General features: G+C 38.3%; 1 protein-coding gene across 2 annotated transcripts; it reads left to right on the forward strand.

Annotated features, from left to right (window-relative positions):
• The first annotated feature begins 1,342 nt into the window (after nucleotides 1–1,342).
• BMAL2 (basic helix-loop-helix ARNT like 2) lies at nucleotides 1,343–36,932 on the forward strand. Of its 2 annotated transcripts, XM_088134879.1 has the most exons (17): nucleotides 1,344–1,833; nucleotides 6,995–7,127; nucleotides 8,678–8,716; nucleotides 9,688–9,726; nucleotides 11,587–11,744; nucleotides 14,099–14,178; nucleotides 16,016–16,108; nucleotides 20,694–20,811; nucleotides 22,185–22,328; nucleotides 24,095–24,335; nucleotides 24,851–24,957; nucleotides 26,848–26,998; nucleotides 28,470–28,528; nucleotides 29,670–29,778; nucleotides 30,841–30,925; nucleotides 32,469–32,577; nucleotides 35,256–36,932. In XM_088134879.1, exons 1-17 carry the CDS (start codon nucleotides 1,758–1,760, stop codon nucleotides 35,375–35,377), a joined length of 1,863 nt encoding a protein of 620 aa, XP_087991005.1. In that variant the 5' UTR covers nucleotides 1,344–1,757; the 3' UTR covers nucleotides 35,378–36,932. The 2 variants fall into 2 exon arrangements, with proteins under 2 accessions (XP_087991006.1, XP_087991005.1); XM_088134880.1 differs by lacking the exons at nucleotides 24,851–24,957; nucleotides 26,848–26,998 and having other exon boundaries at nucleotides 1,343–1,833.
• Nucleotides 36,933–51,101: the final 14,169 nt, after the last annotated feature.

Genomic DNA, 51,101 nt, shown 5'->3' on the forward strand with positions numbered 1-51,101 from the left:
AGACCAAGACATTGGATTAGTTTGGAACCATGGTTAAGTTAATGGTAAGCCTTTGGGGAGAATATAACTATAATAGGAGGTTCATCCCCAAGGAGATCAATAATGTTAAAATGGTGGCCACAATTGTGATACATGTGAAACATTAAAAAAGGTGTGGTTCCCCCATTGTGGACATCCATAAGGACATTTCCTCCAGACATTTCAGAGATTTCTCCCGGGACACCAAGATTCCTTTTTTAAATGGAGGTCTGGTATTAGGGCTGGATAGCGACTTGCCCAAAAGAAAGGATGTTAGATGAAGAGAAGAAAGAAGATAGGATGTTAGGTGGAGAGAAGAGAGAGTTTCTAGCTGTAAGGTTTCTGGACTCAAAGAGTTAATTTAAGAACTAGGATTTTCAATTCTTAGTTCCTACGCCTCCGGTGAAACCTTACCAAGGGCCTGAGTAATTAACAAGGTCCTATGGATTTTTACTAGGCGGGAAGGTCTGTTATTGAGCGCAACAGCTTCCTAGTAAATGCCTTCGATCGCAGCCTGTAGCGACTAAACTGGCCCGCTTGTATAACGAGCTAATGGTAGCCTTGCGAAATCCGCCCCTCGTTGAAAATGGGTCTGGGCGCGGCTCCAGTTGTGCAATTCGCAACTTGGGACCTTGTCAGTTCCGGTAGGGCGAAAAGGAGCCGTTCGCGATCCATGGGGGCGAGGGGGGGGGGGCTGCCAGAAGGCGACCAGGCGCGGTGGGGCGGCAGAAGCGGTGCCAGTCAGGGGTCCGGGCGGGGGTTGGGCAGGTGGCCACCTCTGGATCAGCCCGCACCCCCTAAGCGGTGGAAACTAGAGGATCTGGGTCAGCGGGTGAGGAGAGCCGCGGTCGGGTGCCAACCGCGGGGGTGTGTCCTCAAGGCTTCGGTGCCCCGGATTTAGGCGCGCCCCGTTACCCGCCTCGGATTGCGGGGCAGCGGCTTCTGCACCGCCGGAGGGGAAGCAAATGTGGGAGCCGGCTCAGCCGCGGTGGCCCCAGCCGATAGGCGCAACAGGGCGGCGCTGGGTTGGCAAGCCCTCGGGGCAAACTGGGGATGGCTTGTTGGGGGTGTCGAAGCCGTCCGCCGCGGGGAGAATCCGGGGAATGCAGCCGGGAGAGTCGGACCTGGAGCCAGGCTGGAGAGCTCAGGAGTCCGCCCCTGGACGCCTGGCTCGAACCACACGTTCAGCTCAGCTCCCGGCGTCGGAACAGCGGACTGCAAACGCCAGAGTGAAGGCGGGGGGGGGGGGTTGATCCGGGGTCGCCAACGCAGCTGGGCAGAAGAGCCCCTTCCCCGACGGGCCAGAAGACTGGCGAGGCTCGCCGGCGAGGCTCGGCAGCCCAGAGCGGCGTTGGGGGCGGGAGGGTCTCTCGCCCCCCACCACTTAGAGGCAGCCGGGGGCGCGCCAGACCCGACTCGGCTCGCTCCGGTCCCCCCGCGAGCGCGGCCTCTCGCGAGAAGTAGCGCGCTTCGCCCCGGCGAGGCTGAGCAGGGCGAGGAGGCGGCGCTGGCACGGCGGAGGCCACTCGCCAGGTGCGCGCGGGCGGCGGGGGCGCCGCGGCGGGAGGCGCAGCCCCTCTCCCTCCGCCCGCTGCAGTCGCGCCGCTGCGCCCGAGGAGGAGGCGGAGGAGGAGGAGGAGGAGAGGAACGGCCCAGAGGGGAGCCCACCTGCCTCCCTCCCTCCATGCCTCTGGGGCCGGGGAGCGCTGCCCCTGCCGCCGCGCCGGAGAGCGCTCGCCATGGCGGAGGCAGCCGGGGCAGGAGGCGCGGAGGCGGCCGGCGAGGAGCGGCGGGCAGCGGCCCGCGCGGGCTCAGGTGAGAGCGCAGGGGAGCGCCCGCTCGGAGTCGGCGAGGCTTGCTCGGCGCCGGGATGCGCCCCTGCTCTGCCTGGCACCGGAGCGCGGCGCGCATCCCGCCCAATCGAGTCCTTCGGGGGCAGGCGAGCAGCCCCGGGTCGTTGGAGCCCCCCAAATCTTCCTCCCCGCGGCAAGGGCGGGGGAGAGGAGCCCTGATGCCGAAGGAGCGGGGAGCGCAGCGAAAGCCTTAACTTTCTTGCGCTCGGAGCGCCTTCCTTCCCCCCTTTCGCTCGCTGCGCAGGATTTCTCAGTGCCTTGCCCTGTCGGGGTGTGTGTGTGTGTGTGTGATTTTCTACCGGGGGCTCGGTGTTTGTCATCCCGAGAACCAAGTCGCTCTCTGCAGCTGACAGCCCTTGACTTCCCCTTCTGCGCTTCCTTCGTCTGAAAAGAGGGAGGGAAAATAATGTTGGATCACTGAAAGATCGGCCGTCTCTCCTTTATATTCGGGCTCCCGGGGTGGGCCCCGCGCCCAAAGCTGATAACCCCGATCCAGAATGCTTCAGAAGTTGCAAAGTGCAAGAAAAGTCCTTGGCAGTAAACCCTGAACTGAGTTGGCTGGATTTTTAAATACACCATAAGCTTTAGAGCTGGAGAAAGTCTGGGGAAAAAAAGTTGGAAAAAACCCTCGACTAATCTCGATGAGTTGCAGGGTATTATCAGCTCCCGGTGAAAAATGTCTAAAGCGTTTTAGACTGTTTTGAATGTGTCTGTTAAACCTTCCAGTCTTGCTTTGATCAAAAGCGCACTTGTGCCAAGGTCTTTGATTCTTGCTGGACATAAAGCTTCAAAGAGGCCACAAAAATAAACCTTCATTCTTGGAAAACCATTTCACTCCAAGGCCTTTAGGGGGTGGAAGAAGCTGGTGAGCCACCAGGCTGAATGAGACACCTTGATCTGGTCATCCAGCAAAAACAAACAGTGTGTCTTGTTTCTGTTATGTGACAAGGCTCAGAGCCAATAATGTAATATTATAGGACACCTGGGATGTGCACTAATATTTTTTTGTTTCAAACAGGAGTCAGGATCTTGCACTTTCTAATCCATTACCTGACTGGCCCCTGGTTTTGAAATCAGAAATATTAAATTTATTTGCTCAGTTGGAAAATAATGAAGATCTCTGGTGGACTTCCTTCCACTGGAGATGTTAAAAGTAAACCCCGAATGCTAGCCAACCCGCCCATTCGCCCATATTCCTCCAGATTCCTAAAGAATGGAGTAACTCCATTGCTGTTCCAGTTTACAAAAAGGCAATGAGACCAACCCAGCTAATTATTGTCTAATCAGCCTGCTGTGTATAATCAGCAAAATTATATCGTTATCACAAGCTCGCTGATTGGATGAAACAAGAAAAAGGCTTAGCCGTGGAACAAGCTCTGCTGCCTTTAGTGGAAGATGGCATTTGATTCAATTCAATCCCTTGAGAGAGATTATGGCATAAATTGGCAGCCTCTTCAGTTGTTGTCTTCTCCAGTAATGATGCTGCATGAAACACAATTTGGGCTAGGTGTAAGAACAGTGGAGAATTATATTTTAATATATATCATACCTATATATAGGTACGCAGACTAGGTTAAAACTTCAGTCTCTGGTCCAGGGTCTGATTTGCACATTATTTTGTAGATAAACTTGCTGAAATTTGTACATGGTATGTGACTAGAGAGAAGATAATGTAGAGAGGGATAACTTTATTTTTTAATAACTGATCAGTGCAAAAAGAGAAAATGAAAACAACACTCATCGAGGAAAAGAATTGACAATATTTCTAAGCTAGAATGAACCACAGGCTTATGTATTTATAAGTTGAACAGGTCTAGTACAAAATGTTGCCACTTTTTCTGCACTGGCATAATAGTTATTGGTCCTTCCCAGAATCTTAATGAAAAGAGTATGGTAACTTGAGACCATGAGTCTCTAGAGTAATCAGAGAACAGCAAGGTATGAGTAAGAGGTTCTTCCTCTTTAGCATTACGTAGGCAGATCTCAGCCTAGTAGGGCTTGATGGAAAGGTGCTTGTATCAGTGTTTTTCTATGGTTTATGGTAGTAAAGCAGTGGAATTTTGATCTAAATGATGGCACCTGTTTATATTTGGTTTGCTTTATTAAGCTGTGACGATAGTCATGTTTCAGCAAGTAGCAACATCTAACTCAGTGTTTCTGAAACTTGGCAACCTGAAGATGTGTGGACACACATCTTCAGGTTGCCAAGTTTCAGAAACACTGAGCTAGCTGATCTTATCTGGCTTTGAAAGCTAAGCTGGGTCAAACCTAGTTAGGACTTGAAGGGGAGACTACCAGAAAATCCCACAACGGAAGGCTGGGCTTGAAAGTCAAACACGATCAGAAAAAGACAGTAGCCAACTACTTCTGGATTGTTTCCCGGAAAACTAGATGGATGTAAATTCTAGTATACAATCCTAGATAGGTATTACCTTGAGGTAGAAGAAAGATGGGATGTAAATCTCAAATTCCACTTCTGGGAGAAAGTCTAGAAGAAGGCAATTGTAAACCACTTCCGTATGGCTAACAATAACCATATAGACGTTTTGGGAATGTGTATTCACCAGGAGATGAGCTTGACTCAAGAGAGACTTTTTAAGGGTGAATTCATATACTTGTTCAGAAAGTTTCTCTAATTTTGTTCCAGCACTTGATGCCTTCCTACAAAGGTAATACTGGATGGAGTATTAAGTCTAGGATGGAGGATAGATTCAAATCCTCAGCCCAGTTAAGACAAGGAAAGCTTTTTCAAAAAATGGATATGTTTAAAAAAATATCCCCATAAATGAATGTTATAAAACCTGTTCCAGACTTGCTTAGAGTTTGCTACCTACTACTGGGAGAAATATTGCTGGCCATTTTTCTACATGTGGCAGCTCCTACACGTGGCAGCACCATGTGTTAAGATACTCTATTTACATTTAATAGATCTTCATCTACTAAAAGCATACTTAACCAATGACATTCTGGAGAAAATCTGTGTAGTTGCTAAGAGTCAACACCGACTTGATGGCATACAATCAATCAATGACAACACTGAATTGGCATAAATTAATCATTTTCTTCTATTAATGAAAAAGGTATGTTATTAAGCATTATTAACTTTATTCATTTCTAAATGTTTGCATGGTTCACACATGGCACTAGGCCAAAAGTGATTTGTTTTTTATTCCTCTGTTGCTTGATGGCAGCCATTGTGATTTGTGGAACAACACATAAATTGTGTTGGGAATGCAGCCAATTCTTTATTCAATAATCCACAATTAAACAAACAATGGCTTATGCAGAAATGCAAAACATAAAGCTCCAGGTGGCATACAGTCCACTGAAACTTGGAACTGGCTTCCAGAAATGGATGAATTGTAATTTTTAATAGGAAGCAAGAAGAAAAGTATTACATTTATATGGGAGTAATGTTAATGGTATTTAATTGATGTTTTCAGTTGAATTTTACCTGCATATATAAATATCCATCATGCTGTTCTCTTTGGGGGAAATTAGGGCTGTTCAGAGTCTAGAAAAGGAGAAAAAAATGATAGGTAGGAGATGAAAAAGAAATTTAGCTAAATTTAGTTTACACCAGCACTGTTCACTATATCTCTCTATACCTATGTATCTTTGTAAACCATTCTTGTTTCCTCCATGCCCACGTATTGATTCATACATTGTCCTTTGTTCTTTACACTTCTCACCTCTCCCTTTGAAGGCTGGCGGAAATCATGTAAGGAGAATGGTCATTTCTAGGGACATCTCTTGAGTTTGCTCTAGACCAGGGTTTCTCAACCTTGGCAACTTTAAGATGTGTGGACTTCAACTCCCAGAATTCCCAGCCAGCATAGGCTGTTCAGGACTGAGCTCTGTCACTTTACTATCTGTCGTGCACTACTCTTTATGTACATTTTTAACAAAAAATATTTTTTTTACAAAGTTAAAAGAACACGAAACAATATAGGAAAAAAAGTGAGAAAAATATAAAGAAAAAAGATGTTGAGAACAATAGAAAGAACAAAGAAAGAAAAAGAAAAGAAAAAATACTTAAAGAAGTGACTTCCAATCTTCTTTACAGTAGTTATGATAAACTTAATAGCATTTCCCCCCTTATAAATTACATAACATGGTTCCCTCCTCCCCGTATTCAACCCTTACTAAATCCAGAAATCACCAGTTCATTTGTATCCATTTTCAGCAAAAAGTCCATAAAGGGTTTCCAGTCTTTTATAAAGGTAGTTGTTCCCTCCTTAATCAAACAAGTCAATTTGGCCAATTCAGCAAATTCTACCATCTTCACAATCCATTCCTCCACTGTGGGTATTTCTGTATTTTTCTATCTTTGTGTATATAATAACCTCGCTGCAGTTACCCTATATAAAACCAATCATCCACAAGTCTTTTCTAATTGACTATCCATAAGTCCTGGAAAGAAAAAAATCTGGCTTCATCTGACTGTTAATTTTTCCTGTGTTGTACACTACACTTTAATTAGAATTGGAGGCTTATTTACTCTCTGAATCCAGAGTGGGTAGCATTTTCAGTTTGCAGAACCTAGAGTTTGCAACCAAGGTGGATAGGTTGTGAATTCCACTTTCCACAAATTCCAGATGGTACCTATTCTGGGTTTAGACTCAGACATTGCAGAGAGAATACATGGTGGAATAAGACTGAGACACAGTTCTTGTTAATGTTTTCACATAGGATGCCATGTAGATAGAGACAATGATCAGTTCTGTGGAAAACAGTAAAAACTCCCTCATGTCAAGCTTGACTCCTGGTGACTACATGGACACAACCATGTTAGGGTTTTCTGGCAGCAATATGAAAATATTTGCCATTGCCTCATCTTTAAACTTTTTAATCTAGCCTACAGCTTTGAGTACTAACCAGATCCAACCCTACATAGCTTTTTTTAGGTTAGCTAGAGTTGGCTAGGTGCTACCATCTGCCCTGATACTAAAGAAGCTTGTCACTATTTGTGATGGTAGGATTCTTGTTTTTATTTATTTGGTATCAAGATGGCCTACAGGTCAGTAATCTTTGGCATGATTTATTCCTTTTCCTCGGTTGAGCAAATTAATTACATTAGTAGTCCTGTCTTCTTCAGCTGAGATGCTATTTTCTATTTACAGATAATCTTCAGGTAGAAGGAAATCAGGGTGTTGTTTCTGCGGTCTCAAGCATCACATCTCCTATAACCTCTTCAACAAATACATATACGGTGGAGTTTCCTAGAAAGCGAAAAGGGAGTGAGTCTGATAATCAGTAAGTGAGAACATTTACTTTTTTGTAAACAACACCCTTAGTAGATTTTTCTATTGAAATGTGCATGTTATTCCACACCCAACGTGTTTAATTTGGAATGTCAGTGGCTTTCACGTGATGGATATCAATTGTCCTTGAAGCAGCATGATGTTTGAACGCACATAGAGCTGATCTTGTTATTTCTCTGTTAAACGCAAGAACAAGACAGTTGGCATCGTGTAGCACCAGTTTCATCTTGCTCTTTTCTTAGCCCCACTCTCAGCTTTATGCTTGCTTTCATGATATCATGTATTCACAGAATAAAATATGCTTTGCATTATTTTTACACATCTGCTCCTTGCACACAGCTTGTAAGAACATAAGCCTTTCCAGATCGTCCCATTTTCTGCTTAGTCATATATTCCAAAATCACGTTTTTATCACTTCCTTTATTGTTTTACTTCTTCTCTTCCTCTCTCCATTCTGTTCATTGTCGTAATTTTAATGATGCAGCAGTGCTGGAAACAGTAAAACCCCCAGATGCTTTCAATCAGGGGAAATCCTTTTTTCAGCTCTGGGAGAAATATGATTATTTTTTTCTCAGAACCTAAAAAATTTAATTATTAATGCCAGGAGTATGTTTCCAAATTATTATTAATATTTATTACCATGAGCTAGGTTTTTTTTGTATAGAATCAGTTTATTTCTTAACCACGATCTCATATCTGGGCTCCTGAAAATATCTATCTACATGAAATCCTGCATGCCTCTTTTTGGTAGCAGTATCTCCAGGACAAAAATTTGGATAAATCATGCTACTGGATTTCCATGATTGTTGTGTTCCACTTTCTGAATGTGACTTTTATTTAAAAGTGGGCATCTTCCAGGCATTTTTGAAGACTTCTCCATTTTGAGATGGGTTTTTAAATCTGGGGTGTTAAGTGTACTTGGATACTATCAGAGTAAGAATTCATAGCAAGTGACACCTTCAAAATAAAGGGAAGATTAGAAACAACGAGAAACCAAATAAGGTAATGATTAGACATATATAATGTATTAAAATGTAGAATTTTACTCTAGTATGGGGATCTAAGTATGGTAGTATTAGTTTCTGCTTCAATTAAATTATAACATTTCTCTAACCTGCAAGGTTGGAGGGGGAAGAGTATTTACTTTTTATCTTCTCTAAAAGCATTAAAGTGAGCGTTAGGGACTGCTGAGATCCGGATCCAGATGGCTTCAGTGTGGGACATAATGTGGTTAGCAACATGGAGTATAGTTCTTGATATTTTTATTTTTCAAAACAATTTCACATAACTTCATAATAATTTAAAAAAAACTCCCAAAAGAGTAGAAAATCTTGGAATAGCATCGCATCATGCCACCATCTATTAATAGACTCAATAATTATTGCTTGAAATAGCAAGATAGGAAGTTCTGTTTTTTTTTTTTTAAATAAGTTTATTCCTAAATCTCTGCTGTTCAATAAATTCGGTATGATTTATTTTCAATTATACCAATTTTTTTGTTCTTTTGATGTCTTCTGATTAGTTTCAATACTCTTTCTTCAGATATGCCTGTGACACTGAGGCTGATGATCTCCAGAGCAGGTATAAGGCTTTATCAAAAATAAAAAAGATAGATACTATGTCTAGAAGGGGGGAATGAAATGTATCTGCTTGGCTGTGTTTATGCACATGTGAGACATTGAGTAAAATCAGTTAGATGAGCTGTAAATGCCTGGAACTTTCCAAATTGTTGGAATTGTTAGGTAAAACATCCCTTCATAGTTGGATCACAAATGACTATCCTTGTTTGGGTAGTAAAAGTATTCAGAATAGTTAGGTGTAGTTGAGTTGGGCCTGACTCTTTCATGACCTAGCTCTTTAAGGGCTTCCCAGTTTGGCTAATAAAAGTATTCAGAACATTAGAACTAATTGGTGTGTGCTCAAACAAACCGAGTTCAAAACAGCTTTAAATTTATTTGATTCAGACAAACACAAGTGAAACAGTGGTTATTCAATTGGGAAGTAATGATAACTTACTAAGTAAAATATGGAAGTGAAAAGTTCCACATTGCTCTTTACAACCAGCTAGATTTCTTTTTATGGTTACATTTGAAAAAGGCTATCTAAAAGGATTGTAGTCATAGTTTAACTTTATAAATGGGAAACTTCGATATGTTGTAGAGATTTATCTGTATACCAAGATTCAGGTTATTCTCAAAACCTAGCTAAAATTAAAGTATTTTTCATCCATGATGCTTCTGTTAATAATTTCCCCATTTTAATGATTATTCACAATAATTGTGAATAATAGTATTTCATTCAGAAAAATAAAAAGAAACTTTTTCTATAATTGTGGAGGAATAACTGAGGTAGTTCTTTTTTCCCTTTATAGGCCTTACTATAGCTTCTTTTTAAAAATTATCCTATTTTCAGGGAACTGGATAGATTATTTCAAATATTTAAAGACTCCTGCATTGAGGAAGGATTTTGTAATAAGCAGTATAATATTTTAGAATCTTTCTCCATGATTATCCATTTGCATTGCATTTAATTTTAATACTTCTTTTTCCTAGGAGTGAAGACGAAGAACATGTAAAAATTAAATATTTCAGGTACTGTAAATTAGAAAATACGGGGGGGGGGGGGGTTGCAATGGAAGTATACTTAAAATTAATGTTGGGTATTGTGGATATAAACTTAAGATATGTCTGCATATCTTCTTGCAAAATATGTTTAATGGCGTAGGTCATGACCCAACACATGTAATTCCTCTTTATTTTTATTGTAGGGTCCTATTAAAATTGGATTTCAAAATATTTGGCAAGAGATGATGGTCTTTACAGGATTTGGTTTGGAATCCTGATTTGATGATTCAGAAAAATAACTCAATTCAATTTGGGCCAAACTCAACTCCACTGTCTCTTACTGGCTCTCATTGAAAATCAATCAATGGATAACTACAGTGTTTTTCTTTTAGGCCAACTTGGGTGAAATTTCTAAGAGTGCTAATCCTTAGGGAAAAATGAAGCCTGTACAATTTCAGACAAATAAGCACAGCTTATTTGTTGTGCTATGTGTCATTAAATGTTGACTTTTAGAAATAGGAACTGGTGCTTCATTTTTTTTTTTTTTGGACTCTGTAAAGATTGTGTAATTTGCAGGGCAGTTGTTTCTTCTAGGGAATAAAGTACCTGCTTCATTTTGATTTTTTAATGGAAGAGGCATGATTGATTGAAGAGCTATGAAACATCATTATATGTGGTTACATGTTGGTAGTTGCACAATCCCCTTTCTCTCCTTTCTACGTCTCATTTTATTTTAGACAGAGTTTGGAGAGAAGTGGATCAGTTTTTGCAAGTTCAATCTCTGCAATGGGCTGTGAGAATCACTTTGGGAGACAGGAGGAAGAGCTGAAATATAAATAAATAAAATAAAATAAAATTGTCATAATAAAATACCTTTTTTGCTCATGGATACATTTGAAATGTTTGAGACAGTATGGGATATGGCTTCCCTAATTTATATTCTCTTCCTAGCACTCTTCCTTACATGCACATAAAAACAGAATGTGTATTCCAACAGCCATTTCCATGGGTCGTACATCAAAACTACTTTCTGTTGAATTTGCATGATTTGTGTATAGTTCCTCCCCCCCCCCCAAATACTGCTAGAGTTTACATTGAACTCTATATGAGTGAGCAAAGAAACATTGGATAAAAAACGTGAATCCAAAGCACGGTCTTTGCTCAACTTTATAATTTTTACATGAGATGTCAAACCCCATACTGTTTTCCATACTGCTGGAGTTCTGCTGTCAATAAACAGCCAGAGGTCGAAAGCCAGAAGATCATACCGGCAGAATAAAGCGGGGGGGGGGGGGGAGCCAAGATAAATAAGTGAAAATAGGACAAGAGGAAAATCAGGATTGTAAACATAGAACCATGTTACAGAACGATACTCTGATTTTCTTGCAAAGAAACCTGAATGGATGACTGTTGAATTCCAACGATCTAATTAAGTCCTTTTATGATCGGTCCTTGTGTTCCAGCTTCTTTTAAGTTGAGTAAATTGAGAGTTTTCTTGTCTTCTCCTTAAGTTATGTTCTAAACTTCCACTTTTTACTGTTAGAACAGATTTGTATAAGCTGTGGCAGACTGAAAATATTCCATATTTTTCTGATTCTGCATAAGACACAAACTAACCAGGGTCCTGTTCAGCTGTTCGTAGATTAGAGGTAGTGAATTTTGTTTTATTCTTCTCTATTGATTCTGTTACTCTGGCCATAGCTGGAAACGTCCCTGTTTCGTATATGCATTTTAGCCTTGCTAAAGGAGCTTCGTATTTAGAATGACACAGTGATAGTAATCTTCAGCTTCTCTGTACCAGCTGGTCAACAGTATTGGGGTGGTGTGGGGAGGGAGATAAGTTTAATGGGGAAATATGGTACATTCTTTTTGGTCTTTTTTTTCTAGGGAGGCTCACAGCCAAACAGAGAAAAGGAGGAGAGACAAGATGAATAACCTGATTGAAGAATTATCCGCTATGATTCCTCAGTGCAGTCCAGTGGCACGTAAGCTGGATAAGCTTACGGTATTAAGGATGGCTGTGCAGCATTTAAAGTCATTGAAAGGCGAGTATAGAATTGGTGGTATCAAAAATTCAGAATGGTAATTCAAAGATGGCCCTTTTGGCAGGTATTTCATTATTTTCTCCAAATGGGGTACAGTGGTACCTCAGTTCACGAACTTAATTCGTTCCGCGACTCTGGTCATGACCCGAATTGGTTGTGACCCGAATCAAATTTTCCCATAAGGTTCAATGTAAATATGGTTAATCCGTTCTGAACCATATGTATTTTTTTTTTAAACCACAAAAATATGAAACAAAGTACAGTACAGTACAGTATGAAGAGAGAGAACATTAGCCTTGCTTGATGCGACTTCTGGCGTGGAGGACAGGAAGGCGGGTGGGGAGGCGGTTATTGTTTGGAGGGAAAGTCCCCCTCCCTACAGGAAGCCACAACCACGTGTCACAGCAGGGAAAATGGCCGCGGATCCTGTTCGTCATCCGATTCAGAGTTCACGAACGGAAGCAAAATTTTGCGTACGGTGCTGTTCGTGAACCAAATTGTTCGTGAACAGAAGCGTTCGTGAACCGAGGTACCACTGTATTTATAAAAAGTTCTAAAGTTGGTGTGGATTTTGGCTCCGCAGGCTGCATTCCAAAAAGAAAAAAGAAAGAAAGAAAGAAGGTACCATGGTCCATTAATTAACCCAGTATACTTAAGAAAAGAGACCCTTTCCCAAGTGGCTGTGACAGATGCAAACAGTGGGAGAGACAAGCCATGATAGAAGTCCGGGCCATGCTGCCTTGATTGGGCGAGTCAATCCTGCCTCCCCTGGCACCAGTAACCAGTATCGGACAGTTGATCAGGAGATGTTTACAAAGGTGCAAGCAATGGCTGCACAGTTTAAAGGGCAGCATTGTTGTATAGTTAATTGTTAGCAAAAAGCCCATTCGGGTTAGGTATGTTCAGGAATGGCAAGGGGCTCAGGAACAGAAAACCAGGAAGAGTCTAGCTTGCTTCCACGTTGTCCTAGTCCATTCATAGTTCAGTAGGTAGGGGTCTTGATCAGAGAGAATTGAAGTTGTAAATAGCATCTTCACATTGATGAAGTTCATCAAATGTGAACACTTTTCTGTTGTATGCTCTGAAACCATTTTATATTACCCTATTTTTAATTAATAAATACTCATTTAAAAAAAAAAGCAGCTGCTTCAGTGCAGAATGGCAGGTACAATTGTACACTTCATCTGCATGTATTGGAAGCCAGTGGAATGCCCTGCTGTTACTTCTTGCATCTATACAGTCCTCGACTTACGACTACAATTGGGACAGAACTTCCATCGCTAAGTGCTGTGGCCGTTGAGTTGCGCCCCATTTTACAAACTTTTTGCTGCAGTCATTCAGTGCTTCATGTGGTTGTCAAGCAAATCCAGCTTCCCCCAATGACTTTGCTTGTTGGAAGCCTCCTGGGAAGGTTGCAAATGGCAATCATGTGACCCCGAGGGCACTGCAGTAAATTGTAAATACATGCTGGTTGCCAAGTGCCTGGATTTTGATCACGTGACCATGGGGACACTGCAGTGGTCGTAAGTGCAAGGACTGGCCATAAGTCACTTTTTCCAGCACCATCGTAACTTTGAACGGTCATTAAATGAATGATCATAAGTTGAGGACTACGTGTGTCTGTTTTTTATTTTATTCACCTTAACTATTACATAAAATAGCATATTCTCATTCTCATTATTATTATTATTATTTCATTTTCCCATCCATCATCAAGCTGGCTCCCAAGCTCACAATACCTTGTAGTAGGCATATATAGTAGTGGTGTTGTGATGAGTTTTAAGATTGCACTGGTCCATTTGTTCTTGAAGCAGTTTGTTAGGTTTGGGTCCAACCATTTTGTTCACTCTTAGAGTTCAGGAAATCAACAGGACTTAAGTGTGTCTGAAGGCTTAATTATACATTAGTTTTATAATAGGATAGTATAAGTAATCAATCCTATTCAGATGGTGGAAGCTAAAACAATTCTTCCCGTACTCTACTGAAATTCCTGCCAAGGAGCATTGATCAATACGTCACTCACCTTGCAGTGAGCGTTATTCAATCTTTAATAATCCTGGCATCCTCTCATTACTATTGAGGAAATATGGCAACAGCCTTCATCCTATCAGTCTGTTGGAAGGAAAATCTATTTGCTATGTCATTCTATCTGTTTTATTCTTGGTTTCATTTGTAAATTGATATAAAATCCCATGTTGGTTTGCTGTAAAAGTAATTTAGAATGCCAGTTCTGAGTTCTAATAAGTGCATGTGTTGTGTATCTGGTTTTTTTTGGGGGGGGGGGTTAATTAAAGAGCGTCTGGTTTTCCATCCTTCCTTCCTTGTAATAATTTTCTTTCATGAATATTTTGTAGGTTCTACTAGTTCTTACTCAGAAGTTCGATATAAGCCTTCGTTTTTACAAGATGATGAACTTCAACACCTAATCCTTAAGGTAAATTAAAGGTGGAGACATGGGCCTGCTATTTTTGTAAATAGCAGCTGTATTATACAACAGTATTTACATCTAGAATGAATAGTTTCAAGACTATTTATAAGGAGAGATGTGCAAATGTCCCATTTTGAGCTCAAAACAGGCTCCTCTGACTTTACAGAGTGCTCCCTCCATACCCAGAAATATTCTGAATGTGAGCGTTGTTTCAAGCTTAAAAGAACGCTTCTGCCACAGTCAGAACAGTGTTATAACTTCCTTTTTTGAACTTGGAACAGCCCTTTTTAGACTTCAGTCTTGGTGTTTGTATGTTTGAAACATTCTGAATTTGCACCGCTCTATTTTAATACAAGACAAGACTTAAAATAGATATTACATCAGGATTGGAACGTTAGAAGTTTTCAGATGAAGTTGTAAAACCAAGGGAATTTGGTAAGCTGCTTGTTAGACTGAGTCACAGATTAGATTTAGTTAAAATAAAAATAATATTTAAACACTGTTTAAGAAATATATTTTGTGCTTAATATTAAATCAAGGGAACTAGGCAGATACATGCTACTTATAAGTAAGTACATGATCGGACTGATTATTTCCATGATATAGATATCTATTAGTGTACATTGGAAATTCATATGAAGTAGGAAAAAAAAACCCAGATTGTTTCAGAATCTGTTTCCAAGATACTTAATTATGACCCAGTAGGTAACCTTGTATTTAAGTCATGCTATTTAAATCACTAATGTTAGCAAGTAAAGATGTGAATATGTTGAATGAGGTTGGCTGGAGTTTGAGAACTTGAGTTGTATTTAATAAGTAATTAAGATGGTTGGCTTGAATCAGAATCAGAAATGATTTATTGGTGTAACCACAGGTCACATCACAGCATAACACATTCAGATGATTAGTATATAGTACTGAACAGTGATGATGACAAAATAAATTCTGTAAATTGTTGTTGTTGTTGTTCAGTCGTTAAGTCGTGTCCGACTCTTCGTGACCCCATGAACCATATTGTGCCAGGCCTTCCTGTCCTTCACTGCCTCCCTGAGTTTGCTCAGTTTCATGCTCATTGCTTCAGTGATGCTATCTAACCATCTCATCCTCTGCCGTCCTCTTCTCCTTTTGCCTTCAATCTTTCCCAGCATCAGGGTCTTTTCCAAAGACTCCTCTCTTCGCATTAGGTGACCAAATTCTGTAAATACCATAGGGCTATTTATAGGTGATTTAGCCCAAAGTCTATAAAGCTTAGGTGATACAGTCTCCTTTCTAAGATTGCAAGGCAACAAAACGAAAATGTCTGATTAATAGTAGATGAAGAGCATTGCATTAAATTTAGGATGTGTTAAAGCCTTTGGAATTAGAAGAATTAGAGGTAAATTCTGACTAACAGAATGTTGGAAATGCAATAGAAGAGAGTATCTGTAGCTCAGAGTTGAACTGTGGAGTCTTGGTGCTTACACTGTTGATGTTACCTAGTTGAGTAATGAAACGTCTGCAAGCAAACAACCAAGCTCAGAGAACACCAAAACTCCATAATGTTGGAAATGCCGGAAGCCGTTTATTCCCTAGTGAGCTTCTGTGATTGTTACTGGGAGGAGCAAAATCCTAGTTGCTAAAAGAAGGGAAAGGGAAATGCACAAGTATTTGTGGTTCTATCTTCAGGGTGAGGCAATGTCTATGGTGCTGGTTTCTCTGAGTTTTCCTGACAGCCTAAACACTAATGAAAATAATATCAATATTTTGATATTGCTTTCCTCTATCTTGACCTTATTTTTTCTACAGAGCTGCCTATATTTATCCATCAGTGTTAATGTTTTATAATTGTTTTCTTTATTTATAGGCTGCAGATGGTTTCCTTTTTGTGGTTGGGTGTGACAGAGGAAAAATCCTGTTTGTTTCAGAATCTGTTTCCAAGATACTTAATTATGACCCAGTAGGTAACCTTATATTTAAAATCCTTCTATCAAGAGCTTTACGTTTGCTGTATTCACATAAGCTCCTTGATGTGGGCAAAATATTATATTAAGTCATTTTTAGGGCTTACACTGTGTTCCGTGCTGCAAAATGATGGGAAATTGTGGTATCAACTTTCAGTAATTGCTCAAGGGCAATGCTGGAGCTGCAGAAATTGGATTAGATCCACTCTGGGACCTCAGGTTTCTTAGTTCAAATCTGCATAATTTTCCTTTATTAGAAAATATGGTTTCTTTGTCTGTGATAATGTCCTACTCTATCAAGGGAAACATTTATTTCTAGTGGAATTACTTTAATTTGGCTATGAGAGAGAGGAGGTAAGTAACCGAAAAGTTCTCTAGAAGGTTTCAAGTCCATCCTTGAAGTTGTTTTCACTGAATCAGTATTAAGAGATGCATTGGGTTTATGTTTTTATTGTTTAGAAATTCTACTGATGACTCTAGTACTTAACAACAATTCTGGGCCTGAACAGAGATTATTTCTGAAAAATAATCATACTTGGTTTAAAATAAAGATGAAAATAATGTTTCCTCCCCCAACTAACTCCTTGCAGTTGTTTTCAATATTATACTGCATGCAAAATGCAAAATGGTTCATTATGAATGCAGTTGCAAACCCCGACTTTGAACTTAAGAGAGCCTTGCAAATCATTTTATAACTCTTGGCTTTTCGTATACCACAGCTTTTAATGAGGTGCTTGATTATTTTAAAATTGAAAATATGTGATGCACATTGATGACTCTTACTGTGCCAATCAAAAATCTAGGCTGAGGTCATACATCATGTTGTGCAACGTTATGCAAAGATACTAAGAACTTGTTAAGAGAAATTCTAGAATACTGGCAAACAAAGTAAAAAAAGCTAAGGAGAAAAAATGCATTAGTGCAATTAAAAATAGCAATGGTCAAACTGTGACCAAAACCAAAGATATAAGTGAACAATTCAAACTTTTCCTTCAATAATTTTATTTCTCAGATAATCCATCAAAAAAAGTAATCAATATTTAAATAGATTAACATTCACAGAATTGGCTTCAGAAGATGCACAGTGTATGGAATCTCCTTTTTCTATTTCAAAAAGCACTAAGTCTTTAATTCTGTTCAGAATGGAAAAGCTCCTGTCCCTGATGGATTGTCAGGGGAATTTTAAAAATAATTTAAAGAGAACTTAATACCCGAATTTCTGTTATTATGCAATACTTTGCACCAAGGGGAACCTTTACCAGAATCTTGGAAAAAGTCTAAGATACTTTTGATCCTTAAATCGGGTAAAAATTCCCAGAATTTGCCATCTTATAGGCCCATCTCACTTCTCAATACAGATTATAAACTGTACACTAAACTGTTAGCTAACCAATTAAAAGTGATCATAGATAAAATTATTTATATGGATCAGTCTGGCCTTATTCCAAACCAAAATATATCTACTCCTATCAAGACACTATTAAATATTATACAAATTAGTAAAATTAATACATTTTCATTAGCCATGTGTTCTTTAGATAAATTTAAAGCCTTTGATTCTCTGAAAATACAATTTTAAAACAAAAGTTAAATTTAAATTTGGGTCTGGCTTTTGTAAGATGATTGAACGTATTTACAGACCGACTAAAGCTCAGATAAGACTTAATAGTTATGTTTCAGATCCCATCGTGATTTTAAGAGGTACTAACCAGGGTTGTCCTTTATCACCTTTACTATTTAATTTAGCTATAGAAGCACTGGCAATAGCATTTAGATCCAATAATCAGATTAATGGGATAAAAATGGGAAATAAGACTTACCTTTTAAATCTATTTGCAAATGATATAATCTTGACTCTCTCAGGTGCTTCTCATTCAGCTAGTTATATTAAGGGGTTAGAGGAATTTGCAGAGGTGTCAGGACTATCAGTTCATTTTCATGAATCACATGTGATGTTTTTTCATACACCCCCAACAACTCAAAAGGAAATTTCCACAGCCTTAGGTATTCTAACAGTATATACATTTTTAAAATATTTAGCATCACTATTACCAAAAATATTAATAAAATCTTTACAAATAATTATGTACCAACATGGAAGAAATTAAACAAGGAAATGAAAAATTGGGCTTCAAAACATTTCAATAGTTTAGGGCGAATTGCAGTGGTAAAAATGAAAATTCTTGCATGGCTTAATTTTTTATTTCAATGCCTCCCAGTGGCAATTCCAGAACAGGCTTTAAGACACTGGCAAAAAATAAAATAAAATAAAATAAAATAAAAAGCTTTTCCTTTCATGCACAAAAACTGAGAGTAAATAAAAGGATTTTATATAGACCTCAGAAACAGGGAGGCTGGGACATGCCCAATTTGTTAATATACTATCAAATGGCATAGTTAGGACATTTATTTTGGAAGACTCTTCTAAACAATGGATTCAAGTTGAAACTATGTTATAGCCAGATAAATTTACAAATTAATTTTTTTTTTCACCCAAAACATTCTTCTAGAATAAAACAGATTAAAAATGTTATTACTAAAACAATGCTTCCATTTTGGGACAGCAAATACACAGTTTTGATAAAGGATACTTCCCCTCTAACTCCTCTAATAACATATATCAATCAGGATAATTATGATGGTTTGGCTAAAATGAAATCTTTGAGAGAATACAATCTTTATAGACTAAACAATTTGTTATAGTAATAGGGAGACTTTCAATAAAGATCAGATTGAGCAACAAATAGGTGATAAGCTACCGTGGCTCTTTTGGTATCATCTCAAATCTCTTTGGGGCAATAGAAATATTAGAGCTTCAGCAACACGACCCTATACCAGTTTTGAGCATTTAATGCTTCATTATTTAGAACAACCAAAAGGAACAATTTCAAAAATGTGTAGGTTATTACTGCAATCAGAAATAGGAGATCCACCATATGGTTTAAAGGAAGCTTTGAGATACTGATCTTGATAATCCCATACAGGAGACAAATTGGAAACTGGGTGGATTCACCTCAGCTTTAATGCAAGAACTGCAGTGAAAGATTCTACAGCATTGGCACTTGACTCTTGTTATATTGGCATGTATATTTCAAAATTATTCTTCCGAATGTTGGAGAGGTGGTCAAAAAAAAAAAGTGGGGGGGGATAATTTTTTTCATTTGTGGTAGTCATGCAATAAAGTTACACCCTTTTGGTGGAAAAACTTTCAGGAGATAGATAATATTACTAATCAAAGAGTTGCATGCTCCCCAGAGCTAGGCTTACTGCATTTATTTATAGGACCAAACCATAAGATTAAGGATAGAGAACTTATTATTTATTTAACCTTAGCAGCCAAAGTAATAATTGCGCAACTTTGGAAAAACCCTAGATAACATAACAATTGAGTTGTGGAGTAACAAGGCCGCTTCAATTGCTACATTAGAAAAAATTATAGACCAAGTTAAATGAATGAGACATCAGAGGCAGGAACCACAATTTCACCAGATTTAGATAGGTTTTATGGTTTATCTCAATAGCAATAGATTATAATTTGATATACTTTATATATATGGCCAATTTTCATATGTACAATACCTGTCTCTGTATTCACATTGCAGTAGATCATTTGTATTTTCTATACTTTTTATTTCTTTTCTTTTCTTTTTCTCTATATGTATCTTGGATTATATTAATGTAGTTACCTGATATTGTTTGTTAAAAACGAATGTATGTATGTATGTATGTATATGAGAGGCTAATGTATAGAACAGTGTTTCTCAACCTTGGCAACTTTAAGATGCATAGACTTCAACTCCCAGAATTCCCCAGCCAGCTGGCTGGGCAATTCTGGGAGTTGAAGTCCACACATCTTAAAGATGCCATGGTTGAGAAACACTGATATACAGGCTACTATGCCTGACAAGTTCCAACAAGAATGAAACTGGTTGTATAATGCCTCCTGGTGCTCAGTAGTGAACATAACTAGTATGTTAATGATGGGCTATTGACTAAGTCACAATGAGATAGGATGAATACATTGCCCTAAATCATCGATCAGGAGCACCCAACCTATATGGGCCAGAGGGCACATATAGAATTTAGAGACAAAATAGTTGCCCTGGAGATGATTGTCAGTCCCAAAACATGCACTTACCAGAAGGCAAAATCATTGGGCAAGTCTTTGGTGCCACCCTAAGCCCCAACTGCTCTTTACCACCTCTTTGCCTTCATTTCTAGCAAGTGGAGACGCTTTCAAAGTAGTCCCTTTATAAAATATTATTTTGTGTTTTAGGTAAATAGTTATGGTTTACACCAAATAGTTGCTTGCTTATCACAGTTTTCAGAATCAAATGATGTTATTTTAGTAATTGGCCATCATCAGTGCTCATTGTTATAGCATGAAAATATCTGAGAACAATTACTGAAATGAGATTATTAAAATATAGCCTGGAAAAATGCTTCTACTGCATTGAAAAGATTATAATGATGATGAAGTAATTGAATTACTCGAACATTAGACTCTTGTATTTTTATTTGCTTGTTTGAGTATGACGGTTGAGGTATGGTCAGTAATCTAATCATGTTGCTTTCCATCAGACAAATTTGACTGGGCAAAGTCTTTTTGACTATCTTCACCCAAAGGATGTTGCCAAAGTAAAAGAACAGCTGTCATCTTCAGATGCTTCACCAAGAGAAAAACTGATCGATACCAAAAGTAAGCATGCAATTAAAAGTCCTTAAAGGACATGGTGATTTTTGCCCCCCACAATATGTATGAACCAAATCTTGCACATATGAGAGCCTCTGGATAGAACTGAAAAATCAAAACATGTGAAATGAATACTCTTTATGTTCTAAATTATGTGCCCATTTCTTACATTCTTTTGCTCCAGTGTACTAGTGTATTTTTAATTTGTTCAGTAGAAAAGTTGTGATATAATAAAACCTGGGGTAAAATGCTTTAGTACCAGGAATCCCTTTAATTTAAATGCTGCTTTTCTTAATGCAGTTGCATTATGTCTTATATAATTATATCTAACATAAAATCATTTTTTTTTTGCTCTGTAATATTTTTGTAAGATTTTATTTTTATCTGAGTTTAGCTTAGCTTATTGTATTTCCTGCATATAGATCTCAAAGTGGCTTACATTCCCAATTATAGCCACAAAGATTACATACAATACACATCACAGTATGAGATTCTCATGTCATGCCAGGGAACAACAGAATCTCTGCAGGGAGCATCTGCACTCATAACAGACCCCCAGACTTTCTGGAAACCCTGGATCTTTATGGCTTTCTTGAGCACTGATGGGATTGGGGCCAATCTGATCTCAGCGGTGGGGAAAATGCTAAGAGTATCTGCAGAGTTCTTATAGGAATGTTGAAACCTTTTGGAGTCAGAAAGGCATACAGAATTTAAATTCATTCCAATTTAAGCATTAAAAGGAATGATACAATGACTAAGTGGTAAAACAGCTCACTTGCTTATATTCTTAAATCCACCTGTGTTTCTTTTCCTTCATGCTAAAACTCCAGCGTTTGAAAATCTGCATAGAGCATTAAATCATAATGATGTAGCAGAGCTACAGTATGTTATGGCACAGTAGCAGGTTCTTCATGGATGATTTTTAGCTGCCGCTATAATATCCTACAGATTTCATACAGATTTTTACCTTGGCTTGAATTGGCGCACCACCTATTATAGAGATCATAGGCAAACAAACTTGTCTCCCGTACAGCACGCACTCAGGTTCAGTCAGCAATCAGTATATTGCTACACTGCCCATTGGATTACCCATGGTGTCTGGCACTCACAAAGCAGGTTATCAGAAATTTTAGTTGTCTCTCTAATCAAGAAATTACAGTATTCCTTGTGGAAGACATAACTTAGGCAACTGCTATAAAGGTTGCCAAGTTTCTAGCAATAGCTATAGTTTGCAGAGGCTGAGTGATATCCACTTCTTTGGTTTCTATTTATTTATTTACTTATTTTAAAAGTTGTACTTGTGTTTTATTGGTCTGGGACTATAAATAAATAATTTGATTATTTTTTTTGTATATTCTGCTCTGATTAAACTTGAAAAGCTGGTTTGCAAGTTCACATGGATTTTCAAGCGGGATCTTCTCGTCTGCATTCTGGTGCTCGGCGTTCATTTTTTTGCCGCATAAAGTATACAAAAAACACAGTCAAAGAAGAGAAGGAGTCCTTGCCGAACTCAAAAAAGAAAGGTATTGTTTAAATAAAAGACATTTCTCTTTTACCATTTCAGAATGTTAAATGGTAATCCTGATGAATTATTATATGATTGAGTTGCACTGTAGAAGTAAACCCAATTGAGGTCACTAGAACTTTCTGAGCATATTAATAATTGTACTTTGAGGGATTTAAAATTGTAATAAAAGTGTGAATAGTAAAAGTTGAAGTTTTCTTCAAGGTGAGCTTGACTCTTGGATTCATCCATGAAGTGCCATTCATCCAAAAGGATGTCCTTTTGACTTCCACATCTAGCGTATAGCCTTGGGATGTCATGATGTTCAGATCTGGATGGGGAGGAGCAGTCTCTGGATCAATCCTGATAAGACTAAGTAACTGTGGCTATTTGGTCCCCCTGGTTCTGGGGAATCTCCATCTTTCATCTTGGATGGGACTACATTTCTCCATTTGAGACTAATATGCAATCTGGGGGTTATCCTGGATTCACAGCTCTTGCTTGAAGAGCAGGTAGCAGCTGTTACGGGAGGGGCTTTACATAGATCCCTCAGATGTGCCGATTCTTAGATTGGAAGGTCCTTCAGACAGTTGTTCATGCCCTAGTCACCTCAAGGCTGAACTGCGATGCACTGTACATAGGGCTGTCCTTGAAGACCATTCAGAAGGTTAGCTGGTCCAGAATGCAGTGGCACAAGCAATGATGGGCTTACCAAAGTTCATGTATCATTGCTGCTTCATGAGCTGCACTGGTTGCCAGTTGGCTTCCAGGTGCAATTCAAGGTGTACAGGGCCAGATTATTTAAGGGACCACCTATCTCTAATAGTTTCTGCCTGCCCAGTAAGATTGAGCAGAGTCGCATGCTCACAGTGTCATCTATCGGACCCTAGGAAGCCACCTTCTGTTGGGTGCCTGGAACAGCATCTGCCTGGAAATCTATCCAGTTCCTACCCTAAGGGTATTCCATAAGTCTTTGAAAACTTGCTTTGACTCCAAACTTGGAGGTAGGATGGTTGCTTAGGCCTTGTCATTGGGGCGGGGGGGGGGGGAGTGTGTTGTGTTATTCTGGACATTCATGATCTTTTTCTTTGTGTGTGTGTGTGACTTTTAATATGTAAGCTGCCCAGTGTCATTTGGGGTCATGCAGCTTCTAAATCTGGTAAAACATTTAAATAAATAAATTAAATGGTCTCCCATTCAATATGAACCAATTCAGACTCTGCTTAGCTTCTTCAAGACCAACCCAGATTAGCTTAGTATTGCAATCCAACCAAACATTTGAGTGATAGGTTCCTACTTTCCACTCAAAGTAGCAGCCTCACACTTGAGAGGGGCATTTTGAAGAATTTTCTAACTGTTTTGCACACCTAGTTTTCAATTATATTCATATGGAGAAATGTCACAATATAAATGTCAGTCACGAATGCTAGCTACTGTTTTGAAGGACTATGAAAAACAAGGTTTCCTTTTCCATTTTATAGAGGTCATTAAAAGCTACAGTACATTACAGTGTAAGTCAAAATGATATTGCTCAGGAAAACTCTCACTGCTAATGATAATATTCTTATATGCAAGAACACAGTTTAATGGGCAGTAACTGACTTATGTTCCCTAATCTTTTGTAAAATTAGAAGTGTACTTCCACAGATCAAATGAACAGTGCTTAAAAACAAATCTTCCCACTGATTAACACTGCAGTCTTCTGCGTAGATTCCTGCTCCTGCTACCATCAGAAGTTCTTAGAGGAAAAAAATAGGACAAACTATTCTGTTTTGACTCCATTAGATCATAAAAAGTACTGTACCATTCATTGCACTGGTTATCTGAAGAGTTGGCCCACAAATGAGGTGGGGGTTGAAGAAGAGAATGATGCAGAAAAAGAGAGTGGTAACTTTAATTGTCTTGTTGCAATTGGGCGATTACACCCTTACACCGTTCCACAAAAATGCATTGAGATTAAAGTCAAGCCAACGGAATTTGTAACCCGCTTTGCCATGGATGGAAAATTTGTGTTTGTAGATCAACGGTAAGCATTTTTGTCTTACTGCATTTTAAAAGAATAGTTGTTAGAATGAACTCGGCTAAGGTTTTCAATAGTTAGAATATAAATTCTATTTTCTATAGTACTTCTAGTAATGTGATGTTGCTTGGCAATATAAAGCAATTCTGTAGCAAGTCATTGCTGAATCAGAGGTGTTTGAATTTTGTAAAAGTTTCACATACAACCAAAAAGTTCTAGTTGATGAAAGTTACTCCTATAAATAATAAGCAAGATTCTGAGGATTTGAAGTTATAAATAGTTTCAAATCTGTTTGTGAGGGTGTGTGTGTGTGTGGGGGTCTTTCACCGAATTAGATAACATCTCTTTCTTATGATATTTATTTTTATTTATTTATTTATTTATTAAATTTGTATGCCACCCATCTCTCCCGGTATGTGTATGTGTTTTCTGTTTTGTATATGCTACAAAAAAAGCTAGTGAATTATGGAAAGTTAATTTTAGAAGTTTGTAGATTATACTACATTCATATTTCTGTACAGAGCAACAGCAATTTTAGGATATTTACCCCAAGAACTATTAGGAACTTCTTGTTATGAATATTTCCACCAAGATGACCACAATCATCTAACTGAAAAACACAAAACAGGTATAGTATGGCTGTTATTCCCTAACTACAGTGTAGAACTCTTGAATAAACATTTTGGTATGAAGCTTCTAACCTTGAATATGTACTGGTGGAAAGCAGAATTAAATAGCATTAACATATATACCTTCATAAACTTGCTTTTTGAAAATATTTCAGTTGATAGCTTAGCTCTTGTCTTCTCTAGAATAATCAAAGAAACTCTACAGTTGTTTAGCCTACCAATGGGAGATTTAGAAGTTAATTCTTCTCCACCTTATTCATTAGGTCCCAAAATCTCCAAAGTGAAGCCAATTAAGCGTATCCAGATGGACATGCTTACAAGGTCTCCACAATGGATAGGTTTGTAAGGGAAGTTTATGGATGTGTTCAGCTGAACATACAGCCCCTTTTCAAATCTTAATGTTCAGTGTTTGAACATCCATCAAAGTATCAGACTGCTAGGATATCATAACACACTTTTAAGCTTTAGAAGGGTATTGTAGCAGAACAATGAAACTTAAGAACAGATCTCTACAGAACAAATAAAGATGTAATCTAATGGCTGTGGACTTGGATTTAAATGTTGGCAAGGAGCTTATTTGATGGCTGAGACCTTACTAAGAAAATACTGACCTAATGTAAATAGCTGGTGTAAATATTGTAGAGTACACATACACAGAACTGCTAATTGTTCCATTATATTGTTGAGTTGGTTTGCAGCTTAGAAAGAGCCACTAAAACAGTATGTTTTAACAGTTTAAACTTTTAAATCAGCCTATTTTTAAGTTCTTATTTCTGTTCCTTCCTTGTGTAATTTGCCAAACCACAGTTTGAAATGTGATTAGAATCATGTAGAGCACACACATCATCCATCCATCCATCCATCCATCCATCCATCCATCCATCCATCCATCCATCCAGTGCTAAAGTGCAAAGATGGAGTAAGAAATAATAAGTCAAATAAGACATGAGATAAGAAAAGGAAATACAGCTAAATCTAGTTTATACCAACATTATTAATTACTTCTCTCCATATCTTTCTGTCCTTGCAAACTATCTTTGTTCCTACCATGTCAACACGTTGCTTCATTCATTGGCTTTTCTTCTTTAAGCTTCTCACCTGTTTCTTCTTCTTGAGGAGCATTTCAGCTTCAACCACTCTTTTCCTGGTCTTCCTCTTGACGCAGTCACTTTTCCTTCTTATATTTGTTTTATAGTTCAATCCACATTTGTTCCCACTGGATCACCAAAATACATCAGTGTACTTTTTTTTCCCAGCTGGTCATTCATTTTTGTATTCTACATTCATAAACAAGTCAGGGGTCTTTGCTCATCCTCCACCCATCTCACTAAGCATCTCTTTTATTCTCATACATGCTTCACTTCCATCATGCATCTCTTTATCTTTTCATCTGTCAGCCTCCAACTCCACATTCACATAAACAGTTCTGTAATTCAAGACCATTACCTTAACTTCGTATGTAACAAACGTACAATACATTTCCTCACTTTCATACTATTCTCAGTGATCAAGCTGGACAGGCAGATGCAGTTGTTTCAAGGCATTGCTTAGAGTAACTTGAGTTGGCTGGCATACTGTAGCTGTGGTGGTGCATTGTATTTCTTCCACCAAAAGAAATAAAGTAGATTTTCATCTCCCTTTCAATTTGCTGGCAAAAACCTGTAGCCAAACCCTTCAAAATCCACTGTGGATTTCCCCAAACTGATGCTCAATTTCTTTCCAACTGTTACATAGAAATCAGTATGACTGGTATAATAGAATAACTGAGAGAACATATAAAACATTTAAAAGGCTTTGTGAAATTGCTATGTAGGTAAGCACCATTTAGCACAGAAATTAACCTTGGTTTTATTTAATAACTTGTTTCTGTAAAATGTATTTTTCCCCAGTGCTACAGAGCAAAGAAAAAATATTTACAAATTTCTACAAATTCAAAGCAAAAGATGGTTCTTTTGTCACCTTAAAAAGTCAGTGGTTTAGTTTCATCAATCCATGGACCAAAGAACTGGAATATATTGTGTCAATCAATACAGTTGTTTTGTAAGTTTCTCAGCACTCTATATAAACAGCCTATTTTTTATATAGTTCTGTTTCATATTTTAATTATACAGCATTAAGCAAATAGTTATGTTGGGTTTAGACTAGTTAATTATAAATGGAGTATTTTTCTGTCTATGTTGTTTTTTTATTCAGTCATGAAACATGGCAACAAATGCTAAATTTGAGTAAAACAAATATATTTCCCTTTATATCAGCCTATATTTGATTGTACTTATTAAATATCTGCCCTTTCTCATTCCATTTCAGACCTCTGGGGTAAAACATGCACGCACGCGCACACACACACAGGAATGACAAGCTCTTTTCCACTTGCTTTGTGTTAGAAGCTTCCTGTATGTATTATTATTGTGATGTGCAGAACGTTTCAAACTCAAGGCATTTTGAATTTGAGTCACCATTTCAGATTTGAGGCACTTCAGTTCAAGAATCAGAAGGAGTTTGGTGGCAAAAATGAGACTCACACATTTTATTGAAAGGTTTAAGGTTTTGTCAACCACACTCGCTCAGAAGCTCACTTAAGTTAATAACTTTTCATAAAATGTGTTTGGGTGGAAAGCTGAATTTTGGGCTATTATAGACTGACACAGCTCTCCTCTTACAATGTCAAGGTCAGGACAGGTTTTTTATACTTGGAACTGGCTGCTTCAACCATTCTGGGGTAGTTTCAAAATTGAAAAAGGGTACAAAGATTAGCAGTGATGTTCCTCTGACACATTAAAGAATATAGTTGTTCTTCTGAGAAGAAACCACATGTTCTTTGTTTATGCAGAAATAATGTGTTGTTGAAGCCATCAAAGAGAAAGTTCCTAATACTAATTGATGGGGCTTTTTATAACTTTTGAACATGCTGAGCTGGTGTTGAATTCAGAAGTTTACACAGATGTTAGAAGTCGGCCCTGGGATAAAGTTTTTCAAAGATGCTGAGTTAGCACCTAGGTGAAAAGTTTATCTAAACTCCTGTATGAAGCAGATGTGATTAGGATAAAATATGTCGCACTTTTGCCTGTTGACAACCAAAATAAAGTATATAAAACCAGATATCCTCCATTTAATTCTCTAATCCAGTGTTTTTCAACCTCAGTAATTTGAAGATATGTGGACTTCAACTCCCAGAATTCTCCAGCCAGTGTGCTGGCTGGGGAATTCTGGGAGTTGGTCCACACATCTTCAAGTTGCCAAGGTAGAGAAACATTGCTCTAATCAATAGTGGCAACTGAGTCCAAAAGGGATTGTAAATCTGGCTAGATCCAAAATGTAACCCGCACTTCCATCTAAGGATAGTTTATCCATGTCAAAATTCTACTTATTTTTTACTTGTATGGAATAACATGTGAATCTTGTATTTCCCTCCTGTTTGCCTGTCTCTAATGTGAAGCAGCAAATGGTGCATAGAGCAGATGATCTACAGCTAGGGAAATGCCTTCATCTATTTTTGTTTTTATATTTTTAGAGGTCACAATGAATCCGCTGAAGAAAATTTACTACCCTGCAGTTCCCTGTCTTCAGAAGGCAAGTCCATCCTTGTGGTGGTCAGAGGCCCTTTCCGTATTACTACAAGTAGCAGGGTTACACTGATCAAAACTTGAGCAGTTAGGAGGGCAGCCCTTGGGCCACATGTTATTCAACCGATGGGCTTGATTCATCTTCCAAACATTTCTTAATAAATGACCAGAATTCACAGAAACTTGCAAGGATCATGAGTAAGGCTTTGCTGAAATGGCCATCTCTTTTCTGTTGTTGTTTCTCCTAACTGAAGGCAACTGGAATCAGAGATGCCTCAGATCCAAAACACATTCACAGGAGGAAGGGTCTGTAATGTCACTTATTTTGGCATTCTGTTTTGGGGGCAGGGGAAAAATCTGTTAGTTTACCCCAGTAAAGAAAGCACTGACTTTCTATAGTACCATAATGGCCTTCAGTTTAAGTTCAGTATATGGCCTTCAGTCCCATAATGGCCTTCATTTGGTCATGCAGTTAATTCATATTCAAAAGCATCCTCTTCTCTTCTCTTCTCTTCTCTTCTCTTCTCTTCTCTTCTCTTCTCTTCTCTTCTCTTCTCTTCTCTTCTCTCCTCTCCTCTCCTCTCCTCTCCTCTCCTCTCCTCTCCTCTCCTCTCCTCTCCTCTCCTCTCCTCTCCTCTCCTCTCCTCTCCTCTCCTCTCCTCTCCTCTCCTCTCCTCTCCTCTCCTCTCCTCTCCTCTCCTCTCCTCCCCTCCCCTCCCCTCCTCCCTCTCCCTCTCCCTCTCTTTCTTTCTTTCTTTCTTAAAGTCAGCATAGACAAATGCATTTGCTGTCCTCAATTGAGGATTCATGGACAAATTTGCTCATACACCTAGGGAAAAACTGCATGCTGTTTTTGGTTGGGTTTAGTCTTGTAAAGAAAAAAAATATGGAAAAAGGAACCATAATTACAATTTTGTTTCAGTGAAACAGTGGCAATTATAGTGTATCAGAGCACCGTTTTATTGGAGGGGAATGTCACCTTACTCATCAAGATTCAAATTGGTGGGTTGCATAACATAAAAGGTCATGAAAAGCCAACACATAAAATAAGATTAAAATAAATATATCCTATTCTTGTTTTAACAAATTTCATTTTAGAAAAGATAAATGTTGGTATTTGTAACATTATATTTTCTCTTAAAATACAGATACAACAAAACCACAATTCCTTGGTGTACCAGGAATGTGTACAGGTACTATCCTGGGAGCTGGGAGCATAGGAACCAAAATTGCAAATGAAGTTTTAGATCTGCAAAGGTAGTAACTCTTCAGTTTTGGCTATCAATTTCATGCAGACTGATTTTTTTTAAGAAAAGGAAATGGAGGATATGTTGTTCTCTCTGAGCTTTTAGAAAAATGCAACAATCATAAATATAAAAAGATGCCTCAATGCTTCTTCCTTAGTTTTCCTTTCCTCATTGCTTTACCTCTCGTTCCAGTTTTTACACACAAGAGCATTTTTCTGAGACATTTCTCGTGCTCATAAAAGGAATAGCAGTTATCAAAACAGTGAACAGATACAGATTGACCCAGTGTTGCAAAAGGGGAAAATCTGCTCCCCCCTGCATTGAAAGAACATGAGAAAATGGACAAGAGTTCGCTGCCTTAGGTTGCCTATATAATGGAATCTCATTTGAAAGAAGAGTACTTGCTGGAATTGTGTTGTAACCTTAACCTTCCTTCCAGTATTAATCTGAGCAATTTGATCCAAGTCCCCTATCCCAGGGACATGAATCTAATTGCTCAGATCAATAGCACTATCTGATTTAGTTGACAGTAACATACTGTCGGACTTGAATTTAATGCAGTATTGAGTTCTTGTCTAGAGGGTCATTTCAGGGTTTGGTCTGGAGAGTGCAACTGGTAAAGAATCTGGCAGCCAGGATGACAAAATTAAAGCAATTGCCAAGTTCAGAGTGCTGCTGTTGGCATTAAAAAACCTAAACAACTTTTGGCTAGGTTACCTGGTAGATTATCTCCCCCACTTTTGTTCCTAAGATCAATAGACGAGGTCCTGCTATTCATGATGCTTTCTGTGCATTGACCTCCAGCTGTAACTGGAAGTCTGATCTTCACTGTATTGTATTGTTTCCCTGTCTGGAATGATGTTCCATGTGCAGAATTTGAAGTGATTTAGATGGTTCATGTAGATCTTGTGTGTTATCTATGGATAAATTTAAAATAATGAATAGAGTATGTTTAAGTGACTGTATTCCTCTTGCTTTTAACATGAGCTGTATTAATGAAAAGCATTATCAATGACCAGACTTTAACAACACTTTGTGATGAGGATTAAACAGTATATTTTGCTTTATCTAGATTACATGCATCTCCTCTTGGTGAGTTAAGCCCATCTGATCTTATGAGGAAGTCTTCTCCTGTCCTAGCTGTAAACTGTGGTAATGTGAGTATCCATAAGCTACTTGCCACCAGAAGATCTAGACTTCAGAACTGGATCTGATGTAATGTACAAGCGTGAAGTGTATCTGTGCATTGAGTGAGGACCAAGCTAGGTACCTGACTCCATCTCTGCTATGATATAGGGCCTGGTTACTGGAGGAACTGCCTTTCTCCGTATCTGCCCAACCACTTCTATCTTGCAGAGTTGGCACACTTCTGGTTCCTTTGATTAAATAGTGTCATCTGTTGGGACCCTAGAAGCATGCCTTCTCTGTAGCAGTGCCAGCCCTCTGGAATGAGGTTCCCCTGAGATCCGGGTGGCCCCCAGTCTGCTGCTGTTCAAAAGAGTGGTGAAGACCTGGCTCTTCACACAGGCCTTTGGTGACAGAGAGTGAGACCCCTGGCTTCATTCCGTCTGGTCTGTCACACTTGCCATCTTTTATCTTTCATTGATTTTATTGTAATTTCTTTACTTGATTGTTGTGACCTGCCCAGAGTCATTGGAAGTTGGGTGGCATACAAGTTTAATAGATGATGATGATGATGATGGCATGGTCATTGATGAAGAATACCCACATGATCAGATACATATTCTGCGGTTGAAGAAGATACTGGTGCAGTGGCAGCCTTGGTTGCATTTTATGATCAGCATATAGATATAAAAAGGTTTCTAAAATGGAAAAATACTATTTTGTCCTGACTTTTTTTTCTTGGACCTTGTCATCTATCTTCATTTACAGTGGTATATGAATATAGGAGACAGGTAGAGCAGATGGGTACCACTATTTGCTCTAGAGAAGGAACCCCTTCAATTTTATAATGCATGAGGAGCTGAAAAGGTACAAGATTCCTTGAATCTGGATTGGCTTCTAGTTAGGGATGTGTCCATGTGGTTTTCATTTCATTTTCATCACGTGAATGGCTCGGTCAAGGTAATTAGAAGCAGAAAAAAGACAAAATTGATTGGTAAACAGGTTCCTGTATTCCCATATTTAACAGGGCACATCTCTGTGTGTTTTCTCTAAAGTAAGCATTGTAGTGACCATTTGTGACCTTCCCAGCCAGCTTCCAGCAAGCAAAATCAATGGGGAACTGCATGATTCGCTTAATGACCATGTGATTCGCTTAATATCCATGTTTTTCACTTATCGACTGCAGTGTTTCACTTAACGACTGCTGCAAATATGTCATAAAATTGGGTGCAGTCACATGATGCCTCGCTTAATGACCACCCTGCTTAACAATGAATTTCTTGTCCCTATTGTGGTGGTTAAGCAAGGACTACCTCTGTGTGTGTGTGTGGGTCCATGTGTACGTACATACGTATGTGTGTGTGTGTATACACACATACACACAAATATATATATATATATATATACACATATATATATTTGAATTGAGGTTTTGAAATCCCAATTAGCATGAAGCTCATATAGGCAACTTGGACAATTAAAGGTACCCTTATTTGTAATTGAGTTATCCCCTTTGACTCATTTTTCAGTAGCAGTATATACTGATTCCATTGATTTTTTTTAATGTCATTTCAGGTGCCAAATAAAGAATTTACAGAACTATGTCCTTCAGGGATAGAAGATTTAGAAACTTCAGAGCAAAATCAAGATGTGATTTCATTCTCTAACAATGAGCCCCTTCTCAGTAAGTTTCTTTCTTCCTAACGTCTTTACTGAAAATTTATAACTTCTTCAGAAATACTTGTGGTAAATGAATACTTTGAATCTACGTCCAGCTGAGAGCTCCAGCTGAGAAAACATCTGCATAACATATGACTAAAGCCTGACCCACTGATGGAATAGAAAAAGAAACTCAGAACTGGGAAAGTATGTCAGAGCCAAAAGGATCAGAGTTTACTTGTACTTCTCTTCATTCACCTTATAATGATAGCAGAAACAGAGCTTTTAAATTAGTTTTTTTTTCAACCTTGGCAACTTGAAGATGTGTGGACTTAAACTCCCAGAATTCCCTAGCCAGTATGCTGGCTGGGGAATTCTGGGGGTTGAAGTCTACACATCTTAAAGTTGCTAAGTTTGAAAAACACGGATTGAAATGAACAGTAAGATTTTGCCACTCTTACTAAGAGTAAAGCTTTGGTATCTGGTCACAGCGTTTCCATTTAAATATGCAGATTGGCTGGCAAATGGCTTGTACTGAATATCAGTTTGGAAACAAGTCTTTTTTCATAGGTTGCAATCTTTACATTTTAAAAATTTCTCGTAAAAATAGCCTCTGCATGTTGCTGTGATGACAGTTAGTTATTCATACTTCCTTGCTAGTGCATGCTTTGATTAAGATCTTGCAGTGATCAAAACAAAATTCTAAACCCATCAATGTACATAAAGTGATTTTTTTTTAATCCATTCAATTGTGTCTGATTCTCGGAGACTGCCTGGACAAGTCATATATGTTAGGCAGTCTACAAATAATGCCAAAATAGTATTTTATCTAAGAAAAAACATGAACATTGTCAGCTTTAATATTTTCAAAATTGGAGGAAGTAAACATTTCAGTGGTGAAGGAAAGTGAGCATTTTTGATCTTTTGAAGAGGCTGATGAGAACAATTAGACTGCTCAGAGATTCTGTGGGACATCCTGTCTATGCAAAGCTTAGTTTATCAAATATTTTTTCCATTGTTGACATTCCAGCCTTATTTGTCTTAAAACTCCTATCAAAAAAAGCTCTTGTGAGGGAATGCTGGAAGGAGTATTTTAGAGATTTTGTATGGAAATGGTAGTGATATGTTTGAAAAGTAGAATCAAAACAAATGCTATAAATGTTATTGACCTTGAATGATGTGATGAAAAATGAAAGTTATAAATGCAAGAGTGGGAATGATGTAAAATGGTACAGCTGCATGCCAGAAAGCTGCATGCCATAGACATCCATGGCAACAGTAGTTGAAAGCTGTAGCCATGAGGGCCTTTCTCCAGCAGCTGTTCCTGAAGCAGAAGACACTGGCAATGGTCATTCACACCCTTGTCAACTCATGGGTGGACTATTCTAGTATATTCTGCATTGGATTGCCCCTGAAGATGAGATGAAAAGGGTAATTAGTGCAAATGCAATGGAATGAATGTTAATGGGGACAACCCAATTTTGTCCTGTAACACCAATTCTGCAGGAATTATATGGGTAACTGGCATGTTTCAAGATGCAAGATAAAGTGCTGGTTTGCTTGCAATCTGGTTACCTGCAACACTGCTTAGACCAAATAGAATCTGCCCACGCAAGGTGTACCTGTTGAGTGTACTTGCTGAAAATCCCCCCACCCCCAAAGTGTTACAAGAGGGAAGCCTTTTCTGCAGGAGCTTCCCTCTTGATCAAGTGATTTGCAGCAAATAATAACAGATAGATCATATGATGCCATAAGGAGCATGGAGCTGAAAATGAGTATATTAAAGATCCAGGGGGTTCTGCCTGATGGGGGAAATGGAGTAAGTGACTGCAAGTTATACTATGTGGAAAAAATGTGGAAAAAAAACCCTACAGTAAATTGACCAGTCCATGTATCAGGATAGAAATTTTAAGATACGTGAATTCTGGAAGAAAGGTAATAGGTAATATGCGGTCTACACTGTGTGTCAAATTGTGTAAATATGGCTGTGTGTGATTCTTTTCACTTTGTTTAAATGAAAGTAAAAGTTGGATATGTCAGGAGAAACCAAAGTAAGCTAAATACAGGGGAAGTGAGTATTTAAGAAACACGAAAAACAGCAAGAGACATGGTCAAGAATGAATGGGTCCTGAATGAACACAGACTGTGTTGACCTGTGTGAAAGAGAGATATTGAGGTGGTTTGGTCATGTAGAGATACTGAATGAGGATCAAACTAAAAAACGAATACATGAAGGAAGAGGGAATGGATCAAGAGGAAGGGGAAGGCTGAGAAAAGTTGTGGTTGGATGGAGTTGCTGAGATCCTCACAAAGGAAGAGGTGGGACATTTATGAAACAGAAGGTAATGTGTGTATGAAGCAGCATATGGATGTGATGGAAGCAAGGATGATATGTGAGGACAGAAATATATGGAGAGACAGGGAATGGTGTTGGTGTGAACTAGTTTTAGATATATTTCCTTTTCTCTCTTTAATTCTCTTTAATTTCTTTGGCTTATTATTTCTTCCTCCTTTTCTTTGCTTTGCAGAATATTGCTTGCCCTTAACAGAACAGTGTGATGATGAGGTTGTAGATATGTATCCTTGCAAGGCAAAAAAGGGAAGGAATGTTTCAGGATAAACTGTGAATTGTGGAGAATTGTTTCCCATTAAAATTTTTCTGTGGGCCATAAATTAATGCATTTATTTACTTTTTCCCCCCAGGTGGCACTTCTCAATTAGATTTTGAAAAAGACACTGCCATGGCTGCTCTTATGAATTATTTGGAAGCTGAAGGAGGCCTTGCTGATCCCACCGAGCTAAGTGACATGCAGTGGACTCTTTAGTTTTATACCAGTGGGAAGAAGATAAACATTTTTGATGCACAAAAAATAATCACTCATCCTCAAGTACTGTATTGGTATATTTTAAGGCTTTAATTTCTATTTACAATAACAATATTTACAGTATTAATATTTTTGAAAGACTTTTGCCTTATTTGTAAAGAAATGGCTTTGGCTCCTATGCTGAAGAGATGCAATATTTTTTAAAGATACAGAACCTCAGTTTTATTATTGATGCATAAGTAGACTTTAAACATGCTTTAAACATGGGTATATTTTTACTGAAATCTTTTAAGGGACATTACTGTAAGCAAGAAGCATAGAGATTCTGTTCTGAAATATCTCTGAGGTATTATTTATTTGTGGGTTTTGTTGATTAGATTTCTAATGTTCCTTCAGGAAAATTCTGTGCTTGAGTAAGCTTAGATACTATGTCAGTTCCCATAATAGCTGTAGTCTCTATGCCATGCTGTCTTTCTGTCTGTGAAACCTGTGATCAAGGAACTGGTATGGAATGGTTGTTAAATCAATTCATTATGCTTATCAGAAAAAAATACTTTATTATCTCAGTACAAAATTGCTGCAGGAACACCTGAAAGAACTAATAAATAAGATATCTAATTTGGAGGGGAATGATATATTGTAGGGCTGTGCGGGGCTTTGAAGTACAAATGTAGTTGTCTGCAATTCTTTAAAGCAGCCACATCTTTAAAAACACAGCTGCTCTAAAAAGTTGCAGACGGGCTACGTTCATACTGCTGCATGCTCTGAAAGATGTTTTTGGAATCCAATCAGAAGTGAAGAATAGCCCTGTTTTTATGAAGCACAAGCTAAAAGTTATGATTCATATTGAAAGAATATATATGTGACTGTGTATGTTCTATTAACTATTTATTACAGCATGATGATTGTTTTAAGGAAAAAGAAATGCAAATGTTGACATGGAACTTGGACCACTGAGATGTAGGATCATGGAATGAAAAAAGCCAGAATTAAAAAGTGGGATACTTTTTGACAGTTTAGTTAGGAGAGTCTTAAGGTATAAATTATGGGAGTGCACAGAAGAGAAAATGTGTTTTGTTTTCTATATGAAACAAAGACATTGTGAGTTGGAAATACAGCCAAACTGTTCTGAGCAGGTCTTGGTGGTTCAGAATTTCAGTACTCTGGGATAAGTACCTCCATTTCCATCCACTAGTGGGGCCCTTGCCTTGCTCCCATTTTTCCCATCCAACATATATTTCTGCCAAATACATGTGTTTTTTGTCTGTGTCCAGCCCAGACCCGTTAGTTTGGGCTTTGTGCCCAAACCAACATTTGTTTTGATCTGGGCACAGACTGCCAACAACGGGCTCTTCTGTGCATAGAACATTTTGCACATCCTTACTTCATGTATTAAATTGCACATGCTGAATTGGAGTGGCTCAGTTCTTGAATGTAGGGGTTTTTTTCCAAGTTGCAATATGGACTTTATATCTGTTAAGAGGGGCAATATTTATTAGAAATGTTGAAGAAAATTGTGAAAAAATTATGGTGATTAAACATACTACTTTTACGATGTAATTCTGTCTGTATTGACCAAAAAGTTCCACTGAGTTCAATGAGATTAAGTAATAGATAATTAGCTCTAGGATTACAGCCATGGAGTTCTGATCTAGACTTTCTAGAATGTCCTTCTACAATAAATGAAATGCATTTTCTGTCTCTTGTGTTTGATCACCTGAAAAATATGCTTTTATTAAGTAACATACTAGTGCATTTTGTCATATAAGCACCAACATCTTTTATATTGGCTAAAAATACAAGCTAGACTTTGGGAATTCTTAAGAATGTGTGGATTCGGTTTCTTAGAGCAGTCAATTTCTTAAACATGACCTTGCAAGTAAAACCTATCTACAAATGTCAATTTTTAAAAGTATTAATTACTACTTTATGGAAGACGTTCTTGGAATATAACATTAACGATCAGTAGGTTCATTAAAACTGGTATTAGACTTAAATTATGGTAGGTTTCATGTGAAAGTATGTACACAAAGCTGTCTTTGTATAGTATAAAATTGTTATATACATCGTAATATGTCCATAACCTAGCTATTGAGAACGTGTGTGTCTGTTAAATGGTTGAGCCATTTTTGTTTCTTGTATTTGCAGTTTTTAAAACCATGTTTGCTTTTTCCACATTGTTGATATTGCTGCAAATATATGTGTGTATAGCTGTAAGGTGGGAAGCATCCCCAAGAGCATTTGTTCCTACAGTAATTGTACAGAACAAGCCTTCACCAAGATCTAGATCTGATTTGGGTGTGCAAATAACAGTTGCCAGTTGCCAGGATCACTTTAAAGCAAAGGTATCTTTTGGAACTGCATGTCAGCTGCAGTGGGCAGCCACTCAGGTCATTGAAAAGACACAGCTGCTTTAAAAGGTACCCAACAGGTATTACTTTCACACCCCTGCAAATGCTAAATCACATTTCACCTTTCAAAGCTGGACCTCTACAGAACTCTAATAGGGAAAAAAGGAAGCTAAATAATTACTTTAAACAGCCACTAGATGTCTAGTTACTTCTGTTCTACAGCAAAATGTAGATTGTCTTGCAACAGTTGTATGGCAGAGCATGTATTATAGTATATGGGCAATTACAGTACAGAAATGCCAAAGTATAAGTTATGAATCGTTGGAGAACGTTCAGGAGAACCTATTTTTTCCATTGTTTTTTGCTTTTCCCTTTTTAAACAGAATACTGCATGTATCAAACATACTATAAAAACTGCATGTATCAAATCTTGTTGACACAATAAGGATGACTGTAGCTCATAATCATTGAGGAAGTAAGGCCTATAAGAAGTGTTTACCTTCTTAAGGCATGTTATCACTTCTGTCACCCATTTTCCAAGGAAAATAAAATAAAATAAAATAAAATAAAAACAGGAGCAAAGTACTGATTCAGGAAGGAAATATGTTACAATGAATTTTTGCCCATCATTGTCTGAGGTAATTGGTTACCAGTGGGGATATCCACTGGGCGGTCAAAAAAAGTCAAGATAATGCCCTGCACCATGGAAGTGTCTTGACTCTGATCCTCTGGCGAGGCTGCCAAATCAGAATTGTATACAAATGATCATAGACTGAGCCCTCTCTGTGTGTGCCTTTGAGTCATTGTTGACGCCTGGTGACTGCCTGGAGAAGTCCCTGCAGTTTTCTTGGCAAGATTTTTTGGAAGTGGTTTGCCATTGCCTCCTTCCTAGGGCTGAGAGAGAGTGACTGGCCCAAGGTCACCCACCCAGCTGGCTTCATACCTAGACCATGGTCTCCTGGTTTCTAGCCTGGTGCCTTAACCACTACACCAAACTGGTTCTCAAGTCAACTAAGCTGCAGTCATAATCAATTCAATGGGTTTGCTTTGTTCTCTTAATATTTAGTTAGATAACAAAACTTGAAATGGGAAGATGTGATTTTATAATAGGTTAATATGGAAACGCCTATTAATGGGTCTCTTCCTGCCCTACTGACCTGAATATTTATTGGCTTCAGGTGTATCAAATGTTTAACAGACGGGTCATAAGAGGAACCCTAATGCACATTAGAAATGTGTCCACTCTGAAAGACTATGTGGAGTCTATAAACTTTTTGTTGTTCCAGCTTACTTAGTGTAATGTTTTCTGTGAGCATCAGGTACAGTTTATCTGTTCATTTGCTCAATTATTGTTTTTCCTTATATGTATCAGTTGAAAAGCACACTGATTTTTCTTTTCACTAATTTCAGTTTCTACTTCTCAGTGTATATTTTTTATATTTATGCTAATAGATAAAATTAAAGTCTATTTATACAAAAATGTCCTTCCAATGCATTTCTTATTAACTGAGTATTTTATATTGCATATAAACAGGCGTGAAGTTCCTTGAGGTATGAGTTTATACTGTTTTTCTGCTGAAGCATGCATAGGTTGTAGATTTAGATTTCAAAAAGTTATCTATTTTCTTTATGTTTCTCATGTTTGATCAATTATCAGTCTTGGCCATTCTCTTGCTTATAAAGCAGGGATGTGTACCTTTTCCCCTTGACTTTTGAGTATGCACCCCAAAAAGCTGTGAGACAAGCATTAAATTTGATTTAATTACGTTTGATTGACTGATTACATGCCATCAGGTCAGTGTTGACTCTTAGTGACAACATAGACTTTCTGCAAGAGGATCTGATCCCAACTTCCAATGGTGTCCCCATCACCACTGTAGCTGGGTCTACCCACCTTGCTGCTGATTGTCCTCTTCTTCTCTTTCCTTCCACCTTTCCCAGCATTATAGACTTTTCCAGAGAGCTGGGTCATTGCATAATATGTCCAAAATAGGATAATTTGAACCTGTAAATTCATTTATATTTACATGTACATTTAATTAAATTTAAATAGAGTTAATCTGACAATTCTGCAGTCATACCTGTAAGAATATTTGGAAGTCTCTAGGGAACATGTCCAGGATTTTAAGGGGAGTTCTTTAAATACTATGAAATACCAGTGCTTATACATCATGGAAAAATGTGTGTACAAACACTTCAGAATTTCAGTAACTGTTATCTGGCACACAGAAAAATACTGTTCAGAGACAACAAAATATATGGGATATGTGTTATGAATAGGACGGCATTAGGTTAAGTTAGGGAACAGCATTTCATACTGAATGGAGATCAGAGATCCACTCTAGCTCTGACCTATCTTTACCATTTCATTACAGATTTTCCAGGAATAATCAGTGTGGAATTTAAGTTAAAAGCCAGACTTGAAACCCTGGAGTTCCATTCATTGGTCATTCATTGAATTCATTGGTGATTCATTGAATCAGCTGATACCGGAAGTACTGTACCTGTGTCATCTTTTGATTTGTAGCTAGAGTGCAAGACTATCTTGCTTCTGTACAACTTACTTCTTAGAGGTGGAATTAGAACTAGTCCATTTTATCTATTGTCGACAGTTATTTCCTACTTTCCCTGTATGGTGCATTATTTCCTACACAAATGACACTTAACAAGGCAGACATACATTCCTTAGTAATTTCACTGTAACTGAAGAATACTGGCTCATGAAACATTGGCATCCATTTCTTTGAAACTAGAGAAGTCAATTTTATTGACATTTATTAATGAGATACAAACTGCTAGGTAACAGTTGCTTGAAGGATAGCAATGGTTTAACCATACTGTGCCTGAGCAGTTTAATGATAATCTAAAGTTGAGAGCATTCTTTACAAAACACATTTTCATATAACAGACTCATTGATTCAAAGTGTCAAGAACAGCTGTCCTCTGCAATAATCATGGTGTCTTCAAGAGATATCATGTGTGTCATGATGTCATAATCTGCATCCTTCACACGATGACATCATGGAGCAATGTGACATCATTGTGGCATCGACTGGAAGCCGATGGCTATGATCTCTTAAGATTTGAAATTTAAAGAGAAATCATGTTTTTTCTGTGCAACAGAGATTGGCAGCACAGTTTTGAAATGATTTACACTATCATAAGGTAACGTTTGTGAAAATATTGCTCAACTTACATCCTGCTTGCTAAAGATCTGTGAAGAATATCTGCACTAACCAAGAAATAATGTGTTGGATTTCATAGAAACTACAGATCAAATCATAGTAAGAAATCTAGTTTAATGGCATGTTTGGACAGACACTGGTCTGAAGGAATTAAATAATAGGCACGTTTACAAAAACTGCTTTAGCTTATTTTTGTTTTATTTTATTTATTTTATTTATTATTGAATTAACATGCTGCCCATCTCCCCCAGAGGGTGACTCTGGGAGGCTTTAGTTTGGTAAATATTAAATACTGGTGTTACAGGCATCTAATAGTATCTGAACCATAGTAAGAACTGTTCTATGCATATGGTTTCTTTTTTATTATTTATTTAGAGACACATTAATACTGATTTTTTTTCTTTTTCTCAGTTGAAGTAATGAGATTGTATTTCCTTTAGCCAAAATGGAATTAACGAATAGGAAGTAGCCTTCTATCTCAGAATTGAAACCCCTGATAGAGGAGAGAAGGTAAAACAAATTTTGTGTCAGTCAGTTTAATAAGAAGTTGGAATAAGAATTTTGAAAGCAAGCATCATCCTAAAGCCGTGTTTTTCAACCTTGGCGACCTGAAGATGTGTGGACTTCAACTCCCAGAATTCCCCAGCCAGCCTGGCTGGCTGGGGTATTCTGGGAGTTGAAGTCCACACATTTTCAAGTCGTCAAGGTTGAGAAACACTGTCCTAGAGTGAGAAGTTGGGGATAGTAAAGTGTATATATATACTATAATAGTTTAAAATATAATGACTATAAGTGTAATAAAGGCAGCAGCCCTGTGTGTGATGGAATTGTTCTGTTTGACACATTCATTCTGTAAGTGCACTGAATTACCCTGTGGACATAAGAAAAACATGCTTAAACGTAGAAATCATTTTTTTTATGGAGAAGTGTATTAATAATTTGATTCATTCCCTCCACTCAAACATCTGCAATTCCCCAAGTGCGGAAGGACACTAGACATCCTCCATAAACAAAGAAATGTATAAATAAACTAGAAATATATACTAAAAACAAACATTCATCCCATCTTACATGTACTTCTATAAGAGTAAGGAAGAAGGAAGAAAAGAATTGCTGGATGTATTAAAAACTTGCCTGGGATTCCCAAGACGCATCAATAAACAGAGAAAGTACAACACAAAGTTACAATATTACAGTAGACCATGTATCCTGATCTTGATGTCTTTAATGGAATTACTGGAAGAACAAAAGAAACCTTTTATTTGTTTATGTAGAGTCTTGAATAATGGCTGTCTGAAAACTACTGTATTCATATTTTTTAGTTCCCATGCAGTTTTTAAAAAGAAAAGTATACACCTTTTTTTCCAGGAAGAATGCTTTCAGATATGAAGTGCTTTTTGGAAAACTAAGCTCAGCTTACAATCGTCCTTGTTGTGATGGAGTCTTCCTTTGAAGGTTGAGGTCAGATTACTATGTAACCAAGGTGGGAGCAAAAATCTTTCCAAATACAGCACATGTTGATTCATATGGCAAGGTTAGCGTTTGCTCCACCCCTAGTAAAATAGAGTGTTGACATTTCCTAAAGGCAAGTGAGGAAGGATGGCTTCTCTACTTTTAAATGAAAATGTTCTATTTTGAAAGGAGAAATAAAGGGCAGATCACAACCAAGTTCAGCCTAGGATACTTTTTAAAATTCCAGTTTAATGCTACAAAGGTAAAGGAAATGAAACTGGCTTTCATTCAGTATTTGTGGATGAGTATATCACTGTACACAGTATTGCTATCTGCTAAAAGGTCCAAGGGACATAAAGTGGAAAACCCCAAATACTTATTGTTCCAATAGTAAAGAAAGTGAATATAATAACTGGTAACTTTCTGCTGTACAGTAGAATCCAAAATGGCCTGCTTGAGATGCTGTCACCCTTAATCTTTTCCTAAAGCCTGCTGGCAGTCTAGATATGATATAAACTCCATAAAAGGCATATCACAAAGGTGTTCATGGCAGTAGGATTTGCCAGGCCACATGAGTCTTCATCTGGTATGACCTACCTAAACCACTGTTGGCCCTTAAATTTGTTAAAGATATAAGTACAGGTATAGAATCTGCATTGTTTACAGCAGTGTTGTCCAAACTTGGCCACTTTAAGATGAGTGGACTTCAACTCCCAGAATTCCCCAGCCAGCCATGAGTGGGGAATTCTGGGAGTTGAAGTCCACTCATCTTAAAGTGGCCAAGTTTGGACAACACTGGGCTAGAAGTATGCACATTATGATCGGATTGTCCATTTTTCAAGGAAATAAACATCCTGTTGGTTAAAATTGTATTATGGGTTTTTCTATAAATGAATAGTGTAATAAAATGCCTTTTAAAGGCTTTTGTATGCTTTGACCATTTCAGTTTAAATGTCTGATTTATGGCATTTAAAGAATTTTAACTTTATTGAGTGCAAAAGTATATGAGCATTTTAAAGCATTTATATATACGTGTATATTCATGTGTGTGTGTATGTATGAAATTCATATTATATAGTATTTTATTTGTCTTGAACAATTCTTAGAAAATGATACCCCCCCCCCCAAAAAAACCAGCCTAATGGTTAATCATTATGCTGCAATTTTCCATGCATTTAATTGGAAGTAAATTACATGAAGAAATGTTCTGCTTGAATAGACTTTCCCTCCCTAATAATTATTAGCTAGATAGGTTGGTTTTTCCAAACTTACTTTCTGGAGAATTGCGGACTCTGTGTCCAACTGTTATTTAGACATCAATCATGTCTTCCTTCCAATCTGATGTGCATTTTTCCATGCAGGACTTTTCTTAAGCTTAAAGACACCTAACCCAGGTAGAGTTTATATGGAATTTCATGTGCAGAACAGCTGTTTTATTTGACTTAAGGTACTCCTGGTACCTCATGCGGTTTTCTTTCTTACATGATGGAAGTGGCTTGCCATTGCTTTCTTCTGGGATACTTCTATTTCCCAAGGTAGCTTACAACCCTGGAATTTTTGGTGGTCCCCCATCTAAGTATTAACCAGGTCCAATCCTTTTTAGTTTTGTCAAGGTCAATCTAGGACACCTTCTTTAACTTTCTAAAAATACCTAAATGTATATCACTTATATTCTGAATAGGCTAATGCCTTCTTCACACCTTTCGTTGATTTAGTTTTATGTCATTTTTATACATACTTTTTAATTGTTTGATCTGTTTTAATGTTTGTTGGTTTGGTCTTGGAGTGTAAAGCAGTAAAAAATAAGTATTGTCAAGAAATTTGAATGTATGAATATATTATCTCTTTCAAGGTTAAGACATCTTCAAATGATTGTTTGTACAGAAATCATCTTTACTTTGGTTTCCAGGAAAAAAACAACAACTATCTTGGTATACAAGTTTAGCCAACCAGATTGGGGAAAACAAATAAGGGACCCAAATTACATTTTAGTTACAGGCTATCAAAAAGCTACATTCTGAGAGTTGGGCCTTTCATAGAACCTTTTGGAAGGAACTTGTGCTGAAACAAAAAATCATGCCAGTATGGTGAAATTCTCAACATCTTATTAAATACCAGTGAGATTCCAACTTAACCATGTCAGATTCCACTCTGGGGATTGAGACATAAAATTTAGAATTTGCTTGCTTTACTTTGTATAAATCAAAATTCATAGCTGTATTTGAATTTCAAAGGGGACATTTCTGGTTTCCATGTTCTGACTTGTTTGGCTATATCAGCTATTGCTTTTGTGGGTTAAATTTGGTTGGTCTCTTGGTAGGAAATGATATGGATCCTTGTTAAGTCTCAGTCTGATTTGCTAGATGAGCGTTGACCTACTGTCTATGTATATATGAGAAAATGACTTCTATGGTAGTATGAAATATCCTAATTTAACCCATTCCCAGAAGTGAATCAAAAGGATTGCCAAGCCAAACCATTTTAGCTTTTCTCCTTGTGTCAATTGTCTTGTATACTTTCCCTGTAAATTCTTTGGACAGACTAGGGACCACATTCACACTTAGCCAAATTTATTCTGTTATCTTCAGAATTACATAATCAGGTGTGGAGGGAAGAATTTGTTGGCAAATGCTGCATTTCAGCTGGTGCCGAGTAAACAGAAGAGGAGGACTAGATCTTCAGATCTTCATGGACAATTGTAAATCAACCTGTTTCATGAGCCAAGGATGAATAAATAAAGATAGCAAATGAACTGGTATCTGAATGCTGCAGCAAGAGGAGATGCTGTTTGAACATCTGCAAAAAATAAATTGGATTTTGTAGACAAGTTTGAGGTGTGTTGATAGGGGGGCTTGGTTTCTGTTGCCAATCCCTGCCTTATTATGATGGATTACTTAAGTAGTCTTTCTATATCATTTCCAACATCACCATATCTCAAAGCAATTTACTGTACAGTACTATAAACATTGAAATGCAATAATACATCAGAATAGTAGAAAGCATATTCATTAAAGAGGTGGGGAAAAGTAAACCATTTATTCATCTGAGATACAATTGTATGTGCCTCATATTTTAAGGAGGTGACTGCAAGTACCTGCCTGGAGCAAATCCATGTTCAATGATGGGATGTTGCTGGTGCAGTTCTTGACGTGTACAGCAGAACCTTCTCTGATGCCCAGTCAACTAGGTCTGCAATCATAATGATGGTCCATCAGATCCCCCTGTTCCAAAGATGACTTTGACTTACAGCTTAAGTCAAAGGAAAACCTTGAACATACCTTGGTAGCTAATTGACAACTATTGTACTTGTTTCAGCAGCAGCAGTATAACATGCACAGCTGAGTGCCCCACTTAACAACTTGGCCACCGCATTCGGCACTTCGCAAGTACAAGGACAATTTCATATACAGTGGATTATTATAAGCTAAATGTGAGGTATGAACAACTGTAGTTAAGCTATCCCTAATTAGAAAAGGGCATTGATGGTATACCAGCCAAACATGGCAATTGGACATCAAGATGTAGAATGTCACTGGGGCTTCTGCTTGCAATGTTGAATGACTCTAGAAGAACCCCAATTTATTTCTGAAGGAGAACACCAAATGTATTTCACCTCATGTTGAACAGAGAAATCCCCCAATACCCATATCTGAACCATCCACCCATTACATGACTTGTCCAGATTCAACCTCAGTTAATTGACTCTCATCACTGCATCCAGACCCTAGTTAAAAATATGCACAGCATCTCTTGATTCCAATGTTTTGGAGATCTATAGATAATTATATAATCAGTATATTGATAGCATCGAACTGCAAAATGTTGATGGCTGCCCTCAGTGGTTTCACAGAGGCATTAAATAGCTTTGGAGAGAAAATGGATTTTAGCATCCAACAGTTGCCGTGGTTCAGAAGCAGGATCAACAGAGTCACCCTTTACCTGTCTATCCTAAAACTAGACCGAGACTGGAAAGGGGTTGAGGTAATGAGTGTCCTCTAAGAATATCTGTAGCTGCACAGATACCACCCCTTGAAACATTTTGCATTAAAAGGTAGTTCTAACTGGATTATAGTTGCTATAATCTTCTGGATCCAGGGCTGACTGAGGGTGGGTGAGCCATCACTTACCTTCCTTCCATCCATTTTTATGTACATTAAGGACTGTGGCACCATTCTATCATGCAAAGATGAATTCACTATTCCCTGGAACCACTCTCAACTCCCTTTTGGTAGCTCAAATAAGTCAAGCAGAGCAGAGGTCAGGAGAGCATGTGTGCAGCTACAAGCATCTTACTTGTGTCATCAAGCCTTAACAGTTAAGCAATACAATACAACTAGACCAGATGGCGCACTGGATGTGTCAGTATGTACTTAACAAATGTGGTATTTAAATCATTATGAAGACAAGCTATTTTTATCTTTGCCAATCTGCCACAACAATGCTTTAGGGACTCTAATATCATGCTTTCTGGGTAGATGACAATAAATCTTTGACCATAGCAAAGAATTCTGCTTGAAGATGCATGAGGTTTGCAAAAAGCCTTTTTGGTAGCTTCATTGTCTACAGTAGAGATGGCTGTGTGAACTAACATGTCTGGACAACCCACTGATGAGTTTCACACCAATTCAGTATTGGTCTCTTGGTCTGTTTCATTGTCCAGCATCCTCACAAAACCAGGGTCATTCTGTTTTCAGAATGTACTTCATTAAAGGTCTGAAGGGGAGCATGGGCTCTGATTTCTGGAAATTCCAGAATCTATCAGATCATATAAGCCTTTGGAGCAGAATCTTCCACCCCTGCAGGAGGAAAATGATTCCCTAAGTAAGACTGAACTTCACCAGATGGTAGTTTGACCAGGACATCATAATTGTAACTCTGAAATATCCAAGCCACTTGCCTCACATCCCAAGGTGAAATTAACTTGAGGGTATGTCCTGCCCTAAGTGTTAGGGGTTCTATGGATGGCATCAAGAGAAACAGGCTCCTAGTCCTTGTGTGTTGGGGTTTATTTAATAAATAATGGCTAAACCGTCTTCCTCAACCTTGTATCTTCCAGATGTGTGGGAACTACAGCTCCTAAAATTCCCATGCAGTATAATCAAAGTCTGGCTGGGAATTCTGGGTACATATCAATACATTTGGAGAACATCAGGATGCAGGAAGCCTGAACGAAGAAGTATGTGAGGATGTTTTTATTTATGGAGCTGCAGGACCACCATTTCTACAGTGCTAAAAAAGACCAGTTGCTTTTTCAAATGTCAGAATATAGCAGATCTGTACTGATTCCAAGCATCCTGCTATTTCTGAAATGCAAACAAAACCAAGAGATGGAAAAACAAAGATGAATAGATGGAGAGGAAATGAGTACTGAACAGAAATGAAGATCTATCACCACATTCTGTTTTTAATCATTGGACTGAAGTGAGATGAATTTTTGCAAACTTGTTTTGATACATTTCAGGTTTATTTTGGGGCTTGCTTCAAATTCTCCAAGCTCCTTTGATGTCCTGCTTCCTGATGAACAGAGAAGAGTTTGGTTGTGCAATGTGGCATTAAAAGGGGAATACGTTATTCCTTTTCTGGTGTGTGTAAAGTAAGGAAAGTTTAATTTAAAAGGTTAGGATATAGGGTTATATGTCAGGGATAAGATGGTGTCGTCCTTTTCTGTGGCTTAGTGTCAGGCCTAGCCCAAGGAACTCCAAGAGACAGTGCAAATTCAGTCCAGTTATGTTTATTAGCTACAATCTCTAGCAAGAATCTTCCCAGACTGAAACCCCAGATCCCAAAGTCAGCCAGCCACAACAGTGTGAATTCCTCAGGGAGGTGCCAATCTCATCCTCTTGTTCCTCCCACGCTCTTCTGGCTAGCTAAGAAAATGTTTATCTCCCTGATAATTCCATTCCATCACACTTAGAATCATCTGACTAGAATGAATTCAGCTTCAGTGAATTGAAATGGCCTGGAATTGGACACTGTCAGTCGTAAAGAAATCACACTGTTTACTACTCAGGACTCCAGAAACAAAGAATATAGCAAAGACAGTACTAGGATACAGTGCAGCCAATGGCCAAATAATGCCAATTAGAATCTCCAGACAACCTTTTAATATGATGGTTTTCCAAGTTTATGCTCCAACCAAGTTAATGCAGAAAAATAGGTTTGTGGTCAAATTCAATCTGACATCAAAAGAACATGCGAGCAAGAATACGGGCTGTTTGTGGCTGGAGAGTGGAATGCCAGAGTTGGAAATAATGAAGAAAATGTAATTGGACTGTATGGCACTATGGAGTGCGGATAGGTGGGTGGGTGTTGTGAGGTGGCAGGTGGGTGCCATGGGCAGGTGCTATGGAGTGTGGGTGGGTAGGTGAGTGCCACGGGAAGGCACTACAGAATGCAGAAAGGTGCATGGGTGCTACCGGCAGGTGGACAGGTGTTGTAGGCAGGCAGCACAGAGCGTGGATGTGTGTGTGAGTAAGTAGATGCTGCAGACAGAACCTGAACAAGGGGCGTCACTGGGAAACAATGGAAATTTGGTATCCCCTCTCCCCTTCTTGTTCCACTGGTTTGCAAAACTATCCGCCTTGCTGCCAGAGAATACATTATTTCCCAGGCGACTTTCCGTGGCTAAGTGTGGTTTTGTTCTTGCCTGAAGTTCTTGCTGGGTGAGAGCCAGACATGAGTGCCTGGATGCTTGGATTTTCAAAAGCATCCTTTCAGTGCTACTTGTCCCTGATTGTTTTGTTTCTGTTTTTGGTCAGAATCTGAAGGTCAGCTTCTTGGAAGGAATTTCAAGGCAAATAATCAGGACCCTCAGATATTTCAGTTGCAGTAAAGGAGATTTCAGTGCCTGACACAGGTTTGTCTTTTTAAGACTGTGGAGTCCTTGGGGTTCTCTGAGCTTGGTTGTTTTCTTGCAAACGTTTCATTACCCAGCTAGGTAACATCTTCAGTGCTCGAAGAGAGTGGGGTTTGCTCTCTGTTTATATCCAGTGGCATGCCCTGCCAGTGTTGGTGGGGGTGGGGTTTTTGTTTTGTTCTATTTTTCTCCTCTGGTAGTTCCTTGATTAAGGTATTATTTACTGCTTGTATGTCTGGTGGTAATCTTGGTGTTAATCTCTGCTTATCTGGGGGATGATTGCTGGTGAGGAGATGTTCTGACCTTTTGTTTCTCTTTCTATTGTCTCTTTTGAATAGTGTGTAGATGCTGTTTATTTCTATGTGCCTGTTGATGGCTGCCTTGTCTGAATGCCAAGCTTCCAAGAATTCCCTTGCATTTTAAAGATTGCTTGGAGGCTGGCAAGTCATTGTCATGGTTTCTGAATCTGGCATACAAAAAAGAACATCGAACCATTCCAAACAATGAACGAAACTATAAGGAATGGAATAGCAGAGATTTTATTTAAAAGGCCTACAACCCAGTGTTCAAATAACTTGCCCAACATTTCCATTCAGTGCTATTGAGAAATGGAAGAGAGATGCTAAAATCTGGAAACCCGTCACTGAACATTTGGAGATACAAACTGTAGCCTTTAAACTTGCATGAGTTTATGTTCAGATATGAAGTCATGTAGTTTAGGATAATGATAGCAATGTCTGTTTCCCAAATTAATGTGCAGTACCTACAGTCCAACAGCTTATATGTCATACCATTGTAGGAAATAATCTTAGTATATCAGCTTTGACCTTGTATTGATTTGCTAGAACTGACTCTCCATCCTTAGACTGACTCTGGACCCTGCTTCTGAGTTATAGAATCTGCTTGATGTTTCAAACTTTGTTTAAACTTCACACATGACTCCTGGATTGGCACTGGGCTCTGTTTTCAGAAGCACGTGTTTCATAAAAGGCACACATGTTTCAAAATGCCCTCCCCTCTACAGAGGAACTGGTTGATTTCAAAACAGTTTAGGCTGGATCCTGGTTTGGACATTGCGCAACAATAGATTTTGAAAATAAAAATACAGTTCTTTATCAGAAAAGACCTGGACTGCAGAGAGTTTGGGAAAATAAAATTCTATTTTGCATCCAAAAATCTCTGGATTAGGGAAATAAGAATTTTGGAGAGTAAAAATTCGGCTTCATGCCAGAAAAGCCCAGTTGGAGTAATAAGCAATTCTACATAAGGGCTCTAGACTTCTTGACTTCACACCTCTACCACTAACCTGGACTGCACTACCTCTCCTGGCATGTCAGTAGCCAGTGGTTGTGTGTGCGTGTGCGTGTGTGTGCATGTAGTATATGCTGGCTTCCCCTCCCCCCTGCTATGATGACTCCCAGATGAGTGCTTCTTCATTTGTCTCACATGATTGAGTAAATGAGAAAGGAAGGAGAGAGGTGCAAATTTACAAAATTAATCAAGATACATCCAGACTCACTGGATTGGGTAGTATAAAAATAGTTGAAATCAATAAATTTATCATGAATCACCACATGCAGTTGATGTTCAAACAGTGTATGGCAGCATGATGTCATCAGGAGGGTCTGTCTTCAGTCATTGGGATTTTCTCAGGGTTGATTCTGGGGTGGCATGATACCACCTAAATTGTGACTATCTCAGCCAAACAAGCAAGACTTTGCAAATAAGATTCCACTCTGTGTAAAACTCATGTGGATCATGGAATTTGTGTCTTATGTACTTGCAGTAGGCCATATTTGTTGATTGATTTATTAGATTTATATAATGGCCCATCTCACAGGTGGCTCACAACAATTAAAAACAGGAATAAAACACAATAA

This window comes from Python bivittatus, unplaced genomic scaffold, assembly GCF_059951505.1.
Source record: "Python bivittatus isolate LINGU-HERP-01145 unplaced genomic scaffold, Pbiv_v1 ctg000120_np1212, whole genome shotgun sequence".
Classification (NCBI taxonomy): domain Eukaryota; kingdom Metazoa; phylum Chordata; class Lepidosauria; order Squamata; family Pythonidae; genus Python; species Python bivittatus.

Excerpts from the sequence above, each read along its gene's own strand:
- BMAL2 (XM_088134879.1), top strand. The coding sequence starts at position 1,758 with ATGGCGGAGGCAGCCGGGGCAGGAGGCGCGGAGGCGGCCGGCGAGGAG. Across the intron at positions 1,834-6,994 it reads AGCGGCCCGCGCGGGCTCAG|ATAATCTTCAGGTAGAAGGA; the intron begins GTGAGAGCGCAG and ends TTCTATTTACAG. Across the intron at positions 7,128-8,677 it reads GGGAGTGAGTCTGATAATCA|ATATGCCTGTGACACTGAGG; the intron begins GTAAGTGAGAAC and ends CTCTTTCTTCAG.